The sequence below is a fragment of the Pleurodeles waltl genome, chromosome 2_1 (genome assembly GCF_031143425.1).
Source record: "Pleurodeles waltl isolate 20211129_DDA chromosome 2_1, aPleWal1.hap1.20221129, whole genome shotgun sequence".
Lineage (NCBI taxonomy): Eukaryota > Metazoa > Chordata > Amphibia > Caudata > Salamandridae > Pleurodeles > Pleurodeles waltl.
Window position 1 is genome coordinate 422,787,868 of NC_090438.1, and position 72,089 is coordinate 422,859,956.

The window sequence follows — 72,089 nt, forward strand, 5'->3', positions numbered from 1 at the left end:
TTGGCTCAATGGGAGATCACAGTACATAAAATTCACAATGATATACAACAGTAATTTATTTGGACTTTCCACTCAAAATAGAGGACATTAAAGACATACATGACTTTGTACAGGAAACCTAGTGAATGCAACACACTTCTCAGACATAGCAGGCACCATCCAAGGAATCTTTGTGATAATCTACCACATGGGCAGTGCTTCAGACTCTGCAGGAATTGCACATGCAGGACAGATATCTTTAAAGAAAGAAAGAAAGTGACATGCTAATCAGCAGATTGAGAGAGAGAGAGAGAGTACTCTTAGGGCCTATTACACTGAGCAAGGAAGAGGGCACACACTTTTGGAGGTAAAGGAAAAGACAGACAGCTGAGAACATATTGGTCTGTGTTACCACTTTTTGTACTAGGAGCCAGTAGATCACTAAAGTGGTTAACAAATATTGGGGGTTGGTGGCAGATGAAGTGGGCTCATCAGAGAACCATCTCTTTGCATTTAAGAGAGGAAGGAATGTTAAGAGCTAATTGGTTAGTTCTCTCTTGAAGATCCCACCCTGTCCCCCAGAAACTAGTCAGCCAGCACATGGGTAAATTGTAGGCTATTCAGATGGGACCTCTAAAGGGCTCTCTGGGTGCATGTATTAATGTATCCATCATTGGCATCAGTGAGTGTTTATTAATACAAGATATTTGATACCAAACATCCCTATTTTCCGTGAAGCCATCATCTAGTGGGGGGACTTGTATTGACCAGTGTCCAGCACATGTACTTAAAATGGCTTCCATGTTCTCCTCTCACTAGGTCTTAGAATCAACAAAGACATAGCAGAGGCATATATGCTCGTGGAGATATGTCCTCACATGTAATATAATGCACCCTGCCTTAGGACTGTAAGGCCTGCTGTAGGGGTGGCTTACATATATTGCATACAGTGTTAGTGGACATGCAACATAGGCTATGTGCTATGTTGTGTTTTCACTTTTAGCTGCACCAATACATACAGTCTGTAATAACAGTCTGCATGTGCTAGGTGAGGGGTTCCTGAGGATGGCACAATACATGCTGCAGCCCTTAGGGTTCCTCTTTGGTATCCATGCCCTAGGTAAAAGGGGTATCATTTACTAGGAGCTTACAGGGGTGCCAAAGATGTTGCCAACTGGGGAACACATTGCAATTTTAGGGCAAGATCTGGCACTGGGGACTTGGACAACAAGAATCCAGTGCACATGCATCAATTACCAGGCAAAAGGTGGGAGGGGGCGTCAAAAACAGGCAGTGAGTTAATTAAACCAAAAAGGAGGTTCTTGGCCATAGCTTTTCTGATGGAAGCATGATGCCTAATCTTGCAAAAGTATAAGCTTTGATAAATACAGAACCCCCACAAGATGTTTTGATGGTACAACCTTTTGTTGGAACAGCCAGCTACTGTTCACAATACATAAAGGACTTTGCCACTGTTAGTGCTCCACTACAGGAGCTAACCAAAAAATGCTTCAGTTAAGTGCTCACCTGAATATGAAAAGAGTTTCAAGAGAATCAAACATGCCATAGAAAATGGCATACTTTAATCCAAAGCTCCATACCAAGATTGTAGTTGATGCTAGCTCCTTTTGGCTAGATGCTCTACTTACACAGCATAGTGGATGCCCAAATAAAAGATGACGTATTGCGGCCTTTGCTAGTAGAAGTTTATCTTAAACGGAAGGTGTTTAATCGCTGCCTGAAAAGGAAAGTTTGTCTGCGTTATGGGCTTGTGAACATTTCCATTTATTCCTTTATGGAAAGCCTTTTCCGCTGGTGACGGATCAAAAAGTCTTGCTGATCATGTTTGACAATCCAAAAGCCAAGATGCCTTCACAAATTGAATGATGGGGACTACGACTTCAAGAGTACAATTATACAACTGTCCATTGACCAAGAAAGAATCTAAATCCTGCTGACTACTTCTTAAGAGTGCCCATTCAAGGTCATGGCTCTCCCTCCAAAAAGGCTGAGGGCTTCATCAATTTCATTATCAAGACAAGTACATCAGCTGCTGTATGGGTAGTCCAGATTGTCATTGCTAAGAGTTACAATAGTGATCTTCTTAAGTTAAAAGACCTAATTATATATCAGTCATGGAATAAACTCATTCAACCTCTCATTAAAAATGGTGACTATCAAAATGTACAAGAAGGTCAAAGATAACTTGTCCATATCTCAGAAAGGAGTTGTGAGGATTGAGGATCCTGATTCCAGAGAGTCTATGACAAAATCATAGAAGTGGCCCATAAAGGACACCGTGGTATTCTTGGTGAGCGTTTTATGAGTACTCTATAGAAAGCAGTGCAGCACGCAACTCTTGAGAAGCTCAGTCTAATAACAGGGGTGAACTCTACTTTACAAGTTTATCAGTCAACACCCTACTCAACTACAGGTTAAAGCCCTGAGACTTTGATGTTCGGGCGAGCAATACAACTGAGATACCCCAATGGACCACAAAAGAAATAGTGATGAAAAACAAATTCATACAAGGGGCTTGGTTCAAAAAGAGACAACGAAAGTGTAGGCAGAGAAGAGGTGACATGTGAAAGACCTTTCATTCATTAAGGGAGATTTGGTGATCACTCAACTGCTAAGAAAAAGAAAATCTGATGTTCCTTACAATGGTGAACCTTTTCCAGTAGAGTCTTCCAAAGGATGCATGGTGACTGCCCAACAACCTGGGAAATCCTTTACCAGAGACTCTTTTCACTTTCATCAGTCTTCAACTTGAGATGGTGAAAGAAAGACTGACTGAGAACTCAGTGACTGTTGTTGATTCCTCACCATCCTTGGCAATTTCTGACATTGAAGACAACAATTTATAGCTTCCAGTCTCCAGATCAAGTTGACAGATCAAAGCGCCAAGAAGTTTAAGTGAAGAGATATAGCTGTACATGTTTCCGTATAGGTAGATATTTGTGTCTGTCTAATGATTTTTGAAAAAATTGCAAGTTTTAATTTAAACAGAGGGGAAGATGTTGTGTCTTGCAGGATTTAACATGGAATCACAAGGACTCCGTATCTTAGTGTGATGTAATCGTTAGAAGAGAATGTATGAGCACTTGCTGTAGAATGTTGGAGTTCACAGGTACACTCAGAGAAATAAAGACCTGTGATTTGCAGCTCCGTGTGTGGCCTAGACATTCAGCAGGTACCGGGCTGGTGAAGACTTTAAACTGTGCTGTGTCAAACTGAACTCCTCCTTGACTCGTGAGAAACCTGAGACAATGTTTGGCTCCAAAAACTGGAGGGGCAAGATCAACCTGCCAAGCCGATCTGACAAAGATGTGTTGTTGGCCTGGAAATTCAAGTTTCACCTATGCTGATCTTTTCTGCAGCAGCAAGCCAAATTTAGAGAGACCTTGTGAGAAGGTATCTGGCCTCATGGTGTCCTCTTGAGCTTCATTCTGGAGGATTGTCCCACTGGATTAATCAAAGTTCCAATAAAATGTCTAAGCACAAATGTAAAAATGTTCACAGGAGAAGGTGCCAAAAGTATCAGGCCGGTGAGGGGCCTTCCTTTGGAGCAAAGTTAAAATTTCTCCCACTAGCAGCTTTCCAGGCAAAAGTCAATGGCTTCACCAGGTCCTTGTCTGAGTTATCCATCCTTGTGGATCGTTTTTTAGTCAGAGCCTGCTTGATGCCTTACATCAAAGCTTTTGGATTTCCACGTCAGTGACCACATCCAAATGTAAACATTAGACTAGGCCAAGCCTGGTTTCTATAGCTGATCCACATTCCATCACACCTGCATTTTTTAGACCCTCCACCAATATTTTATGCATTTATTTTACAGCATTTACATAGCCTGGATGAGATATACAGAGTATGTTACAAAAGAACAGTTTCAGTTATAAGCACTTTAGTTTCATTATTTTATATTTTGCTGAGGTCAAATGTCACTTTGCATATCTTACACAATGGAGAACCAGTTACTATAAGGTAATCTGTGTAAAGATTATGAGGTCCAAAGGGAGGAGTTCAGATGAAGTCTGTCTTCTGCTTGGTGCAGTGCCACAATTAGACCTTTTGTTATTGGTGATAGGTGATCTAATAGTGTTGCTACCCTCATATCCGCAATTCCTGGTTTGTACTTTTTTATAGAATCTGGTGGTATACAGTTCCTACTAAAATATAAGGACTGTGTATTAAATGACAGAACGTCAGAATGTGGGAGCTGTGTCTGTCTACACCATGAGAAGTTGCTGGGTCAATTCCTGGCTAGCTCACTGTGCCTCACCCAAACCTCTTACCTTACCGGATTAGAAGATGCTTACTGCAACCTGAACATGACACTCTGGTCCCCAAGGGAATCATGGAGCTTACCCTTACATTGTCTTACTCATACAGGCCCAGGCGTTGCACAAGAGATACAAGGATAATATATTTATTGAAACAATCATAGTCTTGCATAGAAAGAATGAGCTGTGGTAATTAGGCAGATGAAATAAAGCAATGTTATCAGCATTACAAACATGGTGAAGAGAATGAACAAACCAGCCATTACAAATGAACACTATACTGAGAGCATAGTAAGTGTCCTTCTGCCTTCGCACGATCAAAGAGGTTTATTTTAGCCCCCATCCCTGGAGAACTGAATCAGAAATCAAACTGTAATGTTGATGCAATCCTCTCGGCAAATTTAGAGATCAGTGCCAGCAGAGCTGCCTGTCAAACACTGCATTTGTCCCAAGATTGCTGCCCCTCTGAGACCGTGCCCAGTGCATTGTTTATATATTCAAAGCCACAAAGTTTTAGAGACACATCTTTGATGCAATTATGTGCCTATATGGTAGAAGCAGTCTCCTAATGGGCAACATAAGCACTAGGATACCTTATACTGTGTTCCCAGCCTTGAAGAGAATGTACAGATTATGGCCCTCATTATGACCCTGACAGTCGGTGGTAAGATGGTGGAAAGTACTGCCAACAGGCTGGCGGTACTTTCCACCATATTTTGACTTTGATGGTAACAGCCCCTGAGCTGGAAATTTCAATATCCAGCCCGGCGGCCGCCACTGTACCGCCTGCAGGATAATGACCCCGCATACAAACATGGTTTCCGTGGCTTCATTACTGCCACGAAAACCATGGTAGTAGGCACTATCAGTGACAGGGAATCCCTTCCCTGTCACTGATAGAGGTCTTCCCTACCCCAACCCCCCTCCAGATATCCCCCAAATCACCCTTTCCTCTCCAACCCACCCTACATTCATGTCCCCTTCACACACACACACACATACACACACCCATTCCTATATGCATCCACACATGCATACATCCATTCACACACACATTCGCACAGACTTTCATACATACACGCATTCACAGTACACAACATACATCCACTCACAACTCCATACATGCACACACATTCATCACTAAACAAACACCCACATACACACAAGCACAAACATTCACCCCCCTTACACACACACACACAACAACTCTCACCCCCCTCCCCTGTCGGAGCACCCTCTTACCTGTGTTCAGGGGGGTCCCCTGACAGGAGACGGGATGGGGCGCTGCTGCCAGCAGCAGCGTCCGCCAGCAGAACACCGCCAGGCCGTCTTATGGGTCATAATAATATGACTGACGGCAGTCTACTGGCGTGGCGCTGCTGGTGGCAGCAGCGTCACTTTACCGCCATCTGCCAGCATGGCCACAGCCAGATTTCCAACATTCTTCTGGTGGAAATCCGGCTGTAGGCATAATACGGCGGACGGCTGGTAGCCGCAGTGACAGTCTTTTGGCAGCAGGTGCTGCGATGGTAGGAGGTTTTTACTGCCAATATCATAATGAGGGCCATTATGTTAAAATAGCTAACTAAAACAGCCAACTCGTAGAATATATTCCTAGAATAATAGTGTGCAAGCCTTAGTATGTAAAGTGTCACAACTAAAGGCAGAGTGAGTTAAAACATGTGAAGTGTAAAATATAAAAAAGAGCTAAAGTGGAAAAATCAACATGGGCCCAAGAGGGTCTCACTACAGTTGTAGTTATTAGAAAGCAATTTATTTGCTGTAATGTGCTTTCTACTGATAATACACCTGAATATTACAGTATGCATATTTTACTTTTTTCCAACTAGCCTCCATTTTTTGTGCTAAGATTGCACTGCCTGGTTTAGGTCAGATTAGTGGTCTAGTATTTGCTCAAATCCCTTTTCCTAACTGTTAGACCAGATATCCTTAGCATGGTTTCCCTTAACGTTTTGCCTTCAGACCTGTTTTGCTGACCTAATTTGCACTGGCTTTAGGACTCTGGGCACTTTACCACTGTTAATCAAGTCTAAAGTGCATGTGGTCTCTACTTAAAACATGGTAACATTTGTTTACCCACAATTGTCATGTATAATGTATTTATAAGTCTCTAGTAAGGTGTACTATCTGGGCCCAGGGCCTGTAAACTAAATGCTACTGTTTGGCCTGCAGCCCTGATTGTTCCACCCTCTCACTCACCACAGTAGCCCTTCTAAGATGAGTGAGGCCTGCTGTTATAAAGCTTGTGTGTACAGTTTTAAACTTCAAAGTCCACATGGCACATTAACCTTTTTGTCAGGCCCAAACCTTCCTTTTTAATACATACAAACCACCTCTAAGGTAGGCCCTAGAAAGCACCAGGGCAGGGTGCAGTGTATTTAAAAAGTAGGACATGCACTTTTACATTTACATGTTCTGGTAATGAAAAAAATTTACATTTGTTTTTCCCTACTGCAAGGCCCATCTCTACCATGGGATAACATTGGGATTATTTTTTTTACATTTTATAGGTATAATTTCCATTTAGGGCGAGATAGGACCCCTGGGTTTGGTGTCTCTGGAATCACAATTTAAAATCATAACCCATGATAAAGTCCGATGTAATTCAGAAAATGTTCCTTTTAGAAAGTTGGCATTTTCTTACTTTAACCATCTGGGGCCTTCTGCCTGTCTTTGAATACTTGTGTGGATGGGTGACAGCTGTGCTGTTGTGCATTCCCTCCAGACAGCCACACATAGGGAGCTTAGGTGTGACTGATTGGCCATCCAACCTGGGCAGAAAGATGAGCTGACACTTGCACCTGAATGTGCAGCGTCCTGAGTCCACACCAAGCCCTGTAGTGATTTTGGAGCCAGGGCAGAAAAGGCCTTGACTCTGTACTTTAAGGGACTCTCTGAAGTCTCCCAAAGTTTAAAGGCACCACTAGGTGTAAGAACTGAATCTCAGACACCACCAACTCAGTACCAATCTCGACCTGTAGATACTCTGCTAAGGACTGCTGTGCTTCTGAAAGTACTGTCACACTGCCGGACTCTGCTGGAGTGCTGCTCTGCTGACCTGCAACCCTCCAACCAAAGTGACTGCAAGGGCTTGCTTCTTGTTCTTCTGAAGTCTCAGGGACATCAAAGATTTCTTTTCATCCTGCAACAAAACTTAGACTTTGCTAGCTGCACATTTTGCCCTGCCAAGTGGTGCTAATCCAGCCATGGGCCCTTGAAAGTCCATATAAAGCGATGCAATTGCCAGAACCTGTGCATCAACAACATTGCACTGACCAGGACTGGCACATCTCTACTGATGCATATGCATCACCACTGCTGCAAAGATCAAAAACTCCACATCACTGTTTATACTGACACACAGCCATTGCTGGGAGGATCAGAAGCATTGCATTGTCCACTGTATAATGCTTCACCTCTATTCCCGATACATCTCAGAATTTGAGCAGCTTGGAGCACACACATTGCTTACATCCGTGTGATCGACGACCCTACATCGCCTCTTTTGCTCTTACCATTTTGTTCAACAGTGATGCAACTCCGAACCAAGGTACTATTTTCAGCTGGCCAAGGCAGTTTTCTGTATCTGACGCACCCTCCATCACAATCAGTCTGACTTCAGATTCGACCCAGTCTAGCGCAACCACATAACCCAGGTTAGCACATTATACTTCTAAACACTACAATTCTTTAAAAAATCATCTTGATTTCTACTTACTGGATTTTTGTTGTTTCGGTCTTCCTTCATTCATAGATTAAGCTCTATTTTTCTAACCAGGTGCGGTATCTCTGTGTGGTGTTTTTAATGCTTGAAGTGTTGCACAACTACTTTACACACTGCCTCTTAAGTTAAGCCTGCCTATCCTGTCCCTAGCTACCAGAGGACGAGCACAGGTTAAGTTATGGTGTGTATCTGATTTGCCCTGATTAGGAGTGTGGCTCCTGCTTTGACAAGATGTATACCTCTACCAAACAGCAATCCAATTTTTAACACTAATTGAAGTGTGCTAAAAGGTACAGCATGACTGGAGCGTAAACATTACCAACACAAAAACACAAATCGTTTTCTACATTACAGACCAAAAAGGACTATAAATAAACTACCATTCTACAGTCTGTTGCCACCCTGGTGGATGGAGTGGTTCATTGGCGGTTTGGCTTGAGCCAAACCGACAATGTCATAATTTGGGAAACGATACCGCCAACCTGTTGGCAGTACCTTTCCCCAAATTACTGCCATCCTCCAGGGTCGTAATGAGGGTCAAAGTCTCTTTAAGCACAAAGAACCTGGTTTGTGTGCAAAATCTCCTCAAAGAACCGCAGAGGAGATGTATGGAAACAAGAGGGTGTGTGTCGATTTCTCGGGCTGAACACAGCGATGCATCGTTTAGTTTTCATGCAGGTCATGGATCCTCTTCCGGTTGTGGGGTTTTCAGATGCCATGGGGACGATGCGTGGATTTCCTGCAGTCACAGAAGCTGCGTTGATTCGGTGGGCGTTGCGTCAAAATTTTCTTCCGCACAGCAGGCCCTGCGTTGATTCCTCTATGGGTTACGTTGTTACGGCTTGGCTTTGCGTCGATTCGGTGGGCCGTGCGCCGAATTTCCAGTCTCTACGCTGGCACTGCGTCGATCTTCTAGTTGAGAAGTCGGGCTGCGTTGTTCTGGTTCGGCGTGCAGTGGAAATTTCACTGCGGTGCAGGCTGTGCGTCGTTTCTGTCAGGATGTGCGTTGAATTTCGCTGCACCAGGAGTCCTTCTTGTGGAGATGAAGTCTTTTTGGTCCTGAGACTTCAGGGAACAGGAGGCAAGCTCTATACGATCCCTTGGAGTGTATATCTTCACCACAGCCAGAGAGCAACAAGGCAGCAGGGCAACAGCAAGGCGGCAGACCTTCACAGAAAGCAGACAGGTGAGTCCTTTGGGCAGCCAGGCAGTTCTTCTTAGCAGGATGCAGGTTCTGGTTCAAGTTTCTTCTCCAGGAAGTTTCTGAGTTGGTAGGGGCAGAGGCCCTGTTTAAATACCCAAATGTGCCTTTGAAGTGGGGGATACTTCAAAAATTGGTTTAGAAGTGCACAAGGTCCCCTTTCAGTTCAATCCTGTCTGCCAGGGTCCCAGTAGGGGGTGTGGTAGTCCTTTGTATGAGGGCAGGCTACTGACTTTTGACATGCAAGTGTCAGGCCCTCCACCCTCCCAGCCCAGGATGCCCATTCAAAATGCAGATATATGCAAGTGAGGCTGAGTATCCTGTGTTTGGGGTGTGTCTGAGTGAATGAATAATAATCTGTCAACTAAACCTTGCCAGACGTGGATTGTAAGGCACAGAAACATTTAAGTGCAGGGAAATGCTCACTTTCTAAAAGTGGCATTTCTAAAATAGTAATATTAAATCCAACTTCACCAGTCAGCAGGAATTTGTATCACCATTTTGGCACATACTAAATATGACCTTCCTTTTCCTTTCAGATAAGCAGCTACCTCTCAAACAATGTATGAGGGCAGCCCCAATGTTAGCTTATGAAGGGAGCAGGCCTCACAGCAGTGTAAAAACGAATCTAGGGGTTGTAGACTACCAGGACTTGTAAACTACACAGGTACATGTCCTGCCGTTTGCCTACAGAATACCCTGCCCTATGGGTTACCTAGGGCACACCTTAGGGGTGACATATATGTAGAAAAAGGGGAGTTTTAGGTTTGGCAAGTACTTTTAAATGCCAAGTCAAATTGGCAGTTATACTGCACACATAGGCCTTGCAATGGCAGGCCTGAGACCAGGTTAAGGGGCTACTTAAGTGGGTGGCACAATCGGTGCTGCAGGCCCACTAGTAGCATTTCATCTACAGACCCTGGGCACATACAGTGCACTCTACTAGGGACTTATAAGTAAATTAAATAGTCCAATTGGGTATGATCCAATGTTACCATGTTTAAAGGGAGAGAACATATGTACTTTAGCACTGGTTAGCAGTGGGAAAGTGTGCAGAGTCTTAAAACCAGTCAAAACAGTATTGAAAACTTAGAGGGAAGCAGGCAAAAAGTTAGGGGTGACCACCCTAAGGCTGCCAGGTCTAACACACACATATAGTGCGTTTCCCTGTACTTTTAAGGGGGGTTATCTTTAGTTGTTTAAAAGTGCATGGCTGCCCTAGGGCTTCCCAGCACCAGGTGAGATGAGATGACCATCATGACAATGACAGGAATGTTGAGGTCTACTGAGGAGAAAGCCAGGCTTTAGGCCATTTGGTAAAGTGTGGTTCCTCGTCTATCCACCTCAGCTCATGAGGCATTGAATCCCAGGGTTTGGGGGGCTAGATATGCAAATGATCTACCTCTCCACCTAGCTTTCCTAATTCTTGGAATTCACAGTAGGCGGTCATGGGCAGGTCTTAGAGATCTAGTCTGTAAAAAGTCGAGAAAAACCCTCTGATCTTGGACAGGCCCTCGGAGTTAATAGTTTTATGTGCAATACTTAGGGGGTCATTACGACCCTAGCGGAAGGCGGAGAACCGGCGGTAAGACCGCCAACAGGCTGGCGGTCTTACTGCATGGAATTATGGTCATCCGCCGGTTCTCTGTTCCGCCCGCCGGACTGGAGGCCTGGGTCTCCAGCCCGCCAGCTGTCACTATACCGCTGACGGTATTTTGACCCGGCTTACCGCCGTGGATTTCCAGTGGTTTGAACCGCCATGAAATCCATGGCGGTAAGAACTATCAGTGCCAGGGAATTTGTTCCCTGGCACTGATAGGGGTCTCCCCCACCCCTCACCCCCACCCCGACTCCCTCCCCTACCTCCCCACCATCCCTGCCACCCCCCAAAGGTGGCAGGGCCCCCCTCCCCACTCTGACCCCCAACATCACATCACCCATACCCACACGACACGCACACACGCCAACATACATGCCTACATACACACACACAGGCAGACACGCACACCCACATTCAAACATACATGCACACATCCATACAGACATACCCACAGACATACACGCACTCATTCCCATACACACAACACTCCCGCAAGCATACACACACTCACACCCCCCCTTCACATACGCACACCCCCATGCACCCACACAACACCCAACACCCCCCACCCCCTCCCCTCGCGGACGATCGACTTACCTGGTCCGGCGATCCTCCGGGAGGGGGCGGGAGCCATGGGGGCAGCTCCGCCGACACCACACCGCCAACAGAACACCGCCACGGCGAATCACAGGACGTGATTCGCTGGGCGGTGTTCTGTTGGTGTGGCGGTGGAGGTGGAGCTACCTCCACTTCCCCGCCTCCCGCCAGTATGGCTGTTGGCAGCTCTCTGTCCGAAAAAGGACAGAGAGCTGCCAATGGTCATAATAGGCCGCCACCACTGGCGGTCTTCCGCACGGCGGTCCCTCGGCGGTCTTTCAAAAAGACCGCCGAGGTCAAAATGACCCCCTTAGTGACATGAAATTGATTTGCTCCTCAATCGGCAGCCAGTGAAGCATTTTCAAAGCCTCTTTCTCAGAACCAGACCTCGGAATTTTGAGAAGAATTCTGGCTGCAGGATTTTGGATCACCTGCAGTGTTTTTGTTGCATATTTTGATTAACCCAAGTAGAAGTGAGTTTCCATAATCCAGTCGAGAAATTCCTTGGGATTGTATCACATCTCTCTTTAAATGTTACAGAATAAGATCCTAAATCTTCTGAATCGTTTTCAGTAGCTGAAAACAAGAAGCAGACAGTTTGCTTGGGCATCCATCACTAAGGCTTTGGCCAACCACATTCCCAGATTCTTTATGGGGGTTTTGAGGACAAGTGGACTCCCTATTCCGCTTGGCCTGCTAGTCACTGTCCTGAGGAATGGATTATTACCAATGATCATCAGCTCTGTCATTTAGTTTTAGGCAACAATTTGCCATCCATTTGGCTACTTTTTCTAGACAAGGCACTAATTGATAATGTTCCAAGTTCGGGTCTTTAGAAAACAATACCACTAAAGGCATGTCATCTGCATAGAGAACTCTGAACATCCCAAACTCCTGAAAAATGTCCGCTAGGGGTCGCATATAGACGTTCAATATAGTGGGGCTAAGTGATGAGCCCAGAGCACCCCGCAATTAGATGGCATAATGTCCGAAAAATAGGTACTTTCCACATTTGCATGTTTCCATTTCTTTGTTACTATCCCCGAGGTTAACAAACGATTAGTAATGATACTATAGTTTGTAGTAGTACATGCAGATGATTGGTCAAAATATACAGTGGTGCTAGGTCTAGCAGGTGAGCCAGATTTGACTTTGCCCATAAGTGCAAGAACATGCTCTCTGTTTAAAGCTGGAATATGCTTAGTTCTATGGGAATCTGTGTAGGCAGAAGATTCCCTGCAAGACATGAGGATTGGGCTAAATTGCACTGTAGTAAATCATAGATGCCTGTGACCGTTTTTCGAAAAAAGGCAACTAATTAATTATATGGTGCCAGAGTGGCACCAGGGGAGAATCACTACGGTCAATGGTCAGGAGTGATTTAGCAACCTTAAAAAAATCCTTTGGGAAAATTCAAGGCCAGATTATTATTCTCCTCAAAGTATAAGGTTTGGGCTTTTTTAATTTTGTTATGATAGTGTGGTGGCTTTATATTTTGTTTTCAGTAGTGGTCACATGATTTCCTCTATCTCCTTTCAAGTTTTTTGCAGCTTTTCCTCAGAGCGGTGTTGGATTTATGCTTTACCTTGGACATTAAGATGCATTCACCCAGGCTTTGTACTATCCAGTCTTCCCATTACTTGTAAGCTTCATCTGGATTCTCCCCTAGAATTAGTATGGTGGCATCGAGGGCCACCACCCATTTGATGGGTGGTAGTTTGGTCCATCTGAGAGTTAATCTTGGAGAGGGATTAGATATAACTCTTGTTGAGGAGTGTCTTAGCAAGAATAATACAAAACAACAGTCTGTTCATGAAAAGGCACGGGTGCATTTACTTGAATCTTTGGGTCGTTGCTAGAATTTAGGTCAAATATATGTATTTTCTCAGGTGTGAAGATCCCTAGTTTTTGGAATAATTGAACAGCCTCCAAGTCCTGCATAAATCTTGTTAACGCGTCCTTTTATGTTAATTTATTACACATTAGAACTCATTTTAGGCCAATGAATCTTTTGACCCATTTGAGAGACACCGTAGGACGAGACAACTAATCAATATGTCAATCAATATATCAATAATGTCATCAATATTTATCACAACAATACATTTCACTTTAGTCAAAGTCATTAATCAAATTGACGACGCACCCATGACCTTTCAGCCATGAATAACCACACCAGTTAATAGAATTTTATGGGTTTTATTCCCTGTTAGTTACAATCTAAGATTAAATGCGTCATATGGCAACTTTGATAAGATTTCAATAAGGCAAAAATCATAAACATTAGAATATAACACGGCGTAAACATATAGCAGAGTATTGATATCACGTCAGTTAAATAAAGCATTGTCTCAGTCATTTGTCTATTTGCGTCAATTTGATGATCACCTGTCCTAACCACTAATTAGCATTGGCATGTTGGGCTTCATGCAAAACAATTTAAAACACCAATTTGGAAAACATCTAGCTATGGTCTCTGTCAAAAGCAAGCAGTTGGTACCTAGAAAGGAAAAGCAAACAGACAAATTACAAATTGCATTGTCATAATTACCCTCCAAACATTAGGTCAGCGCACAGGTTCAGTCTTCGTCTTCAGGACATCAGTCAAAACGCCATCAGTCAGGATTTAACTAAAGGGCATAGGGGCATTTCCCTTGTAAGGAGGAAAAGTGTAAAATGGGCAGTCTATGGGTGAGGATGGTTTTAATAAGTCTCAAAGTCACCAAACAGAGTGACAGAGTTTCTGGATAAAATCAATATAATTCCCTACCTCATTCCAATGACCCTTCTGTGACATGGGTTTTTATCCCTTTTTCGTAGTACATTCCCCCAAAATTCTATTGGACATTAACTATACCCCCACTTTCTTTAACCTATCAAATTTAGCATTTGTAATCCCAAATGTCACCCCACATTAATTCACGGGTCTTTGATTGGTCTTCATAATTGACGTCTTCAGAGGTGGCACATCCGGTGTTACTTCATTCTTTGGTACGTCTTTTGGGTCAGCAGATTCATTTTCCATCGGTCTAAGTGACCTTGTACGTTTCATTAATCTACATTTGTTTCAATTCACTCATAACTTTTAAACCAAGGCACCGAATATGCGCTTGGGAATGGATTTAACATGGTTACATTCATCTTCCAAGTTGAAGAAAAAGAACATTTGCAGGGTCATGGCCCTTTGCGAGTCAGCACACTGGAAAAACAGAAAAATGCATTTAATATGAGAGCTGGGCAGCTAAAACCCGCAGCTCACGCTAACTTAAGGCCTATAAAGATTTTCAATACAGATGCAGTAATATGAATGTTAATATAAGCTTAATTGATCATAACATAAACATTTTTATTCATCATAATTAGTTTGCGTATACATTGGTGGCCATTCACCGTGGTCACAATTCAGGTGCACGTTTAAGCAAATTACTATTATTATAGTTTTCTGTGCAGCATCATCACACATTGATATAAACATTTCATTTTAATATAGGTTATGTAAGCTACGCTCTCTCAATCTTTTAGTAGATAAATTATTAATTTCATGTTGATATATATTGAGATCTCCTAAAATTGCTCAGTGACTTTTCAACTGCTAGACTGGCTAGTGCGTTTGGCAGTGCTTCAATAAATGTGGTACATGAACCTGGAGGTATGTAAATTAAAACCCTGTTAAAATTGCAGGAGGGAGATAACATCATGGCAGAGTGAATGTTTTCGCAGTGAGGTACTGGTGAAGGAGTGGTTACACATTTATAGTTATCTTTTAGAATAATAGCGATACTGCCACCTGTTCTGCCTGCACCGCATAGTCTGCATATGGGGTGGCGCAGAGGATAAGTCAACAAAATGACAGCGTCAGAGCAATTGTGGAGCCAGGTTTCTGCGATTAGCTGAACACCTGGCTGCCCATCCTCTAACATCAGTCTGATCTCAGTTTTGTGGTCAGGTAAAGATCTACTGTTTATTAGGCCCATCTTCCAACTTTCCATATCCATATTCCATATTCCCACTAACTTAGTGGGAGCCTTCTAGTAGTTACATGTGGGACAGAACTTTTTGCAATAATCTTGGTTAAAGGTGGAGCAGCACTGTGGCCTAGATGAAGGCCTAGATGACACTAAGAGGCCCATTGTGTATCTTAACATGTGGAGTGAAATTTGGGCAGGGTACCTGGTCCTGTTCAGACACAAATTGGTTTGCCTTTGGAGCACCTTCGCCCCAGCCACCATTTTAAACAGTGCTTGGCTAAACACTACAGTGACAACCTTTGAGTTACTATGGTTAGTGGGGCAAACAAGAGGTTCTCTATGGTTCTCAACCTCCTCCCTAGTCACATTGTGATCCCTCCTATAATATTTGAAATCCCTGACACTAGTTGTAGCACAAAAAATAAAATAATTTTAAAAGAAATTTCAAAACGCTAAGCACTGTTTTAAAATCTGGGCATACAATAGTAGCAAAAAGATCCTGAGCAGTGCAGCGCTCTGAGATCCCCTTGCAGGTGTGTGCATTGAATGACTCCATCCGCTTGCATGGGGATATCTGTGAGGTCCATGGGACCACCATTTTCCTCTTCCAGAGGGCTGACATCAGGGGTCGCACTGACAGTGCTCCTCCTAACAGCTTCTTCCCCTCTGGGCCCACATCTAAAATATGGCATGGGTGCAGAGGAAAAGGGATTCCCCCCATGTAAATGAGGTAACACCCTCTGATGATAGCGCTGGTGGTATATGTGCACCAGCGCTATTGGTATTACAGAAGGGGCAGCACATGCATCTGTAGTCCCTTCTGTAATATCGAAGTGCCCCCGAAGGACGCAAAGTGGGCACACATGCCTTTCCACCCCTGGGGCACTTCTGTAATACAGCACCAGGTGTCTTAATGAGTCCAGGTTGAGGATGGGTGTTTATTTTGGACTATGGAGTTCAGACTAAAGGTGGTAGTTTCCTCACACTGGCTGACAGTGGGCCATAAATGTTTTTAAAATGCATATTCCCCCAATACATGGCCTCTCTGCAAAGCACACAGAGCAATGTTTACATGTGCGAGATGTTACTGTGATTCTATGTGAAAGTGTGTGGAGAGGGTACAAAGTGTTGAAGTACTGACAGGGTGAAAATAAAACAAAGTACAGTGCATGCAAGTTTGTGTGTGCCATGTGTTGGCAAGGATGATGATGTGAAGGAAAATCAGAAAAGTATGTGCAAAAGGAGAGGGTGGAAGGAGGGGACTGAATAGGAAAGAGATGAGATGTGGGATATGGATATAGAGGATCTTAGAAAGGTTTTTCAGTTAAAAAGGACAAACTTGTTTAAGAGGCTGCAGAGGGAAATGGTTTGAAGGGGTCATTGAGAAGAACGAAAACACTCTACCCCATCCATAAAACTTAATAATGCTTTGTTTACAGTCTCCTATTTTAAGAATTGAATTTTCAATTCTAATTTTTCACAACAAAATCGTTATTGTTACTTGTTTATCAAATAGTGATAACAAATAAAACCAATAGGTCTGGTTTGTTTTCAGTACATGGCTGTTATTGTCAGAGATAAACAAACACAAATGATGGGCGGAATGCAGAACCTCCGTGACTCTGTTCCAGTCCAGGGAGGACCTGGCTTGGCAGTTCGGGCTGGACCATTCCCATAGGGAACAGGATCAAGACTGATTTGCATATGGCAGGGACTAAACTGGGATGGCGTTGTGAGCAAAATAATTGATGGATTAAACCGAGATCTGTGACTGGGGGTGAATGTTTGATTGGTTCCGCATTCCATCCATCATTTGAGTTTGTGTGTTATTGTGAGAGAGGCACAGAGAAGCACCAAAGTACTGGACATGTGGCAAACTATCGGAAGCATAGGTTTTGAGTTTACATGTTTAAGCCACACACTTAATTGAAAAGGCCACATTTTTGGAAATGATTCCAAGTCACGCTTCTTTGAATATACCCCTTTTAGAGAACCCCCCCACCTTCCTCAGAAATTCTTTATTTTTCTGAGCAGCAGCATAGTTTAAAAAATACAATAATTACCACCCCCTAAAACCACACTTAATTCTCTATGGAATAGCACCATTAACACAAAGCATCTTATCCAATCTACTAGCTCATGCTCCAGCATTTAAACTCTGCCCTCATCCAAAGGAAACAAGCAAAGTGAATATCAGCTTCTTTCCTTTCATGATAAAATGACCAGACTGCTCACTGCAAGTAACTGTTCATACCACAAATTCTAAAACAGTCTATCCAGAATCTGAAACTTTGACAAATACTCTAATTAGGCCTTCTCTAAACCCACTACAAAACAACAAACCCGCACACTGCTAAGAGATAAAAACAATCTGAATCTGCTATAATTTCACCACAAATGAAACACATTGAAACATTTTCCTCATGAACTTTTACTTTTGCAACATTCCAGTTGCCTAACCCTAATGTGGACACATACTGTATACACGCTATCACATCATAAATAACTCCAAGTAAAATTTAATAAAAATCTACCGTTGATTAGAAGTAGAATCCTGCTTTACGGTGCTTTCTTAAATTTTAATATATAGTTTTTAGAGTCTAGCGCAAAGGGCTGTGTCCCTGGTGTAATTTCTTGTGGACTTTTAACCATGCCCATTTCAAGCCCATCAGTTTGGTTGGTTGCTTTGTCAGCTTGCCTTTTAAAATTAGCTTGAATTCATTAGGGAAAGACATGCATTTGTTATGCATTTTCCGGTGTTTAGCCCGCCTCGAGCACACCGGCCAACTACTGAAAACATACGAGGCTCCATGTTTTTCGTATGGTTTCTGCACATTTTTTTCTCTTTATTTCGTAGGCAGTATGATCCCACTGGGCAGTAGTACAACGCTTTGCATGACATCGATGCTATTAAATTGAAATTTGCACTTTTGCGGGTCACATGGATAGTTGCACTTTTGCTGATACGTTTCGCTGAGAGCGAACTTCTGTTTCCTTTTGTGTGTTTTCTTTGCACTCATGGCAGACAAGGGATCCCTTATGTGAAACTGTTTTACTTTTCAGTTTATGTGGCAAGAAAAGTCCAGTTAGGAGCGTACAAAGCTAATAGCTTTAACTCGAGTAAACGCGAGATCCACTTAATTGCAAATGCTTATTTATATTGAAACGTGATGGAGAGTTGCTATTAAAATGTCTATTATTTTTTATTTTATTCTGAAGTGGTGTCAGGAAAACTCAAATTCAAAAGAAAAACGTCATGTAAAGGTTAAACCTTCAAAATTCTTTAGCAAAAAGATGAAAAGAGCACGCTAATAACAGGACTTTGTAGGACTTTATTTTGGAGCTACTCTGAAACGACTTCACTATTTTTTGTTTCAACTAAGACAAAAAGTCTTAAAATTAAAGCTAAAATGAGAAGACTGGGGGTAACGGCTGCATTAATCTGCGCTTCTGCAAGGTGCCTTATGTTCCCTAGAACGTTCTCATGCTCTAGCACTCAACCTCCTGTCTGACATTAGCACCACTGACTGCACTGGTGACAGTTGTTTTGAAGAGGAGAAGCCAGAGGCAGCCAGTGACTTTTACATCTACAGCTAACTACTATTTCTGTTACCTGCTTGCCTCGACTCATGCAAGCCACTTTGCAAATCAACCTCGGGCAACTCAGGAGAAATAAGAAATGTGCTCCTCTGAGAATCCCCGCCAGTTCAGCTACTGCCACCTCGAGTTTAGCACTTAGATGAGCATACTCTTTTACAAGGCTAGCCATTTGCTCAACGCCTGAGGGCAGCTTCACTTCAGACTTCGATACAGAAAATGAACACTGTCTATTGCGCATAAAAATGCCGTACAAGGGCTTGTGACAGGAAGCGAGCTTTAAATAAGACAAGCTTTCCCCTTCATACAACAGAAACTTTTATTTAGATGCGCCTGTGTCACTTTAGTAAAGAAACAAAAAATATAAAGGACTATGAAGAGAGCTTATCTTTGTATATTTTAAAAATACACACAAACTTCACAGTACAAACAACTTTTTTTTCAGGTAATCTGTTCAGCACTTCTGTATTAGATGTTAAGCATGTTTGATGTTTATATTTAAAATATTACTCACGGTTTTCAATGTTAATAGTATTGCACCATAGAAATTAAGGAGTAACTTGATCTGCTCTTCCATACAAAGTTTGATATTACACACGAATTCACACAACATGCACATACAGCCTCACTAGAATTCCTTAGAAATGCATTTTAGTTGTATGTTCATAACGGCCTTCAAAGGCTTTATAAACAAAATTTGAAGAGCACCCTTTATGGCAATAAAGCCGCATGCTGAAACTGGGGGCGTATAGGGGTGAGAATGCATCTGGTACATTTTCTAGTTTATCTACTTCTGACAGACCTTTTTAGGCGTTCTGAGGGGAGGGAAATGGAGAATAAAATCAACACTTTCAAATCAATTAACAGTGCAACCCATTTGGTCGCACATTAAATCTCAAAGAGGGAAATTCAAGTTCAAAGATTTATAAAAATTCAAGGCCAGTCTTCTATAAATGAGTCTCAGAAACATGCTATAGAAGTATAAAATCACCAAAAGTGAAGGAAGGTGGTGAATCAAATTAAATCATTAAAGCATAAGGCACACAAGTATCTCTGTTGTAGCAAAACACAAGATGATGAATACGGTTTGATTCAAAATTGCAACCCTCCTGTGTTATCATTTGAAAGCTAATCAAATCTAATTATCCTAACTAAGCTATGGGGATACTTAAGAAGTTCTCCAGCAATGCAAGAAATTGGTAATAGTAAAAAAGTGCCAGCATAACAGAAACCTCAGTAGAATTTTTGCAAGAGATGTGCGTAGCAAGAAAGCACTCGGTCAAATCAGGAAAAGTGAGATCTTTATCTCTCTTAGGCTTTGAGAATCTATATCACCATCAGTTTTTCACCCTCTATGTGCAGTTTGAAATTTGCATCTCCCTTTAGACTTTCATCTCACAAACCAAACATCAGGATGACCTTGGATATTTCCTAGGTCCAGAGGCACATGAGAGTTCTGTTCTTCGTCCTTCCATTAGTGCTCTTCCTCCCTGCCAACATATCCTCCCATACCTTCTTTATCTCAAATACACAACATGCCTTTCATTAACTGTAGAGTTGTGCAGATGCACCTTCAAATAAAGAAAACCACAACAAGAGCAAATCTCCATGTTGAAGGTTAAGGATAGAAAACACTTCAGGTCTTCACTTAAGTCAACTTAAGAAACAGTTCAATGCACATTCGAAACAAAAGGTATACATGCATTTTTCCTCATGAATATAATAAATGGTGAATACCTGATTATTCAACTTTTAACTAATAGAGTAATACAAACCATTGAAAGGAAATGCATATATGTACTAAATCTCAGTATATTATCAAAACTTGCATACACAATTTCTATGTCTCTACTTGTCAGTGCACCTTGATTAATACGATTCTAATGCATCACTTAAAATCAATGGAGTAAAGCACATGTTATTGTTTACATTTTATGTCGCTCCTGGAGTGCATAATGGCACAGACAAAGTTAAGCGAACCATTAATGTTCTTGGGGAGTCACAGTAGGTTTATCATTCAGGAGAACTATGGTGTCCTCTAGACAGCTAAAAAAGAACCCATGTAGTCATTTTCATGCTCGTTTTGCTTATGTTTCCTGACTTGTGTGCGCTCTCCACTAGATTTGCTTTGCCATTAAAAAGTAGTTCATTAAAATCAACACATAAATCACAAAGGATTGTAAAAAAACACTTATCTAGGCATTCAAGTACACTCTTTTGGTCATATTTTACTTATAATTGTTGCTGTAATCCCAAGTGCATACACATTGTCAAAATCAGTAAAGATTTGTTGGAAAATTGATTATTATTTGGGGTGGGTAATTGCCCTCCTCAAGGAATTATCACAAGTCCTGTCAAAGTGAACTCTCAAAGTCACTAAATTAACCAGAGCTCAATCTCCTGGTAGCTATGGCATAAGGCAGGCTTACATAGGGTAATGTGTAAGGTATCAGTGCTGTACTAAAATAGAAATAAAGTTAAAAAAAAACTAAACATTACAAATTTGCAAACAGGATTAGAATACAATTCAATTGTAAAACAGGACACCAAAACAACAATAATATAATGGAAGGACAGGACATATCAATTATTAAAACTTTACATGAAAATATTGCCAAAAAGTGGAAAGCTCCAATGGTATTCCGTAATCATGATAGGCCAGGACCTAGCCACAATTTGAGGCCAGCAGCAATGGAGCCTGGGTTAGAATACAACCAGGTTTGGCCCAGTTGGTGTTTTTCCTTGGCACTTTCTCTCTTTTCTGGAAGTCAAAATCCCTTAGCAAGGCAAGGCAGAAGGCTCTATTCGAGGTTGTCTTCATGAAGTCGGATAGGAATGAATGAAATACTGCTGTGCCATTGACTGTGGTGGTAAAAACTCTGAGTAGGATACATTTCTTCCCTGTGGAAGTCCTTTTGTCGCTCCGATACATTTCATGCCTTCACTCAGTCAAGATTTTACCTTCATGTTTAGTCTACTTTTTTGATGCTTGGAAACCTTCAGTAGGGCATGGCTGTGCAGCATCTGTTAGGGTTTCACAAGGTTGGATACTTTCTTTCCAAGGGCCCATTGAATTAGATTTGCCACTGCACAGAAGCCCTGAGTGGGTGAAACCAGAATTCTTAGCCTAGTAAGGTTGTGCTTTGGTTAGATAAGCTTGGGTGGTTTGTCCTGGCCCTATGGAGGTCTAGAAGTGCAAACATTTTCTAACACTTAGGTTTTCAGGGGTGGTAGGAAAAGTCTAGGGCTCTCAGGAGCAGTATTTGGAGGTCATGACCTACCCCAGCAGAGGCCACCAGCAGAGTCAGAGCCAGGTCCACTTGGCACTGTTCAACTGCGACCTTAAGGAAAAAAATGCATCTTGCAACCACACAGGAGGTCAGCCAACTGACCTTTAGAGTCCACTTCTTTGTGCTGGGTGCAAGAGGGAACAGTTCTAGGTTGCAAACAACAGATACCTGTTTAACCACAGGTTCAGATAGTGTTCTCAAGAGTGTGCCTTGGAGTGCCACATTTATGCTTGATAGTAGAGAGTAGTTGGGGGTGACTCCTCGCTGACTCCTGATCCCTCTCTAACCAATGGGAGAAAAGTTCTAAAATGTAGTCCCAGCCAAATATGCAGCAGTTCTTGTTTCCGGTACTGCAACAAATTCCACAGTGCCAGTGTGAGCACAGAAAAGTAGTACTAATAATTATATAGCATTTGCTTTGATCATATAAGATGTATTAACCTGAAACCATGCATTTATGCTTTGAAAATAATGTACTAATGCTGAATTAAGCAGACTGTCTCATTAATGATGAATTAAATGGACAAAATAGAATGAGCATTTCTTGTTTTCTGCTGGGCCTCAAGCAGATGAGGTTACAGTGGGAAGTTGCTTATGTAATAAATGTACCCACAAAAGAAACATTTAGATGTTCTCACATCCATTGTATAACAAACTTCTTTTGTTGAAGTCACAAGTTTGTTCAGTGCATGTATTAATGAAATGTATGAGTTTATTATGTCAGTTCAAATTCTGAACTAATGCTCTGATAGTTTAGAGATTTTATAGTCCAAATTCTAAACCAATCCCCTTAGCCTGCTCTGTCCTGACGCTGACACTGCTGTCCCCATGATGAAGCTGTAGCCTCATTGCTGACATTCCTTGGGGACTGGTAACTATGTTTAATCTGTGCATTGATATTTGTCTTTTGTTTTTCAGGTACCAACTGCTACTGTCCTAATACTGATTATTGTTTTAATAGTACCATAGTTAGATGTTTTTCAAATTAGTGTTACTAAACCTTTTGCATGAAGCCCAACATGCTAATGCTAGTCTGAGATCAGTGAAGTGTTTCTTTATGTCAATAAACTGATGTTGATTTGCTTGCTGAACAAATGTATTATATGTCTCTTCCTCAAATATTGCTGCTGTTGCCTTGTTCAAGTTAAGATACTTTAGGCGATATTGAGAGCCTATGACGTTTCTTTATCTTTATCATTTGATGTTGAGATTATATTTTGTGACCTTCACGTTGTTACCTTTTAACTAATACCCTTGGTATGGTTATTCATGGCCAAATTGGTCATGGTGCACTCTTTACTTACTATTGTTGAGTTCTTTATTATTGATGTGCATCACAACACCTTACAATATTAATTTAAACGAGTCAAAAGGTTTATCGACCTTAAGCAAGACTGAATGCTTACTATTTTTACACAAAATAGATATGCCAAGGCCTCACTAACAGTTTTGGTAGAAGAGTTTGATGGTTAGGTCTCTTTAAATTATTATAGGTCTTTTGGGTTGAGATTTATTGATTTTAATTTGATGCAGAATATGGAGAAGATGTGTCCCTAAATGCCCAAGGTGACTTTCCCTGGTCCTTGGAGCTTGCCTTTGTTGGTAAGGAGAGTTCTCAGCTTTCTGTTGTTGGGTTGAATGAAGTAAATTATGCGCTTGCACAGCTTAGGTAATCGCAGGTGAATTGAGTTGTTTGCGAGGATTTAGGGAGTTGGCGTACTCCAAAATTATGCTGTAGCATGGGTTCGCATACTCTAAAGTGTGAGACTAGGGAAGTCAGCAAACTTCACATTTATGTGGCAATTGGTGCTCTAAAATTGTCCATGTGGTTGTTGGTATACAGGCCTTGTAGGTAGGTCTATGACTCCAAAGTGTATTAAAAGTGTATAGAGACACTTATTTTTTGTTGTAATTTGTTTGTTTACTAGGTCAATCAGCCGTGGTTGGCAAATCAAGTTTGTGAGTTGAGTCGAATGTAAGATCTTTTCAAATGAGATTTGGTGAGTCCTATGTGCACCAGGACAGACCCACTGATCAGTTGAGAGTAACATTTGTGGGTCGAATTTTGCTTGCAAATCTGGGGAACTGAGAAAGAAAGAGTAGCAGGTAGAGCAAAAGCTGTCAGTAAAAATCCGTAAAAGTTCCTGACGCGACTGTGGTTTCCCTAACTGTAGAAAACAGAATGTTTTTGGGGGGGGTTTGTTGAAGTGCTCACAATCATTTTGCATTAGTTTTCAGTTTTTATGAGTTTGGAAGGACAAGCCACAAGACTTTGTCAGCCGCTGTGTGTAAGTGTGATGTCATTTTTGTGGCGCGCTGGGATACGTTGGTTAGTGAGAAGGGTTGTGCATGGATTGATGGACAACTGTGAAGCGCAATTGGTTTAGAAGACTGACGAAGAGGATTGTGGGATTAAAAGTAACTTACTGATTATTGATAATTGAAATAAAATTGTGAAAATCAAGGTTTTCAAAGCTTTAAAAAGTGCTTTTAGGGGAGATGAATATATTCCAGCTAGAGTAGGAGAAATTTGTCCACCAAAAGATACTCGGGTATATATTGTAATTGAAGACAAAGGTACCAGAGCATGCCTTCGGTTAAAACATTGGTTCAAAATCACAATAAAAGAAGGGAGCTTAGCGTTTCCTGAAAATGGAACATTTAATTACAGGGTTTTAGAGAATTTGAGACAAGTAATGTATAGTTTAAGACCTCCACAAGACCAGCTCAGTTCGAAGTATTAGTGATCTGGGAGTTAGTGGCAAGACAACAGCAAATGTTGAAGTTTGAGAGAAAAATGAGAAAAGCAGAAAAGACACTAGCGGGTGCTAGGTGGGACAATGACCAAAGACAGTGGAGATTAGTTACCTTAGTTCTGAAATTTCAGAAGCCAGGAAAGAAACCTTCTAAGAAATCGAAAGGGATTTCCTCTTCAGACGAAGAGCAGAAATCAAAAGAGGCTAAGAAGTCTCTAATTGCTGATGAGGAATTGGACGATGATGAATTTTATTTTACAGTTGTTGAGAAATCGTCCGCCACCATATGTGGCACAAGAGGGTCCAAGTAATAGTGTGAACCCCATTGCACTGACACCAGTTGAGATGCAACAGAGTCCAGTACTGTGTAACCCTAACATAACTGAGATCTCGGTACAGGCTAATCCTAATGTGGGCCAGACCTCATTACAGACTATTTCAATAACGCAAGTACCAATGCAATCTGTTGACTGATTCTGTACAGCTGACACAGTGTTCAGAGGATTTACCCAGAAGTGCCTATTGTAGAAGCAACAGACAATCTTAAAGTGCTGACAGGACAGGTTTAACAGAAACCAATGTTGGTTCAGACAGCACCAACTCCGTTACTAATGCCTCAAATGCAGCCACAAGTATTGATGAATGAGAATAAGGGGGTAGTGCAGTCTCAAATCGCAACTGCCAGACCAAATCCAGATGCTGTATCTGTACCTGTTACTGGTCCAATCATACCATTGTATGCACAGGGAAATGATGGCACAGATGGTCAGGGAAACATGAGCCAGAATCGAGTGGGAGGAGGACTTAATGATAGCAGCAGAATAGTCTGCCCTACTCAGATTTGTGTGGAACAGGGTCATTAATAGACCTGAGTCCTATTAGAGCTCCCCTGAACATTGAAACAGCCCAACTTCAGAATTTAACTGTATAACAGTTGCCTGGTTTCAGCCTTATAAGATTTCATTACAGGGTTTGACAGCAAAGCAATTAACCGAGTGGTTAGAAAAGCTGAATTCCTCACAATTCCTCACAAGATGTACCTAATGGAGGGAATTACATCAATGTACTAGGCATTCATTGGAAGCGAGTGAACTTGTTGCGGGAACCATGAGTGTAAATAGGTGAGTGTCCTATACTGAAGGAGAGTTGTGATACCTATGTCCGAGAATCACTAAAGAGGCACATGATGTACTCAAGATGTTAGCAGAAAAAGCAGATGAACATGGAATAGATCTTTCAAAGATGAAACACTTAAAAACTTAAAAAGAAGTTACAGGTTAGATTTTGGGGCAAAAGAATTCAAACACATGAGACCTACAGGGATAAAAACACACCTTAGAGGGTTACTTCAGAGCATCCAGTTATGGAGATCATTAGACAAATGGGAAGGCAGATGGGTGAAGAAAAGAGCCAAACTGAAAAAGGACTGTATACTTCTCCTGCAGAAGTACAACAGAAGAAGGAGGAAGTAAAGGTCTTACCAATGAGTGAGATTCCAGGAGGGAATTGTGTACATGTCCCTTGGGACAGAAGTGATATTTTGTCATTTACAACTGATTACCCTAGGTTGAGGGAGAAGCCAGTAGAATGGTATCAGCAAATAGATAGATTTGTGAAACTTGCACAATACAACCAGGGAGGGTGGTGGTGGTTTCAAGGTTTTGGCTGCGACTAAATCTCTGCTCCAGGAGAGGTGCAGGGGCATGAAGTTTTGCAATTTAGCCGACAGTGACCTAAATCAGGATTGGCTGTTGATTACGGGACTCCTGGGGGTAGGGAGGGAAAGGGAAAGGAAGGAGAAGTCATGTGGACAAAAAAAGGGGGACTAGGGAGGGCACAGATGTAGATAGTATACAAGAGGGGACAACTTGAGTTTTAGCTGTTAGGTTGCAGGGAGCAACATGGCAAGTGTGGACGATCTCATGGGGGCATGTCATTGCTCACTCTGTGGGACGTCCATGAGTTGGATAGCCCATTGAGGGGGGATGGGGAGTCTACAGAAGGCATGGGTTTCCTCATAGCTGAACGCCTCTTCTGTGGCTGTGCTCCACTTGTGAAATGCCCCCTGCCATGACTCTGCTGGTAGCAGAGTCAGGGAGTGCCAGTGTAGTGTGTGGCTGCACTTAGAAACAAGGAGCGCTAGGACTGCAAAGCGGGTGTGCACTTTGTGTCTCTTCCTGTACCGGAAGATGCCTAAGGCACATACTTCCCATGTTCACAGGTCTGTAAGCTCTGTAGCATCTTGTAAAGTGTTATATATAGAGTGCCAAAATCCTTGCAATGCCATACATACCCAGAGGATGTGATTACATTTTTAATTGGGGGTATGGAGAGTGGACAGGCACCGTGTGCTTTAGGATAATAGTGGTTCAGCAGTGCAGGGTTGAAAGTGGGAATTCTTAGAGACCTGCTGAGTTTGCAATAGCGCTTATTGCCACTCCTTATCATATAGGGCCCTCCCAAAGTCCTCTTCCCACTTGTTTTTAAATATAATGAGGGGGACATCCAAGAGGTCACGGATGGCCTTATAAAGCCAGGTGATAAGGTAACAGCCTGCACCCATCATGAAGACGGTTTGTAGAATTGTGTGGGTAGCCACTTCAGAATACGGAATGCCCCATGAAGTGTGTCAAGTATTGCAGGGTTGCCTTATGTAACCATAATTGGTAGTTAGCTGTCATAGGAGAGTAGCTGACCTTCAGAATAAATATTGCCAATTATGTGCAGGGAACCTGATGTTCATGCTGTCATGTCTGCTGATGTAAAGAAACCTAGAAAACTGGCGATGCCTGCTAGGGGAAGGTTAGGTGCGTATGATGGTTTGCTATGAAATAGACAATGTATTGGAAGCATACATGCACATGTTGCTGTCACTTGTAGCGATCACTTTTAGCCACCAACGGACATGGGGCAGTAGCCTTGGGAGAAGGTGACGGAGTGTCGCTGTTAGCAGAATTCCCTGGGTCTTACTGGTCTCTCCCATGTATTGGCCCACATTCCAGCATGCAAGCCACTACAGCTGCGCAGCTGGAAAATATGCTTAACAGTGGGGGGCTAAGTTCACCATAGCCACTGGTAAATGTAATTTCCTGAGTGCCACACAGTGACGTTTGGACCCCCATATTAGAGTACATAGGATGGAATCCATGAAGAATAAGAACGAGGGATGAAGAGGATTAGCGAAATAATAAATTGTTTTGTGTAAAATTATATTTTGATAGAGCTACATTGCCAATTGGGGTGAAAGGAAGGAATTGCCAGAAGGTGATTCATGATCAGATTCCTGTCCGGGGTTTACAGAAGTTCCCCTCATTCAGGTGTAAAGGAGCATGATACATTCGGACACCCAGGGAGTAAATTGCCTCTTGGCACCAATAAAGCTGTGTTTCACCAAGGTAGATGGTACATGATGGCTGATTAGAGCAGAGTGGATAGTTTGCTGACTTGGACCAGTTTACCCTCTCCCCAGATGCATCAGTAAAACTGGATAGGGTTTCATATAGCAGAGTAAGAGCTGTTGTTATGTCAAAAAGGTATAAAAGCAGGTCAACAGAGATAGTGTGCATGCAACCTTTCAAAGATATGCCACATGCGTGACCCTTCCTTCAGAGTCGTATGGCCAACTGCTCCATTGCCAGGGCAAAGATCGGAGTGGGCTTCCTTCTTGTGTGACTCAACCTACTGGAAATGGATCTGAAATAAGCAAGCCCAGCCAGATTCGGGATGCTGAGTTCCGAAAGAACATTCAGGTGTCTGTGAGTAGGTGTTTTCCAGCACCCATGTGTGTGAGCACTAGGAAGAGAGAATTCCAAGAGACAGTGCCAAACTTCTTCTCTAGGTCTCATATGAGGCAAGCAGCGTTCAGGAAGAGGTTCAGGACTTGATTTTGAATATGTAAGAGGTGCCAAATGTTCGAGGAGGTGTTGCAGTCTGGAACAAACTTGTTCTGGGCTGCTTGAATAAATGGTGGAACCACTAGAGAGTATTCGCTAGACAGGATCTTGCCCAAGATGTTATAATCAGCACCTCAAATGCAAATTTGAGGTGTCCAGTGTGCTGATAGAAATTCAAGCAATGTTTTTGTAGTCGAGTATGCAGCTCTGTAGGGCCTTGTATGCATGGGTCAGGACTCAGGAGCTGGAACTGAAATTTTTTACTGAGAAAGGAGGTGATGTGTGCTTGTCTAAAGAGATCCAGGATGCATCAGGGTGCAGTATTCTGTATGGTCTGTAGATATCAGAGGTGATCTGCGATCCCTTCGTAGAGAGCATTGCTGTAGTCCAGTCAGCTGGAGATGAGGGCCTGGGTGTTGGTGTATCTGGAGCTTTGGGATAGCCATTTGAATATCTTACAAAGCATGCAGAGGATGAAGAAGAAGGGGGAGCAGACAGAGTTCACCAGAGTCAACTTACTATATTCTCTGAGTAGATGTAATTCTGAAATACTTTTTTATCCTTTAGTTGCACAAAAATGCAACTTGCAAAAGTAAATTCCACATGCTGAGTCCATTCATTCAAAATCTTTATTCAGCACAATCTCAACCAATCTGAACCATAAAGGAACAGTTTAAAATTAAAATACCACTGATAAATAATAGTTTAAAAAGACAAAGAAGCAACCATTGAGTAGTAGGAAGAAGCTCAGTTAAAATACACTAACCACAAATAGCCGCCAAACAGTCTTCCATGTAGAAATACCTACACAACACAGAGAAAAACAGCTTTAAAATGACAGTGAATATACACATCTCAGCTAAAAACATAATCTGCAAAAATTCATCCAAACAAGCAACCCCATAATAAAAAATAAGCTTTACACAACCATGGTATAGTCTAAGATCAGCTCCTCCAAAGCACACAAATACTGTGGAGCAGTTTGTAATGCTTGATGCTGTTTTCAACAAAAAACGCTTTCCAGAACAATGTCCTAAGATCAACAAAAATGAAAGAAAGATATAAGGAGCTGACTGCTCTGTTCTGAAATGCCATCACATGGGCACAGTACCAGATGTCTGAACCATTTGTTCATAATGTGGAAGGCAACAAGATGATGTAAAATGCTCAACTGCAGCATTGTAAGAAAAAAGTGATGTTGAGTGTTGGTCACCAAGGAAATATGCAGTTGGAAACCCTGGAGGAAGGTGTTCGATGAATAGGAAACAATTGTCCATTTCTTGGCTGTAGCAAACGCCATCTTCTCCATCCTAGCATGAAGGAGGCCTTAACCACACTTGTGTGTAAAGCAGGGATTTGCTAGTGGCTAAGAGCATAGGGGTGTGAAACACTGATGTGGAAACGTCATTAATGTAAGAAAGCCACACAACGTTAAATACATGGTCTAATACTAATCAATTCAAACCTTTTCAGCTTTGGCCCACATTGAGTGCCAAAATAAGATATGCTTGAGAGTGAGAAAGTTCTCCAGGTGGGCTAGACCCACTTCCTTGTGCACAATGTTGAAAGGAGTAGAGTCGAGAAAAGACAACAAACGTCAGAGGAAAGCATTCTCTTCTGTTTGCAGAAGGCAAAAGGAAAAATAACCCCCACATAGCCCCTCCATACATAATAGCAGAAAGAGCTCTTTCTTTATAAATGGTAGTGTTAAGTCACATAACCCGGTGCATTTTGTCCCTTGTAAATCTAAATTTTAATGCAAAAAACATGCTACAATGGTGTATATTCAATTTTCACAGATAGAGTTAGAAGTCTCAGCCAGTTTGTCTGGGGTAATGGCAATGTAAACTGTAAACACATGCAAGACTACTCATGTGAAAGGCAGATCAAGAGAGAGGGGTTGTCTACAGGTATAACACCATGGACAAAATAGTTTACAAATATTGCATATGAAAAAGGGTGTTTCCACATACTTAACTCATACAGAACTATTCATCTGGTTCTAATTAGGCATAAGGAAGTGTTGCATGTGGAATACTGGGTATCTACAATTATTGGAGACTTTCAGGAAAAAACCTGGGTCATTGGATTCTGTTATAGTCATGAAGGTACTCATTGCATAGGAACAAGTATTGGCAAAACCAAATGGTCTGCAACTGGCTAAGTGATTTTATTTTTTTATTGTTTATATTTCGAGCATAGGCCACAAACGTGTTTGAAAAAAATCCTAGGCCTAAATTTACTGGCCATGTGCTTGTAATAGAACACAGCTTCATCCTCAGAGGAGGTGCACTGAGAACATTTTAAGCCACTTTGGTGGTCATTACAACCCTGGCGGTCGGTGTTAAAGCGGCGGTAAGACCGCCAACAGGCCGGCGGAAAAAAAATGGAATCACAACATGTGAACACTCCAACCGCCATAGCGGTACAAACAAACAGCATGGCGGTCACCGTCAACAGACAGGCGGAGGACAATGTACCGCCCCCAGTATCTCAACCTACCAATCCGCCACCTTTTCCGAGGTGGATTTACTGCGAACAAAAACACGGCGGAAACAGGACTTCAAGGGAAAACGCTCCCCTCTACACACCCCACGAGGAATCCGGATGCCATAGAACCCGAGCTCCAGATCCTGCCAGCCCTCATCTTCTTGCTCCTCTACCAGGAGCACGAACGCCGGCGGCGAAGACCACGGTGAGTACTGCACATACGACACAGGGGAGGGGGGAGGGAAAAAACAGGGACACACACACGCATCACCCCCACCCCCACCCTCACCCACTACAACACACACACTAATACAGCATGATACATTACAGTTACACCCCCCAAACCCACCGGAAGAATGCAAAGACAAAAGGAAATGAGTGTAACCATTGTAATATATTAAAATCCAGTACGCAAAAATATATATACACTATAAACAAATATATATACCAAGAATAGTAGTCCAGGTAGTGCTCCATTTAAGTCCGTGGAACACTGTTCCCACACGGCATGGGCGAGGCCCACACTCAATCCCCGAACATGACGGAGAGAACACTGCAGGGTCATCAGATAGCAATAAAACAGACACCTCAGGGTGAAGGGAAAGGGGGAATGCCCACTGTTCAATCCTGGGGAGTGCAAAGCCACAGTCTCTCAAGTCTCTACAGTGGGTGGGTTGCCCACTGTTCCATCCTGGGGAGTGCAAAGCCACAGTCTCTCAAGCCTCTACAGTGGGTGGGTTGCCCACAGTTCCATCCTGGGGAGTGCAAAGCCACAGTCTCTGAAACCTCTACAGTGGTTGGGTTGCCCACTGTTCCATCCTGGGGAGTGCAAAGCCACAGTCTCTCAAGTCTCTACAGTGGGTGGTTTGCCCACTGTTCAATCCTGGGGAGTGCAAAGCCGCAGTCTCTCAAGTCTCTACAGTGGGTGGGTTGCCCACTGTTCCATCCTGGGGAGTGCAAAGCCACAGTCTCTCAAGTGGATAACAGTCTCCACTGGTTCTGGAGGGGGCCTTGTGCCCAGAGTGCTTCATCCTGCCAAGGACTGAGGTAGTGGATGCTTTACTCCACTGGTTCTGGAGGGGGCCCTGTGCCCAGAGTGCTTCATCCTGCCAAGGACTGAGGTAGTGGATGCCTTACTCCACTGGTTCTGGAGGGGGCCTTGTGCCCAGAGTGCTTAATCCTGTCAAGGACTCAGGTAGTGGATGTGAATCTCCACTGGTTCTGGAGGGGGCCTTGTGCCCAGACTGCTTCATCCTGCCAAGGACTGAGGTAGTGAATGTGAATCTCCACCGGTTCTGGAGGGGGCCTTGTGCCCAGAGTGCTTCATCCTGCTCGTGACGGACTCAGTATTGTCAGTGCCCTTGGCGCTCATGGGCCAGTGGTGCTTGTTGCAGTGGTGTCCTTGGCAGCGGTGCTTGTGGCGGCAGTGTCCAGTTCAGCGGTGCTTGTGGCGGCGGTGTCCTTGGCAGCGGTGCTTGTGGCAGCAGTGTCCTGTTCAGCAGTGCTTGTGGTGGCGGGGTCCTTGGCAGTGACTCAGCTGCTGGCGGTCCTGTCTGGCCCAGCGGGGCTGGTGCTGGGGTCCTTTATGGCCCAGCGGGGCTGGTGCTGGTGGTCCCTCATGGCCCAGCGGGGCTGGCGGTCCTTTATGGCCCAGCAGGGCTGGTGCTGGCAGTCCTTTATGGCCCAGCAGGACTGGTGCTGGCGGTCCTGTCCTGGGCAGCTGGGCTGGTGGTGGCCTCCTGGGCAGCAGGGCTGGTGCCTGCGGTCCTGTCCTGGGCACCTGGTCTGGTGCTGGCGGTCCTGTCCTGGTCAGCTGGGCTGGTGCTGGCCTCCTGGGCAGCAGGGCTGGTGCTGGGGGTCCTGTCCTGGGCAGCTGGGCTGGTGCTGGTGGTCCTGTCCTAGGCAGCTGGGCTGGTGCTGGCGGTCCTGTCCTGGGCAGCTGGGCTGGTGCTGGCGGTGGCCTCCTGGTCAGCTGGGCTGGTGCTGGCGGTGGCCTTCTGGGCAGCGGGGATGATGGCAGTTGCCTCCTGGGCAGCGGGGATGATGGCGGTCTTCTCCACCATACTGCTCTTCCCAGACTTGCTGAGTTTCTTGTGCCCCTTCCCCACCTTGGAAGGTGTCGCAGCTGACTCCACACTCCCACCTGTACCCTTGGGAGCAGCTTTGGTGGCTGGAGTCTTCCCTCTCTCCTGCTGGGCACTGGCTAACTTTTGATGCTTGACAGGTGAGGGACTGTCCGTGCTGTGGCTCCGTGCCACACTGGCTGCCCTGCTGCCCGGTGCACTCCAGATTCCGGTGTCTATAGGCACCACTGGTCCTGGAGATGTTGTGGCTGAGGTGCTAGGTTGGGACCTGGAGAGTAGGGCCCTAGGAGACTGACGGGGTGGGGGAGGTGAGGGAAAGAGGTCAAAGGTTGACAGGAAACATTTTCTTGGGAACAATGGGACGGGCAGCTGGAGGGGGTTTGGGAGTGGAGGAAGAGGTTGTGGTTGTAGGAGGTTTTTGTTTGGTGACTTTGGGTGAAGGTGCATGCGCTGTAGGCTGTCGTGAGGTGGATGGCTGTTGGGTGGGTGTGTGGCTGCGTTTCTGTATCTTGGAAGGTGGCGTCACAGACACACTGGGAGAGGACACAGGGGACGTGTGAATGCTAGTTGAGTGCATGCATTACCGCTACCGCTGACGGACACGACAGACACAGAAGCCCCCTGCACTACGCCGCGCACTTGGGGTCCACCAATCAATCCCTGGGACATGGCCTACAAGGCTATGGCCGACATCTGCACACATGGATGTCACAGGAGCCTGACTAGGTGTACTTGGCACTGTGCACAGGTGGTGTGGGGTGCCTCAGGGTCTGCCAGAACAAGGGGACCTAACTAGCACACTCGCCCTGGCCTAGGGAAACCCACAGCCCACCTCCCCCACCCAGACACCTCCACTGCGTGCAAAATCAGCAGAATGAGAGTGTACTCACCCCCTTGTGGCTGATGTGATGCCCTCAACCACCCATCCAACTCCGGGTACGCCACCGCCAGGATCCTGAACATCAGGGGGGTTATGGTGCGACGGGCACCCCTTCCATGTTGGGAAGCTGGGCCTCCGCCGTCTTCTTGCTCCAGCGGCGAATGTCCTCCCATCTCCTATGGTAGTGGGTGCTCCATCTGTGGTAGACCCCCAGGGTGCGGACGTCTTTGGCGATGGCACGCCAAATATCCTTCTTCTGGTGGGCGCTGACCGACATGAATTGTACAGGGGAACAAGAAAAGTTATTACAAACTGCACCTTCATTGGCCCACATCCCTACCCTTGCCATGTGGCACATGCACTCACCGTCGTTTCATCCACGCCTCAATCTCCCCCCCCATCTTTCATCCAACCCACTCCACACAGGCATAGCCCATACAGCATGCTCCCAGTGTACTTCCCTGTTTGTCTGGAGGACCGTAGAGTAGCGTGTACTGGGGGAGGACCACATCCACAAGTTTCTCCAACTTTCTCCAACTACTCCTGAAGGCAGGGGCCCTTTCCCCAGATGCACGAGCCATTATCTCTTCCAGACCGAGGTCACAGCAGCACTTGCAGTGTAGGTCCTCTCCTGTCCAAGATCAGGTATCGAGTGATTGAACAGATAGAAAATGGCGGTCACGTCCACAGCGGTGCGTACTGTCACTGCCGGCGTACATCGTCATTGGCTCCTGGGACCAATAGGGTCAATGTTAACCAATGCAGAATTGCGCCGCGGTCTTCGACGACGATGTACAACGCCAGCGCAGTTACCTCACATCCCATTGCCCCACTTTACAGGTCAGGCAGCTGCGATTTCAGGGGCCCACATTTTTAACTGCGTCACACATACCTAGGCCTTTGCCTTAACACTCATACAGGCTAAATTTCGGATTATGATTCGTGTTCTGTGTAAGCTGTGGGTACGTACTTCTGAGTTTGTTGACTCTGTGCTCGCTGTTGTCCTTCATAGGCACCGTCCGCTGGGACATGTGAGGAGATGGCGGCATCCTCCGGTGTACAGACCACTGGTGGACCTGTCGACAATGGAGGAAAGACATGTGATCATCACCTACAGACTTGATCGTGCCACAATCCTGGAACTGTGTGCCCAGCTCGAGCCAGACCTGATGTCAGCTATCCGCCATCCCACAGGAATCCCCCCTCTAGTGCAGGTGCTGTCAGTACTCCATTTCCTTGCAAGTGGGTCATTTCAAACAACATAGCATCAGGGATGTCCCAGCCTATGTTTTCCAACGTGTTGTCCAGAGTGTTATCTGCCCTGATGAAACACATGTGGAGATACATCGTTTTCCCTCAGGTGGAGGTTTTGCCTACAGTGAAAGGTTACTTCTATGCCCTAGGACATATCCCCAACATCATAGGTGCCATTGATGGGACACATGTGGCTTTTGTACCCCCTGCAGGAGTGAACAGGTGTGTACAGAAACCGGAAGAGTTATCATTCCATGAATGTGCAGATGGTGTGTTTGGCAGACCAGTACATCTCCCATGTGAATGCCAAATTCCCTGGCTAAGTGCATGACGCTTACATCCTGCGGAATAGCAGCATCCCTTATGTGATGGGTCAAATCCAGAGGCACCGTGTGTGGCTATTAGGTGAGCACCTGGAAGCAAGTCAGTGGGAATGGTTGTCTGGGTCTGGGGATATCCCTACAGGTTAGTGTGTGTCTAACAGTTGCCCTCGACATTTGCAGGTGACTCTGGTTACCCCAACCTGTCATGGCTGCTGACCCCAGTGAGGAATCCCAGGACAAGGGCAGAGGAACGCTACAATGAGGCCCATGGGCGGACTCAGAGGATTATAGAGCGGACCTTCGGCCTCCTGAAGGCGAGGTTCAGGTGCCTCCATATGACAGGTGGATCCCTATTCTACTCACCAAAGAAGATGTGCCAGATCATCGTGGCCTGCTGTATGCGTCACAACTTAGCTTTGCAACGACAGGTGCCTTATCAGCAGGAGGATGATCCAGATGGCGGTGTTGTGGCAGCTGAGGAGCCTGTGGACAGTGAAGACGAGTAAGCAGAAGAAGAGGACAGAGACAACAGGAACTAGGTTATCCTGCAATAATTCCAGTGAGACACAGGTAATAATACAAACCTTCCTACTACATGTACTTTAACACTACTACCTCTCTACTGTCTGTCGTTTTCACCCAGTGTATGGTCACTGAGTTGTCACTTTCCCTTACGATTTTACAGATGTGGGTCCCACTGTGTGACATCTGCTTTGTTTCCTCATGGACTAGAGCTGTGTGACATACGTATGTTGACATTACAATTGAGAGAGCATTTTGTCACTGTAATTGCTAATATACTATTTCTAAATCACAGACAGACTCCAGATTGTTTTGTGCTTTAAGGGTGTTTATTTCAGTGCTCAATATTGGAGGGTGTTGTAAAATGGTAAGGGGTGATGGTGGAGGAATGTCCATGGCAGAGTCCAGTCTATTAGTCTCACAGATGCATTGCACAAATGGGCATAGGAAGTGGAGCTGGGGCAGTTTGAGGATGGACAGGGTGAGAAGGTGGGACAGAAGGATAACATTCAGGGTGGTCTCATTTCTTGGAGGGGGTCTTTGCATCGTTCTCTGTCTATGTCCTGGATCTCAGGGACCGTTTGCGGGGTGGTTCTCCCTCTGCAGGGGGTGGGGTGCTGGTGTGGTGGTCCTCTGGCGGTGCCTCCTGTCCACTAGCACTGGTGGAGGTGGTGGGCAGTTCATCGTCCAGGTTAGTGTCAGGGGCCCCTTGTTGTGCCACAGTGTCCCTCCTGGTGTTGAGGACTTCCTTCAGCACCCCTACGATGGTGCCCAGGGTGGAATTGATGGATCTGAGTTCCTCCCTGAAGCCCAAATACTGTTCCTCCTGCACGCGCTGGGTCTCCTGAAACTTGGCCACTACCGTTGCCATCGTCTCCTGCGAATGGTGGTATGCTCCCATGATGTTGGAGAGGGCCTCGTGGAGAGTGGGTTTCCTTGGCCTCTCCTCCCCCTGTCGCACAGCAGCCCTCCCAGGTCCTGTGCCCACTGCCACTGCCCCCAGGTCCCTGGTGTTGTTGGGGCGGTGGGTTAGCCTGGGTTCCCTGTAGTGGTGGACACACTGCTGCTTGACGTGTCCTGGGGACAGGGGTATGGGCCCGCTGGGTGGGTGCTGTTCTGGTTTTTGCAGAGGGGGCAAGCTCTGTGGTGGGCTGTGACTGTGTAAGGGGAACCGACTGTCCAGAGGTCCCAGATGGGCCGGGCTGGTCATCTAGATCCAGTTGGACAGAGCTGCTGTCATCACTGTGGGCCTCTTCTGTTGGTGGTGTGGATATGTGTGGACCCTCCTGTCCAGTGACGTAGGGTAGGGGTCCTGCAGGGGTATAAAAGAATGTTTATTACATCTGTGTGTATGCAATGGGTGGGTGACCGTGTACCGCAGTGCTTGCATTCCTGTGTGGGTCCTTGTGTGATGGTGGTTTAGGGGGGTGTATGGGTATGTGCAGTGACCATGCTTTGGTGATGGGTGTCCATGCTTTGTTGTTGCATGCAGGGCTTGGTGTTAGGATGTGTGGTTTGTGATGCTGGGATATTTGGGAGGAGTTGGAGTGATAGGGGTGACGGTGAGGGTGGGGGTATGTGGAGAGATTCAACAAGACCTTGAAAGGCATGATCACAGGGCTCCCTGAGGCCTTGAGGCGTAAGTGGGACATCCTCTTACCATGCCTTCTCTTTGCTTACAAAGAGGTACCCCAGAAGGGGGTAGGGTTCAGTCCCTTTGAGCTCCTCTATGGGTACCCTGTCAGGGGACGCTTAAGCATTGTCAAGGAGGGATTGGAGAAAGCTCCAAAGGCACCCCCTGAGGATGTGGTCAGCTACATGCTGGCCCTCCGCAACCAGATGCACCGTTTCTGGAAAGAGGACCAAAGTAACCTTCAGGCCAGTCAAGAGGTAATGAAATGCTGGTATGACCAGAAGGCCACCCTGGTAGAGTTTCAACCTGGAGACAAAGTGTGGGTAATGGAGCCAGTAGAGCTCTCCAGGACCATTGATCTGGCCCATTTGAAGTGAAGGAGCGGAAAGGGGAGGCCACTTATCTAGTGGACCTCCAATCCCCTAGGAACCCCCTTAGGGTGCTCCATGTCTACCGACTGAAGCCTCATTTTGAGAGGTCTGAAGTCAACATGCTTCTGGTGACAGATGAGGGGGCAGAGGAGGAGAGTGAATCTCTCTCTGACCTCCTCGTGGCCAAGGAAGGTGATGGGTCAGTGGAGGGTGTCATTCTCTCTGACTCCCTGACCCTAGACCAGAGAGGGGGCAGCTACCAGTTACTGGAACAGTACTCCTCCCTGTTTTCTCTCACCCCTGGACGCACACACTTGTGTGTCCATGATATTGACACAGGAGACAGTCCCCCTGTAAAGAACACAATTTACAGGTTGTCAGACAAGATGAAGGCCAGCATCAAAGAGGAAGTCTCCAAGATGTTTGCTCTAGGGGTTATTGAGAAGTCTAGCAATCCCTGGGTCAGCCCTGTGGTGGTGGTACCCAAGGCTGCTGCCCCCGGTGCCAAGCCAGAAGTTAGGTTCTGCGTGGACTACCGGGGTCTCAATTCAGTCACACGGACTGACGCTCACCCCATCCCCCGAGCTGATGAGCTCGTAGACAGGCTAGGCACGGCCAAATTCCTCAATACTTTTGATCTCACATCAGGGTACTGGCAGATCGCCTTGACTGAGGGGGCTAAAGAGAGATCAGCATTTTCCACACCTGAGGGCCATTACCAACTCCGGGTGATGCCCTTTGGGTTGAAAAATGCCCCACTACCTTCCAACGGTTGGTGAACGGGATCCTAGCTGGCAAGGATGCCTTCTGCGCAGCCTACCTGGACAACATTGCCGTCTACAGTGACAGCTGGGAGGAACACCTGCTCCACCTCAAGGAGGTGCTTCAGGCCCTGCAACAGGCAGGCCTGACCATCAAGGCCAGTAAGTGCCAGATTGGGCAGGGTTCCGTGGTGTACTTGGGACACCTAGTAGGTGGTGGCAAGGTGCAGCCACTCCAGGCCAAGATTGAAACTATCAAGGCATGGCAACCACCTAGAACCCAAACAGAGGTGAGAGCCTTCTTAGGCCTCACCGGGTATTACCGCAGATTTGTCAAGGGCTATGGAACCATGGTGACACCCTTGACAGAACTCACATCCAAAAAGCAACCTAGGTTGGTGACTTGGACGGAGGCTTGTCAGGAAGCTTTTGAGTCCCTGAAGGAAGCCATGTGCACGGCCCCCGTGCTCAAGGCCCCTGACTACTCCAAGGAATTTATTGTGCAGACAAACGCTTCAGAGCATGGCATTGGGGTGGTCCTAGCACCGCTAAACGAGGGGGGCCTAGACCAACCAGTAGTCTTTATTAGCAGAAGACTATTACCACGGGAACAGAGGTGGAGTGCTATTGAAAGAGATGCCTTTGCTTTGGTCTGGGCACTGAAGAAGCTGAGACCATACCTGTTTGGGACTCACTTCCGGGTTCATGCAGATGAGGGGTGAAAATCCAAATCTCTTGAGGTGGTCCATTTCCCTACAGGGTATGGACTTTACGGTGGAGCATCGTCCGGGGGTTTACCACACCAATGCTGATGGTCTCTCCAGATACTTCCGCCTTAGCGATGAGAGCTCCCAGGAGGTTGGGTAGCTCTCTCCACTTTCAGCTGGGGGGGACACATGTTAGACCTGACAGCCTTAGGGTGGTCACCCCTAACTTTTTCCCTGGCTCCCTCCAATTTTTGGTCACTGTTTTTGCAGGTTTTTAGACTCTGCGCACTTTACCACTGCTAACCACTGCAAAATTGCATATGCTCTCTCCCTTTAAACATGGTAACCTTGGATCACACTAAATTGGACTATTTAATTTACTTATAAGTCCTTAGTAGAGTGCACTATATGTGCCCAGGGCCTGTAGATTAAATGCTACTAGTGGGCCTGCAGCACTGGTTGTGCCACCCACTTAAGTAACCCCTCAACCTTGTCACAGGCCTGCCATTGCAAGGCCTGTGTGTGCAGTTTCACTGTCACTTCGACCTGGCATTTAAAAGTACTTGCCAAGCCTAAAACTACTCTTTTTCTATATATAAGTCACCCCTAAGGTGTGCCCTAGGTAACCCCTAGAGCAGGGTGCTGTGTGGGTAAAAGGCCAGACATGTACCTGTGTAGTTTACATGTCCTGGTAGTGTAAAACTCCTAAATTCGTTTTTACATACTGTGAGGCCTGCTCCCTTCATAGGCTAGCATTGGGGCTGCCTCATACATTGTTGAAGTGGTAGCTACTGATCTGAAAGGAGTAGGAAGGTCATATTTAGTATGGCCAGAATGGTAATACAAAATCCTGCTGACTGGTGAAGTTGGATTGAATATTACTGTTTTAGAAATACCACTTTTAGAAAGTGAGCATTTATCTGCACTTAAATCTTTCTGTGCCTTTCAATCCACGTCTGGCTGGGTTTAGTTGACAGCTCCTTGTGCATTCACTCAGACACACCTCAAACACAGGGTACTCAGCCTCACTTGCATTCATCTGCATTTTGAATGGGTCTTCCTGGGCTGGGAGGGTGGAGGGCCTGCTCTCACACAAAGGACTGCCACTCTCCCTACTGGGACCCTGGCAGACAGGATTGAACGGAGAGGGGATCTGGTGCACTTCTAAGCCACACTTTGAAGTCTCCCCCACTTCAAAGGCACATTTGGGTATAAAACAGGGCCTCTGCCCTACCACCTCAGACACTTGCTGGAGAAGAAACCTGAACTAGAACCTGCACCCTGACAAGAAGAACTGCGTGGCTGCCTAAAGGACTCACATTATTGCTTTCTACAGAGGGCTGCTGCCTTGCTGTTGCCGTGCTGTCTTGCTGCTCTCTTGCTTTGCTGCAGAAGTGCTCTCCAAGGGCTTGGATAGAGCTTGTCTCCTGTTCCGTGAAGTCTCAGGACCAAAAAGACTTCTCTCTTGCAACTGGACTCCTTGTGTGGCGAAAAATTCGATGCACAGCTTGTTCCACGGTGAAAAATTCACTGCACGCCGAACCGGGATGACGCTGCTTGACTTTGCAAGGAAACGATCGACACGGCACCTGCGGTGCGACCGGAACTTCGGCGCACAGGCCACCTGGGACAACGCCGCCCGACTACCAGAGGGGAAATCGACGCAGCACCTGCCGTGAGGGAGAAATTTCCCTGCATCGCCCACCGGAACGACGCAGAGCTGATCAGCCCAGGATTCCACGCACAGACCCCAGGGCCTCTGAAAACCCCGCAACCCGAACAGGAGATCCGTCCGTGCGCCGGAAATCAACGCAACGTCTTCCTCATGTGGAAAATAATGACGCAAGTCCGTGTGTGAAGAGGCGAAACAGATGCACCCACCATTTTCCACGCATCTCCTCCTCTGCGGACCTTTGCGGAGATTTTTCACTCAAACCAGGTACTTTGGGCTTGAAAGAGACTTTGTTTGCTTTTTAAAGACTTAAGACACTTTATATCACTTTTTAGTGATATCTTTACATTTTCTTATTGTATCTTTTATCGTTTTGACCTGCAAATATCCATATAAATATTATATATTTTTCTAAACACTGTGTGGTGTATTTTTGTGGTGCTATATGGTGTTATTGTATGATTTAATGCACAAATACTTTACAGATTGCCTTCTAAGTTAAGTGTGACTGCTCAGTGCCAAGCTACCAGAGGGTGGGCACAGGATAATTCGGATTGTGTGTGACTTACCCTGACTAGAGTGAGGGTCCTTGCTTGGACAGGGGTAACCTGACTGCCAACCAAATACACTATTTCTAAAACTAATCCACATTTTTGACACTTTTCAATGTTCTTCCCTTAAGAATGCAGATTCTGTGGGAGTAGACCATGATAGTAGTCTGTCTATTCAAATAAATATGACCTCCATTATTTATCCACCAATGGAAGAAAAACCCAACAATTCAAATTTGTAGCAAACTGTATGAGCCTGAGAAACATACTGGTGACTTTGATATGTTAAAGCGAACTACTTAAATAGTTTTAAAACACCTCTTTTGCATTCAGACATGCCCGCAGCTTTTATAAATTATCCTTGTGTCAGATCAGACTCGAATGCATGAAAACCCTATTTACTTTTATGATAGAAATGTTTAAATTATTGCCCCATTTATTGTGAACTGTGGTATTCACTGTGACGTTACTGAGATCACGTTATTCCAAACATTATAGAGACCATGGTCTATGTACAGAAGTAGTCAGTGCGATGCACATAGGTGGACCTCCATAACGTGAACCTAGCTACAAGCAAAACAGCACAGAACAGATTATTGGATAACAAGGAAGAGAGGTGGCAGACTATTACATGAGGATAGGTTGCATCAGGGGTGGTGATTAGCGATCAAGTGCAGGCCTATATGTGAGTTAGGTCTGAGAGGGTGTCTGTCCTGTAGCCAGGAAGTAATGTGATAAGGGGTTTTTAAGCATGATGTGGTATCATGATTATGTGTTTTGTGAGGACCAATACATATATTACGGTCCAAATGTATAAACTTTAAAGGTAAGCAGAAATGTTCAAGTGATGCAAAGTATTTACTGGAGAAGAGCCATCCGATTATCTAAAGCAGGGGATAAACTGAGTTTGATAGTTCTGCTCCATACTTTTCCCTTGTATTTCAGAAATATGAATATTCAAAATGGAACTTTTTGAGTGACGACCTGCCTCAGTCAAAAATGTTCTAATTTGTTGACCTCCGAAAGCAAATGAAAATGATAGTATTTCAACATAATCGCGAAGTAAAAAAACACTTCAGTTCAAAATTACCCATTTAAGGATACGAGAAATATTAGATTTTACTCAACATGCTCTCAGCCACTTAAATCATATTATCTCCTATCATAGATAAAATGAGACACAATGAAATCAAATATTCTGGAAATAATAGTACAAAACCAGTAATAGGTGTTTGTCATCTTTCCAGGTTACAGTCAAATGAGAATAGTTAATTGGAGAAGCATTTTGAATACACTTGACGATGAAAAGCCTAACGTTTGGAAATCTGAGCCACAGTGTATAAAACGCAAGGCCCTCATCTGAAGAATATTTCTCGAGAAGTACAGACTGTTCCTCGTGGGAAACCAGACTCCAGTCCATAGTCTGCCCTTTAATGGAAACACAGGACACCTCCTCTCAAGAGGGATGCAGATATCTGTTAAATGGAAAATGAAATACACTTAAATCTACGAGACCCGGTGCATATGAAGGGTATCTCATGCATGCCACATAAATAAAATATAAATCATGAGATAATGGAACTCTGTTATGCAGTCATAAACCTAGTGTTCCTGAGACGTTGTAGGGAATGCTTTTAAAGGTTTTCGACTTTGTCAGTGCTCTCCTCCAGTGAGGTTGAACTGTAGACAATGGAAACGGATTTGTGATGACGGAGTTTCACGGTTTTATGTAGCTTTAAGTAGCCCCTAAAAGGTGCAGTTTCAGTTTGGATAGTATACAAATATTTTCAACTCTGGTACTAGTATTTTTTATAGGCACTGAAAATCAAACACTTAATCAGTATGCAATTGAACACCAATTTACTTTACAATCAGTCACTGTCTTGAAAACCAGGCTCTTGGCTAATTAAACCCAGGTGATTGCCTTTGAATTATGCTCACTAATTAAAGAGATATATATATATATATATATATATATATATATATATATATATATATATATATATATTTATATATATATATCTCAATATATCAGAAGACCAGCATACACAAATGTATTCAAAGATTGGGAATAACACCCCAAAAACTGTATGACGTGTTGGGAGTCAACGATTAGAAATTCCACGCATTGAAGTCATGCCTTACTTTTTGTGAAAACATTCATAGCTACATAGATTTCTATCACTTAGTAGTGTAAAAAAAATACTACTTTTATGCAATCTTGTTTATTACGATAGTCAGCGTTTGACTTGTTTATGCCATGCTTTTCAATTGGCGTCTTCTGCAACTCATCAGATATCTGCATCCAGCAGTGCATGAAACAATTGAAACTGTACATTTTTAGTTAAAGTAATACTAAAACACATTCCGTGGGGAGTTGTAATCTACCAGAGCAAAGCTGACAGAGTACAATAGTTTATTAGAAAATACCGTGGTGTTCACTGATAGCAGCATCAATTTGACAATTACATACAAATATACTATTTGGCATACTGCATCCTACAAGCTGCAGTATGCCTCTTCATGGGCCAGAAGAAATGTGCCCATAAATCCTCCTCCTGATGGCGCTCCATAGGCTCTCTTTGCCAGACAGTCCATCTTCAAAAAGAGGTGCGTCATTTGCTAAGGCATCATGACCCTCACCCTGTACATCTTCTGGGCATGCTCACCATCTCTGGTGGCTGTTGGGACACCCACAGCGAGGCCACCTTTGGAATGGAAATTAGGAAACGTTAAAAATATATATATTTTTTTAAAAAGCCAACCTTTTACATCTAACCATCCTGGGTCTAGAGCAACATCCTAATATGCACCAGGACCGCCCCCAAAACTGCTCCAATTGAGGAGAGTTGAAGGCTCACCACTTTAAAGTATACTACATTCGGGTTCATTAACTGTACATAACTCAACTGCCTCTACTATCACTTATTGAGTTTAAGCTGCTCTTTGACACTATACAGTGCTCCACTGCCTTTTGGCTAGGTTTGTGCTATGGAAATTCCCTATGCATATATAGATTACAGAAAACAGGGTATCAGGAATCTGCCCAGCACTAATTCCCAGGAAACTGGTGCTGAGCCAGTGCAAGTGAAAACAATATATAAACGAAATAGGTCTAAGAATTCATTTTATCACTAATGCTTGTTCCAAATTATTCTTTTATTCTTCAATAGTTGGCATCACAGCAAAAAAGCCTGAACAGCCCACACGTGTTTCGAGACACAGTCTTCTTTAGGGCTGTTTAACAAAAAAAAATAAAAAATAACGTATACTCCTTGAGGCACAAATATATTAAAAATACAGTATTTAACCTTTAATATTTCCTAGCCGGTATATATATTATATACAAACATAAGAAGTAGTATTCTTTACCAAATGCAAGCAATATCATTTTATAAGTCACTTTGATGTTACTTAAATGACAAAGCAACTGTTGTGTATTGACAACGAATTTTCTGCCTAGATATCAGAGAAAACAAAATATGTACATGTTCTTTACATTGCCTATCATTTGAGAATATACAGAGAAAAGTAGTCATTAGTGCTTTTGTAGGGGAAATAGGTGACCAAATAGAGGTCACATCTCAGGCATCACACTCACAAAACGGACAGACACTTTTCCATGGATAAGTTCAAAAGCTATTTTGTACAGCTCTACGAAACAAAGGGTAAAAAGACTACTTCTTCAGAATGCCTAGAATAAACAATCTATATAAACATTATGACCAAAGAAAATGCGATTTTAAAGAATTTCAACCTCTACTTATTCACAGTTTGTCCTCTGCCAGAATCGAGCCCCTTGCGGATCGATCCTGAACTTAGCCACAAAGGCATGACACCATCCAAGAATCGCTTCTAAATAAACCAAGGAAAGTAATGTGCTATAATTATCTCCTACCTGTGCTTCTAGGAAAAACTTTCCCAGAATGAATGATACAATATATTCAGTTTGCTAATCCATTCTGTACTGCACTTAGGTCTAGTGTGATGGTAGGCTGTAACCATCAAACAGAAAGAGCTATTGGCATCATCTAATGGAGAAAATAAAAAAAACTTAAGAAACTAAGAAAACACACACAAGAGGAATTTTCTCCTTCTTGCTGGCAAAAAGCTGTATTCAAAATGGATGTTAAGCTGGGTTGACAGCTATTTCAATCAAGTGGATTTCAATAAAGTTATAGGTGTCCTTATATTGGAACTGAAACAATAAACAAAGCTCAAAGAACACATGGGGACACAAAAGGATCAGTGAAACCGCACAATCTCCACAGCATCCCTAGCTATCTAGCACACTAGTGCGTGAAGACATTCAAAACCACTTTTGAAAGTTGATGACGTGCTACTGTTCAAAAATTGAGGTCTCACCTGAAATTGAAATTACCTCCGAAGAAATATAAAAGAAATCCAACTTGGCATATTCCTGAAATAAGTCACATTTGCATTGGATGCAATTCAAATACCAGCAGTGCACCACAATATTAAAAAGTCTAATTCTTTAGTGTAGTTTCATTCCAATATTCTCATTGTTCATTTTTCATAAAACAGCACACATTCACAGCATAGACAACCAACACGTTTCGTCCTTAGCAAAGGACTTCTTCAAGGTGCACTGTAATAGATATGGCTCCCTTTAAGTGTGCACCTTCACATATATATCAACAAACTTAACATCAAAGCACTTTCAAGAAAGCAAAAACATACATGTAACAAATACACATATTTTGGAACAAAGAAAGACATTTTCTTGAAAGAGCCACAAGGTCTGCCCAGTAATCTGTTGAGAAAAGAACCTGACAAGGGAATACTTCAGCTATGAAGAGCAGAAAGAGCATATACAAAAAGTTGCAAAAACGTTAATTACTTATTATTCATGGAAATAAGAAAAAGAAAGAAGAAGCAACAAACTACATACCACCAACAACCTATATTTAAAAAACATGCCCAGGATATCCCGTTCTTTAAAAACATTATTTCAAACTAAATTATTTATACATTTTTAATTATACAGATATCAAATTCTAAGTACTTTCTAACCGATATCCCAACATTGAGAAATCTATAATAATTATACAATAAAACATATTTAAAACTCTAATTATAGAAACCTATCACCTACCCAGTGCACAATTTGCATAGCAATATTATAAGCCATATTTATTCGCCTAATCATCATAAACCTTGCATATATCAAATAGCTTGATTCCACTTGGATCCACCATGTTCGAAAGGTCATTCAAAATGTGATAAAAATATTGCACATATCCAATATCAGTTCCTAATAGAAAATGAAAAACAGCATGACTTCACTAAAAGAAAATTCCTAATCATAGCTGCCATGAGTTACAAACTATGTTTCTTAAACTAATGTTCTAACATGTCAACACTAAATTATTTTTGCAATGAGACCATCCAACAATCTTATTCAACAGGCAAACATGATTCACTATCAATAGTAACAAAGAATTAAACCGTCAGTAGTTCCTTTGCTAACTTACCAACACGGTCCATCAAGAACAAGTGAGCCATTCATTTGAATCCGTAAGCTACTAGTTGCCTGTCGATCACAGTCCACAGAGATCAATACCATCATTCTAAATAGGGAGCATGTTCGCTGCTCATTACACATGTAACGAACATCTTAAAGTTAATTATAGCAGTTGCGTGTTACTATGTTGCCCCCAGATAGGAAACAAAGTACTCATCAAGTTGCAAAAACAATATATAAATAGAGAGCATGTCCGCTGCCCATTACACACGTAACAAACACCTTAAAGTTAGTTGTAGCAGTTTTGTGTTATTAAGGTGCTCCAGGACAGGAAACAAAGTACTCATAAAGTTGCATTAGCAATAAAATGTTTAAAAGACTTGTAACGCACACCTAACAACAATGTTGCTCAGGAGCAGAAAAAGTGTCCTCGCTTAGCGAGTTATATATATTTTGTAACAGTCGTCAATAAACTTGGAACAACCACTAAATCCATACATTTCCCTTATCGCATGTTGGTTTAAGCTAATAGTATTAGGCATTTTCCTCAAATATCAAAAGTTGATTTATAGTTAAACGATCAAAAATAAGAGTACTAATGATGTAGCGATTCACTGAACCCTTTATAAATTGTTAATACTTCCATGCCTGCCAAGAGAAATGAATACCGGTTCTCACTGTGTCCATACGCAAGACATATAACAAACCGAGTATTTCGAAAAGCCCAGTTTTAATCCCCTGCTTCTCCATTTCCCACAATTCATCATCCTAAATGTTCCGCCAATCAACGCAAAGCATCCAGTCACATATAAAGAGGAGCACCACTCCCTGAATTCATCATAGCCATGGCCGCCATCTTTGAATAGGTACCTTCATTTTTGTCCGAGCATAATGCAATTATCTACCAGTAAAGATAAAAATATATTAAAAAGTCCAGAACAAAAATAATACCAATATATACCATCTCTATAGCACAAACAAGTAGTATTCATTAACAAAGGATGTCATCAATTGGTAAAACCAACATCTCATCAGAGTTTAAACAATCACCCAAAGCAGCCATTCACATGTACCAAAGGGCACTATTCACTGAAATTCATCATGGCCCTAAAACTGTCACTTCCTATTATGACTGCACCATCATGTAACTTAAGCATATCGTCCATACTAGGATAGAAGGTGATACTGGCGTAAAATATCACTACAACATACATAGGAGGTGTTTAATGACCAACAATAGTGATCATGACCAATTAATTGATGCCAACATCTAATTAATTATGCAATTTAAAGGGACCAGAATATTACGTTTATGAATAAATATAACAGTAAATCAACATATAGTATATTCGCATTACAGTTACGACATGAATATCATACAACCTAAGCTTGTTGTCCATGTTGTGACAACATAATCACTCAATGCTTCAATCACTCATATTTACAGTGTGTGTTGGTATCACCACACTTGGGTCAATGGTACCAATCCTGATCCCTAAGAAAAAGATGTTATAAAATATAATGAAATTCATCATCAGTATTGTGGCCCATTTCCACAGAGCATAAGCGACAGATCAATGCAGCCTCTTTACAATATAAGGTTAATTCTCTACTCCCTCCCCTCTGATCAGATGGTATGTCATCCACTCCATGGAACCATATCTCTCTGATATCAGGGTGATGCTGCATCATACGAAGTGTTAAGGGATATTTAGTGTCTTTGCTCCTTATCGTGCGAACATGCTCCTGCATCCGAAAATTCAAAGACCTTATTGTACTACCAAAATAGATCTTATTGCATGTACAGCCTATAATGTACACAACAAATGTGGTCTTACAAGTTATAAAATATCTAATTTCGTACCTCCTCGTAGTGTTGTAACAAAAACTTTTGATCTTTTCCAGTCCTAAGCTGCACACATTACATTCGTGACAAGCAAAGAATCCCTTTACTGCTGTGGATAACCACGTCTGTCTCTTAGTCATGGTGAAATAGCTAGGACATAAGTGGTCGCTCAGGGTCCTGCCGGTTTGATAATTAACTCTAGGCAAATTGGACAAAAGGTCCTTAATCCTGCGTACTTCCGTGAGTAAATGCCAATGTCATTTATGAACCTTATAGATATCATCACTTCACACTGAATACTGGGTAACAAAAACCAATTGGACAGGCTTCTTTCTATCAATCTTAGGTTTCAGTCGGAGTGTTTCATCTCTTGTCATCCGCTCAATACACTTCTCTGCTTTTGCTAAAACATTTTCATCATATCCCCGATTTCTAAACTCTGTTTGGCACTATTGATATGGCCAGCAAAAGTGTCCTTAGTGCTACAATTCCACCTTCTGCATACCATTTTGCCAAAAGGGATATTATGAATGACTGTTTTCGAATGAGCGCTGGTTGCATGCTGTGGCTTTTCTAAACATTGTACTTTGTATCCTGTTGTTTTCAACATAAAACTAAATATCCCAAAACTCTATTCTTTCCTTGCTATGTTATATACTTAATTTGACATTATAAGGATTGTCACTGAGGAACGCATGGTACAAAAATAGTTGATCTAACGTCCCATTCCATAACATGATGATATTTTCTGTACACCTCTCCCATAGCACAATTGAATCCATCCAGAAGTTGGCAAATCTGCCCCAAGCATGCTCCCTCTCATACCAGCTCACAAAAAAGTAGGCATAGGATGGGGCAAACCTCGAGCCCATCGCGGTATCCTGTATCTGTTGGAACCACTGACCATCCTGCAAAAAATAATTTTTAGACAAGATGATATCAATCATTTCAATAATCATGTTGTTATGCTCAAAATGGTCTTCAATTCTAGTACATAAAAAGGATTCAATTGTTCTGATACCAAATTATTTTTGTATACAAGTATATAGGCTAGTGACATCCATAGTTCTGAACACCAAATCTTGTGACCAAGTGAAATCCTCAAATTTGTTGAGTATGTCTTTATTATATTGTATGAAGGCCGGTAAATTACATACAAACGTCTGTAAAAATGTGTCCACATATTCGGACAATCTCTCCATAGGGGAGGAAATACCAGAAATGATTGGCCTTCCAGGAGGAAAATCACCTCCCTTGTGTGTTTTCTGTAGGATATAAATACATGGATATTGAGGGTCCAATACCTGAAAGGTAACTACATTCCTCATCAGTTATAAGGCAACTTTCATGCCAATTAGCAAGTGACATATTGATGTATTCACTTAATGGCTTCATAGGATTATCAGGAATATGTCCATACATGGGATCTGAAGGTTGTATATTAATCTCCCTGAAGTAATCCCTCTTATTCATTATGACCACGTTCCCCCCTTTATTTGCTTCCTTGATCACTTTTGTTTGATCAGATTTTAAAGATTGTAAAGCTTTTCTCTCTGTCGTAGTAAGATTTCTACCTTTGTGTGCTAGGTTAGTAGGTTTTTCCAAACATTTGTACAAATCCTTAGTGACATTAGTGCAAAAAAGATCAATTTTTTGATGTGTTCTAGCTGGCATGAATTTGGAATGGTACTTTAATCCGCTATTCACATAAAAATTCTCTTCAATCCCTAGATCAGTTCTCAACTCATTAATGTTCACCAGTTCATCACTAGGCAATGACATCACCAAAATTGCAAATTGTATAGGTCAGACACAGAATGCATTGGTACCACGTCCTCTTCAATCAGTGGAACAGGTGGTACATGAAAGGAATTGAAATAATCTTTTAATTTAAGTAAACGTGTAAATTTAAACAAATCAACAAATGCATCCACCATTGCTCATTGTGTGGGACAGAAACTCAGACCTTTTCTCCATACATCACATTCTTCTTTCTCAAGATGATGATCAGACAAGTTTACAATAACCAATTTGTTCTCATACATTGTGTGATCTTGATGTTCATGTGCTCCAAACTTTGTTATGCTCACAGGTCACTGTCCATCTAGTTCTTCTTGGAGAGTTTGTACCCCTTGTCCCTCAGATGTTTTGTTTTTGTTTCCTTCGCTTTCCAGCCCTTCTGATCTTTGTTCCTTTTGAATTAGCTTGGATCCCAGACGTAGTCTTTCCATTTCTACTAAAAAACTAGATGAACCTTGTAATGTAGAAATTGATGGAATCCCTTCATTGGATGTTGCACTTTCTAGTGATGTCATGGAACTGCCACTAGTTGAATAAAGACCTGTTGTTTCCTCTCGTGTTCTTTTACCTCCACCTCGGATAATCACCTTTTCATATTTGCACACAAAGGTGTAAGTTCTGCCTTCCTTATAATCCATGGCATCCTGTTTAATTTTTTGCAAATTTTTATCACGTAAATACAACTGATGCTCCTCCATTATTTTATCCAAAACCTCATAGTTCTTTTTAATTACATCTTTTAGGGTCACAGTCTCAATATCCTTTTCCATCCTCTCTATCTCAGCTTGTAATTTGCTGACTTTTTTGTCTGCATGTTTGATCAATATACGCATCATTGTGTAAGATGCATTTTGTAAGTTTTCCTCCCACTCCTTCAGAGATTCCTCATCCAAGTCCTCAAAAGTTGGGAAGATGAGGTTTCTCAATCCTCTAGGTATCTTTCCCTTGTCTAAATACTTATCTAAAGTTATACCATCCCACCATCTAGCCATCTCCTTTTTATTAATCGCACCAATTTTTGAACTTTTACTATCAAGCCATCCTGACCTTGTCCTCTCGGGCAGATTAAGTTATGTGTTTCTTGGCTCAAAAATAAATCCCTTGCCAACTCTTCCCATTTGTCTTTGAAGCATGATATATTCTTAAATATAAGGAAAAAGAATAACTGGATTTGGACAGTGCGAAAAAGCCCTAATAAATCAAACCCCGTGGCTATAACTCAACACACATGACCCATAAGTTACCTAAATCTAAATGTAATTCAGATGGAAGAAAAATCTTTCTTATGTGTGCACTAGCACCAACACCTGCTGCCAAGGTGCACTCTTTAAACAAGGAACTAAATGCAATTGAAATACTGGCAGTGCATCGCAGTCAACAATATCAAAAAGTCCAATTCTTTAGTGTGGTTTCATTCCAAAACTTCTCTTTATTCATTTTTCCTAAAACAGCACACATTCACAGCATAGACAGCCAACGTGTTTCGTCCTTCACAAAGAAAAATACAAATAACAAATAAACATATTTTGAAAAAAAGAAAGGCATCTTTTTTAAAGAGCCACAAGGTTTGCTCAGGGAACACTTGAGCTATGAAGAGGAGAAAGTGCATACATGAAAAGCAAAAAGAGGCAAAAACGTTAACTACATTTTATTCATAGAAACAAGACAAAGACATTACAACTACAAAAAAACTGAAAAGTGCACATATATAAAAGAAAGAAGAAGCAACAAACTACATACCACTTACAACCTATATTTAAAAAACATGGTTGGGATATCCCATTCTTTAAAAACATTATTTCCAACTAAATTATTAATACATTTTCAATTATACAGATATCAAATTCTATGTACTTTCTAATCAATATCCCAATATTGAGAAATCTATAATAATTATGCAAAAAAAATATTCAAAACCCTAATTATAGAACTCTATCACCTACCCAGTGCACAATTCTTATAACAATATTATAAGCCATAATTATTTGCCTAATTATCATGAACCTTGCACATACCAAATAATTTGATTATACTTGAATCCACCATGTTCGAAAGGTCATTCCCAGGTGTGTTAAGTTATAGCCCACTGCCACGGGGTTTGAGTGTACAGTTGCATTGGATGCCTGCTCACCGCATAGTATGTTACACCCAAAGACCAATTAAAGCCGCTCAAAAAGGTAGATACCCAACATAAGCACAACGTGGTGTTCCTGCTGGTAGTAACTCATCTTCGAGGCAAATTAAAAGTGAACCTGACATTATTTGATCCCAAGGGTTGGTAGGAGCTTGCGCAAAAAAGCTGGCAAATTAGAAATTGACTATCAAGATACCTAAGATACCATACATTTGCATGAAATATAGATGTGCAAGATAATCTTAATAGTCCATAAAGAACTTTACATTTCTCATGATAGGGAAATCTGTGATGGAAAAAGAACAGAAACATATGTAGAAGCTAGTGCAGATTACAGTATGAAAAGTTGTGCGTACACAAGCTTGTACTACATTCTAAGTAATTACATCAGAAAAAACGTGATAAAAGCAAACCTTCACTGCAGAAATTAACAAAAGCCACATGCCCATTTGCACCTGATATATTTATACTCATGTTGATCACCCTCAGCTGCTATCTTAAATATAGAATCATATTAAAGTGTATTGCTAGCTCTCTGTCAATGCTCAAACAAACTTGAACAGTTTTAAATTTGTTGACAAAAAACGATTCGCTGGCCCTTATTTTCTTCTTTAAATCTCTGCCTCGTCTGTCTTTTTTTATTTCCTCCATGCTGATGAATTTTATATCCTCTAGTTGTGCAAGTGAGTCTGATGACCTGAAATACACCACCATCAGGTTCTTGTTATCCAGATTCCGAATGGCCCTAAGATGCTCTTTCCGACGAGTTTTTAACTTGTGCATAGTGAGTCCAATATATTGTTTATCACAGACACATACCATCATATAAATACTGTTGGAGATGTTACAGTTGATGAGTGAAGTAATATAATATTGATACTGTCCAGTTAAATTAACAATAGTCTCAACAGCAGGCACGTTTGCAGTATAAATAATCATCAGTGGGGTGTGAAGTGGCATGCATTAAGTATAGCCTGGGGTGGGCGCAGCTTCTGTTGGCGGGAAGAACTTTGAGTGGGAATGTTCAGGGTGGGAAAACCCGGCCTGCGGTGATATCATTGGATCAGGTTGGTACAAGTAGGAAATGGAGGCTACAGGCAAGTAGTAGGCTAGGTGTCCAGGTGTGTTGCACCTGGCCCTTTTTGAAGGGTTAACCCCATACCTTCGGCCTTCTACCTCCTATCTTTTCTGTCTGAACTCTGTTTGTTGGCTCTACGGTGCTGGGCACTTTATACACTGCTAACCAGTGCTAAATTGCATATGCTCTCGGTCTAAAATGTATTGGTGATTGATTTAAAAATACATCTTTTAGTGAAGTTGGTTTTTGAAATATAGGTTTGAAAATGCTACTTTTAGAAAGTGGTCATTTTCTTGCTTAACCATTCTGTGCCTCTGACTGTTTGTTGACTACATGTCTGAGTCAGGAGGACAGTTGGGCTGCTTGTGCATTCACTCCAGTCAGTCACACAAAGGGAGCTTCTGTGTGTCCTGCATAACCTGATGGCCCATCACCAGGCTGATTGGTCATCCTGAGCTAGAGTGGTGGGAGGAGCTGACACTTGCACCTGTATCGGGCTGTGCCTGTCCTTAAACAAAGCAGTCCCCAAGCCCTTGGATTGTGTCTGGGGCCAGGGCAGGGAAAGAGAGTGTCTTATGCATGCAAAGTTTTCTCTTTGACATTTGCCTACTTCTAATACATAAATGGGTATAAAAACACTGGACCTCTGACACCACAAAGTTAGGACACTTCTGGACTGAGGACATTCTGCCAAGAAGAAGAGCTGGATGCAGTAGAAGGGACTGCCACTCTGCCTGTTGCTTTGTTGTGGTGGCCTGCTGCTTGCTGTGTCTGTCCTGTGAGTGAAAGGACTAGACTTTGATTTCTACATCATGCTTTCCAAGGTTCTCCAAGGGCTTGAACTGAGCTTGCCTCCTGTTAAGATGTCTCTGGGCCATCAAAGACTTCACATACCAGTACCTGGTCTCTCTTGATGAGAGTCCTGACATGCCAAGTAGTGCCAAATCCAGTTCCTGGGCCCTTGGAAGGGAGCTCTAGTGCAGCCAAGAGAAAACTAAGCACATCTACTCCAGAGCAACTTTAGAACCAGTGCCACTTTCCAACTCCATGCGCCGCCAGCACCGGAGCTTTGGTCCTACTCAGTGCAATGACTGCGACCTTCAATGCAAGCTTGATGCCGCCGCAGCACCTCAGAAGTCCTGCCAAAGCATGAGTCATGAGTGCTGTGTCACCAATGTCTATGACACCTGACTCCGCCTCAGCCCTCTGAAATGATCTCTTTTGCAGCCAAGAAGAAACTATGCATATTGACTCCAGAGTGACTTCAGAACTGCGCCCCTCTCAGACTCCATGCTGCCGCCTACACTGGAGTCGTGGTCCCTGTTGAGTGCAACAACCGCGACCTGCAACACAGGCCTGAGTGGAATGCAGCACCTCCAAAGTCCCACCACAGTGCGAGTCCCAAGTGCTGTGTCACTGATGTCTGTGACACCTGATTCCGTTGCAGCACCCGTGGCAGTGTGGTGTGCCTCTTGACCTTTTTGATTCATCAACAACTCCTTGTAGTAAGGAACGGATGCCTTGCCACTGACAGCACATCAGCTCCCCTGCACCCATAAGGAACTGATGTCCCAACTCCCCTGCCTAGCAGTAAGCAACTAAAGACTCCCCTCCCCAGTAGCAGAAAGGAACCACTGCCACACCAGCTCTTGCAATGGCTCACCTTCCCGACTCTATGCGACGTCCTTGTTTCCTCATCATCTTCTAATGTACTGTATCCGGGTATGTGTGACTCCATGACCGGCACACACTCTCTCGCGAGTGGCGACTGTTGAAAGCAACTCCGTCAAGAGGCTGTGATTGACCAAGTTGGAACTATTGTGTTTCTAAGTGCTATACCAAGATGTAATCTTTGAAAATGTGTATCTTTACTTGTGTATGTTGGATTTTTGTCATTTGGTCTTGTTTAACTAAATAGAAGATATTTTTCTAAACTGGTGTGGAATACGTTTGTGGTGTTTTCACCATGTTACAGTGAATGTGTACAAATACTTTACACATTGCTTCTGAGATAAGCCTGACTGCTTGAGCCAAGTTACCAAGGGGAGTGAGCAGGGGTTATCATAGGTGTGTGACTCCCTTACCTTGACTAGAGTGAGGATCCCTACTTGGACAGGGTGCAAACCACTGCCAACTAAAGACCCCATTTCTAACAACGTGCCTACTACTAGATGCTGCAAACAGAAAGCTCGGGGTAGCAACTATATTAAAGTAGGCATCTTAATATAGATACTCTAAGGACCGCACTTCTCTGAACCCTTACAGTCCGAAGGATATACCTGGAACCACCTGTTTCTTACAGACCTATGTTATACCTGTTTTCAAAAGACAATTGTCTGTGTAACTTAATATAGATCACTTTAGCTCATGTAGAAATTATACATAGGGTGTGGTCTTTAAATCACCTGCTTTCAGACTCTTCCTGTGGATACTAAGAAATTGTTTTTCCTTGTAAGCTCTTCTGACATATACAGAATCTATTGAACAGATGTTGAGATTCTTCACATTTAGTGCTGCATCAGCTTTCAGACACACTTCAGAATCTTAATCTTAAGACTTATACATGTGAGATTCAATGTTTTGAATACACTCAACAAAAATGATGACAATATGGCATGTACAATTACTATTTTGGTCCCCCAATGACTATATAATGAAAGCATGTATTCATTTGTTAGCGTCCTTTATGTAGTTTGATATGCGCCTGATGCTCTTCACGAACCAACTTACCAATGCATTTCAGAGTACAGGAATTAGTTAAACAGGAGTCTTTTTTTTACATGTTTTGACACGCCCTTTTGAGTTGGTCCCTGTAGCAAAAGGGCTTTGCCCATTTAGTCACCAGGGTTTTGGAAACTGACTGCTAGCTTATTACTATGAGTAAGTCTCACTACCTGAACTTCACTCATGGTAAATTTATGGTAATTGAACTGAGCATGTTCACTGCCAGTGATCGACTTTTAAGATAAGGTTTCTGCTGCACAACCAATGAAAGGAGCACTGGGCTGATTACACATGAATAAGTGTGCACAAGAGTGTATGGGTTGACCATCTGAGACTACCAGTGTATGTAGCTTGTTTTATGCACAAACTTAAGCTGTTGCAGAAGGGAATCTTCAAGGAGTGTTGTTGACCTCGGGTAGGCCTCATCATATGAGTGTGTATTCATAATGTATGTCTGTAGGTCTTAATGGAAGGTCTAAGATGCTTTCACTGAATTATAACTTTAAGTGCAGTCTGCCCTAAAGTACAATTTTGCTCCACTTAGGACTACAGGGTCAAGCAAGGTATCATATGGGGTAAAACATGCACATCAAGTTTGAATTTGCAGTCCCAACACACCACATATATATCTCTTGGGGCTTCAGTTTTTGTTGCATTTATCTGTCTCAGTTCATAATCAGATTCAAGAGCTTTTTTCCCCCTTGTGAGGCCAAGGCACTTACTCTGCTCCCAGCAGAGGGGACAAAGGCCTTACCACACAAAAGAAGCAATTATCAGTAATTAACTCTTCCTCGTAAAGGAAGGAGGGTGAGGGAAATATGCATCTGATTATAAGCTTGTCACACTCTATCTGGACTGGGACTGCACAGTCTCACTAGATGAAAGGGAGAGGACTAGACTTCTGAAGTAAATACAGTAGGGTCTCGCCTTTGAATCCATTCATGGATCAGACAGTGATGTCAGCTAGGGTAGGAGCTGAGGCTCTCGAATAAGCACCTTTCCAGAGGAATTTCAGAGTTGCTAGGTTGGACTGTCCCAGCATGCTGTATATAAAGGTGGGAACAGGGGTGAAGGGATAATGAGGCATACTAGGATTTGCAAAGGAGTGATAAGCATCTAGAATTCTCCACTCCCCCTTAAAATCACTTGCAGGGACAGTTGAAAAGACCCTGAACCTGGGAGGTGACAATAGCGGAAGGGGTGCCCATCTAGAAGGAGGAGCCACCCATTGCCCTTCAGGGATAGACTATGGACTTTTACTCTGACTGGCCCTCAGACTAAGACACATCTCACTAGGGCCACTGACACAGGCACCCGTAAGACCCTTAAGGGTCTGTTAGGGGAAAAGACCTAGAAAACAATGCCTTCACACGTGCTCTGCTAGACAGCTTGTATGCTCTGGGAACTGGGAAATGCAGACAGGAGGGCCTTTACCTAGATGGTATCAGAGGGGATGTGCAAGAGGCCTACACCAGCTGGAGCGAAGCACAAGGAACCATGCAAAGGAGAAGGCTAGTGCAGGGAGCCAGCAGATCCAGATTCCTGCAGGATACATCATTTTGGAGTCTAGAAGGCCAGTCAAAAATGTTTCTTTTAGCTGGACCTGGCCACAAAACACAAAAAGAAAAACAAGTGATGTGCTGCTTTGAAGATCTGCTGTTGTAAAACAAAGAAACACAAAAAGAAACTTGTAGCACTCTGCCATATTTCTCTAAAATACCACTGGTGTGGGTCTTGGCCCAGAGCTCAGTACATAAATAGTTAATTACTCTGCCAGGAAGTGAGCTTGTTTGAGTTCCCCACCCCAAGTCCATATTGACCCCAGATTGGGCTCCAATCTTCCTGGCGGAATTACCGTTGGGCCCTAGAACTTCATCCACGGAACCCATGTAAAGACATTTGGCCAACTGGAGCACTGTTACACTCTTTATTTCACTCCTGATAAGCCCCAGAACTGTGAAGAATGTAGGGCACATCCTCCACCTCTGTACCTGTGTGTGGGGGAGGGTGGTGGATGGCAGAGGTAGAAGACCCTATGTGTGCTCCATGTGGGTGTGGGATGAGAGGGAACAGCGCTCCCCCATTGAAGGGAACAGGACCATGGGAATATGGGAACCCAGAGAGGCAGGTAGGGAGTGCAGGACTGAGCTGCTGTGCTGCCTCCAGCAGAGAATGAAGGATGTAGGTGACCAGGGTGGGACCAAGGAACACAGTAAATAATGAGGCTAAGAAAGAAACATACTAGGCAAGACCCAAGAACAGAGCAGACAATCTGATTATTTAATGTGCATTTCTCTGGCAGAGCATGTCCTATTATGCCCCCTGTGGGGACTGAAAGTAGAACATTGGCATATGTGGTGCCTCTAGGAGAGGGAAGGGCATCACCACCATTTAGCCAATGCATTGTGGTGGGATGCTCAAGGTGCAGAAGTCCACCAAGAATGCTTTTAAAAACAAGCATTTGCAATGCAATAGGTCTCGCATATTTGTGAAAGTTAGAGCCATTGGGGTTGGAAATTATAATGTCTTTTACCTATGTGTTTTCATTTGGAGTGTAGTTGATGTATGCCAGGTGCCATAGCATCCCTCCTAGGACTGTCACTTCCAGAGAGAGGACACTACAAGGCCACCATCTTAGGAGTGTTGTTGCCTCATTCCTCCAGACTCGCAGTGATATCCTAGAGATGCAAACCTTTCTAATGCGCTTACCTAAACATTTGTAGCACCAAACAAGCCACACAGAGGCAGCTTTATGGCATTTAACCCGTAGAATGAGAGGGTCAAAAAAGTAAAGGGGGCAGCCATATATTTCTGTGTGTTAAACTTTTAAAGGAATTATTCCTCTACATTGGCAATACCATCCTAACTTTTAAAAATATTGACCGTATACAAAGAGAGTAACTGAAGGGGCAGCTTAACTGCATATGAATTATTGTGCTTTTGTTAAGAATGGCATCTTCCTTGCAGCTCTATGAAATAGTAGAAGCTGAATTACCAAATGCTATTTAAAAAACAGAGTCTTCCCAGACTGCCCCAACAAGCACCAGACAAAGAATCCAAGGGGATGTGGCCTAAGGGTCAGAGCTGCCAACCTTGGAGCTGGGTAACACGGTTCGAGTTTTGGCACCTGCTCAATATCCTGTGATTCTGGGCAAATCACATAATCTCCCCTTGCTACCAAAAATGAATGTGTTCTTGTTTAACACGACCAGTGCCTATGTAAAGCGCTTTAATACATTTGTATTGATTTCTACACTAACGGAACTCTGTTTGAAGATGCCCAATTTACATCCACAGGCTATATGTTTTTTGCTATCTAGCATTAGGCCTTGAAGTGCTTGGGTCCGGAGTTATGACTCCTTTTCCACCATTTTGGTGACAACACCTTTCACCATCTTCTTTCCTAGAATTAACCTATGTGCTTGGTTGGTGACCATCCAGTGGTTTTCAAAAACACGTGCTATTGCCTAGTGTTAAGCTCTACTCGTCAGTCAGTTAATGCACCCATTGCATAGGTCTTCACAGAAAGAGAATGTCACAGATTACAATCCTGACATAGCTTTTTCAACTCTCCATCACTGCAAGGCTGATGCAAATGAATTATTGTGATTTTGTTAAGAATACCAACTGCGTTGCAATCCTATGAAATAGTAGAACCTGATTTACTAAGCGCTATATAAAAAATAAAGCGAGTTATTCCCAGACTTCCTCAACACACACCAGACAAAGAGAGGATGTGGAGTAAGGGCCATAGCTGTCAACTTTGGAGCTGGGAAACATGGTTTGAGTCTCAGCACCAGCTCAACATCCTGTGATTCTGGGAAGATTACTTTGGGGGTCATTATGACTTCCGTGGACGGAAAAGCCCATCTGCCAAAGACCCGACCAGCAGATTGCCGCAAATGCGCCCCATTAAGTATTTCCTGCTGGGTCAGCGGGCGGAAACTGCGTTTTCACCCACTGTTCCAGTGGGAAATGGCCTACAGCATTGTTTCTGGTTCATAATAGAGCCCGCTGCAATGCTGTAGTGCGTAGGGTGCACCAGCACCTATTGCGATGTTCACAGTCTGCAAAGCAGAGAGTGAACTTCAAGACGGGGCTGACTAGGGGCCCCTGCACCTTATCTTCACCAGCATTCACATGGTGGTGCTACCACCATGTAATCACTGGCAGAGAACTGACTCACAATCCACAGGGCAGTGTCGCTTGTAGCACTTCCCTGGCAGATTAGGACCGCCAGCACAGCCAGATCGGCGAAAACTTGTTACCTTGCGGTGCTGGTGATCCGACCGTGGCATTACCGCCACAGTCATTATGTGGTGGTCGGACCGCCACATTGGCAGCGGTCAAACTGCCACTGCAGCCATGGTGCTCTTAAGACCGCCAGGGTCATAATGACCCCCTTAATCTCCCATTGCCACCAAAAATTATTGTGTTATTGTGTAGTGTAAATGGTGCTCATGTAAAGCACTGTGATAGCTTTGTATCGAGTTTGCACTACATAAAACTGCAAAATAAATAAAGCTCTCCAATACCTTCATGTCAAGTTTGAGCTACATAAAACTGCAAAAAACAAAATAAAGCGCTCTAATACCTTTATGTTGAGTTTGCGCTAAATAAAACTGCAACAACAAAAAAATCCCTATGAGGGTGTGACTGATAAACATTGCAATGTTTCATATTTATGATTATTTTTTTCATATGAATGGTGTTTCCATTAATTCTAATGGCATATATTGCCAAAATATAACATTTGGTTATTTTTATTAATGTGGTGACACCCCACCAAAGCCATTAAGCTCCTTAATATTGTGATGAAGCAGACCTATAGGCATGAAATGTGATTTGGGGGTGTCAAAGTAATTTCCATCTACCTGATGTATATATTTCTAATTTAATGCACATAATTTAGTAGTGTTTGTAGTATGAGTAGTTTTCCTTTTTGAAAGATAAAGCAATGATTCAACAATATTTGTAGAGTAGTGTTGTGTGCAGATGAATTGGGATTGCTAGACCACCCCACCTTCCTTATGTAGGCCTTGGTCTCATTCTGTTTCGCTACACAGAGAGTCAAGTGCTACAACAGAGTACATGGTTCCCAGTAAAAAAACAATTGCTGAATTATTACATGTGTGCAACTCACCTCATTCACAACTAATACCCAATTTCAGTTAGCACCGAAATGTCTAACAGTCTATCAGTAAAAGTGAAAAGAGGACAAAGGGTCTCATTACGACCCAGGCAGCACCGCCCTGGAGATTACAACCCCCCTCTCTGCCAGCTTTTACCTAGTGTTAGCACCCCCAAGTAAAGGCTGGCAGAAACAGGGTGCAGGGGGCACCAGGAGATCCCTGCACAGCCCATGAACTTGACAGACTGGTGCCCCATGACCAGCCCCGTCATGCAATTCACTGTCTGCATTGCAGACAATGAACTGCACTACAGGTGCTAGCGCAATTATGAGCCAGCGTCAATGTTCTAGGCTGTTCCCCACTGGACCACCAGAGAGAAACATAATTTCTGCCCGCTGACCCAGTGGGGAACTCTGAATGGGGCCTGCAGGAAGGCAGCCGCATTGGCGGCAACCTGATTGCAGGAGTTTGGCGGACAGCCTTTCCCGTCTGCCAAACTCAAAATGACCCCCATGGTCTTTTGTGTTTATACCAAAAGTATATGCATATGAACTGAATATTCAATTTTTCATCCATCTTGGCAAATTCACAAGGGTATATAAAACTATGTAAAAGAGTACTACATTGGTTCGGTTAGTCTTATTACTTGCCTTTGGGAATTAGCCCCATATTCTACTGAAACCAGTTAACATTTTTAGCTGACACTGAAATCTGTGAGAATGAAGATAAATTTAGACACACATCCAAATAACATGCTCCAATAATTAGGTCAGTTTAATCAGGATGGTCAATTTTAAAACGCTTCCTACTGCACTCCCAAACAAACGAGATTGTACAATACCTTACACAACGCATGTCCCACTTTTGCTTTTATTGTGAAGAGTCACAACTAGGTTTATTCCTGTTAAGGGTAGTTTTGCCAAATAACTATATGAAACTGGGGCAATTTTATCTTCCATGTGGTAATTTTATTTGAAAAATTATATTTTTCTTCAGTGTTAGTGCACTTTTCTCAGTTTCACGGAACAGAGACTCCAGCTCCCAGTAATCTGTTAAATTGTTTGTGTGATTTTATCTAACATTTAAAGCTGCGCCTGTCGGTATTAGAGCTCTTTACACTTTCATAACCGCACAGAGGACATACTCTTAACCTGTAATAATTGCAGAATTGAGTTTGATGAAAGGTTAAAATAAAGTATGTTGCTGGAAAGAAGGTGTCCTACTAACTTACATATGAGTGGCCTTTGCAAAACAGTTCTAGTGCCTCCCCTAGTGTGTTGCAGATGTCTATCCTCTAAAACGTGCACATATAGTTTTTTACCAGACTTAACAGCTGTTAGAAATGGGTTTTTGGTTGGCAGTCAGGTTGCCCTCTGTCCAAGCAAGAACCCTCACTCTAGTCAGGGTAAGTCACACACAATCCAAAATCAGCCTGTGCTCACCCTCCGGTAGCTTGGCACGAGCAGTCAGGCTTAACTTAGAAGGCAATGTGTAAAGCATTTGTGCAATAAATCATACAACACCATAGCATAACACCACAAAAATACACCACACAGTGTTTAGAAAAATATATAATATTTATCTGGGTATCTTCAGGTCAAAACGATCAAAGTTGCAATATGAATTTGTAAAGATATCACTGAAAAGTCTTTAGAAAGTAAACAGAGTCTCTTTCAAACACAAAGTACCTGGTTTCTGGTGGAAAATCTCCTCAGAGGGCCACAAAGGAAGAGGTGCGTGGAAAAAGGGTGTGTGCGTCGATTTCTCCCCAGCACACACGGACTTGCGTCGTTATTTTCCACGCGGGGAAGTCGGCGTCGTTTTCCGGCGCGCGGACAGTCTCTTTCTGTGGATCGCGGGGATTACCAGATGTCCCGGGTCTGTGCGTGGATTTTCCTGCTTGTTCTCTGGCTGCGCGTCGGTCTGCGGGGCTGTGCGTCGAAATTACGATCTCACGGCAGGCGTCGCATTGATTTCTCCTCTAGACTTCGATCTGCGGGGCTGCGCGTTGAAATTACGATCTCACGGCAGGCGTCGCGTCAATTTCTCCTCTAGAGGTCGGGCGGCGTTGTCCTTGCGAGGCCGTGCGTCGGATCTTCGATCGTCCCAAGAGCGTCGCGTCGATCAGCGTCGGAGTGCGGCGTTTTTCTCGCCGCGAAACAAGCTGTGCGTCAAAATTTTCGGCGCACGGATCGTCCAAGTAAAAGAGAGAAGTCTTTTTGGTCCTGAGACTTCAAGGAACAGGAGGCAAGCTCTATCCAAGCCCTTGGAGAGCACTTTCACAGCCAGACAAGAGTTCAGCAAGGCAGCAGGGCAACAGCAAGGCAGCAGTCCTTTGTAGAAAGCAGACAGGTGAGTCCTTTGAGCAGCCAGGCAGTTCTTCTTGGCAGGATGTAGTTTCTGGTTCAGGTTTCTTCTCCAGCAAGTGTCTGATGAGGTAGGGCAGAGGCCCTGTTTTATAGTAAGTTGTGCCTTTGAAGTGGGGGTGACTTCAAAGAGTCTCTAAGAAATGCACCAAGCCCCCTTTCAGTTCAATCCTGTCTGCCAGAGTCCCAGTAGGGGGTGTGGCAGTCCTTTGTGTGAGGGCAGGCCCTCCACCCTCCCAGCCCAGGAAGACCCATTCAAAATACAGAGGTATGCAAGTGAGGCTGAGTACCCTGTGTTTGGGGTGTGTCTGAGTGAATGCACAAGGAGCTGTCAAATAAACCTAGCCAGACGTGGATTGAAGGGCACAACAAGATTTTAGTGCAAAGAAATGCTCACTTACTAAAAGTGGCATTTCTAGAATAGTAATATTAAATCCGACTTCACCAGTCAGCAGGATTTTGTATTACCATTCTGGCCATACTAAATATGACCTTCCTGCTCCTTTCAGATCAGCAGCTGCCACTTCAACAGTGTATGAGGGCAGCCCCAATGTTAGCCTATGAAAGGAGCAGGCCTCACAGTAGTGTAAAAACGAATTTAGGAGTTTTACACTACCAGGACATATAACTACACAGGTACATGTCCTGCCTTTTACCTACACAGCACCCTGCTCTAGGGGTTACCTAGGGCACACATTAGGGGTGACTTATGTATAGAAAAAGGGGAGTTCTAGGCTTGGCAAGTACTTTTAAATGCCAAGTCGAAGTGGCAGTGAAACAGCACACACAGGCCTTGCAATGGCAGGCCTGAGACAGGGTTAAGGGGCTACTGAAGTGGGTGGCACAACCAGTGCTGCAGGCCCACTAGTAGCATTTAATCTACCTGCCCTAGGCACATGTAGTGCACTCTACCAGGGACTTACAAGTAAATTAAATAGTCAATCACGGATAAACCAATCAGTAGTACAATTTACACAGAGAGCATATGCACTTTAGCTCTGGTTAGCAGTGGTAAAGTGCCCAGAGGTCAAAAGCCAACAACAACAGGTCAGAAAAAATAGGAGGAAGGAGGCAAAAAGTTTGGGGATGTCCCTGTCAAAAAGCCAGGTCCAACAACAGCCTATTCACAAAAATGCATACAGAATACATTTTGAATTTCTGGTGTTTATAGAACATATAATTTGTCTCCTTGCAGACTTCCTCTCTAGTCGGTTCAGCTCTCAAGACATCATATCCCAGGCAATGGAGCACAACATGTTATTTGCTTAGGGAGGGCACATACAAAAATCACCTTTTTTCCATACTATTTCATCGAAAGTTTGCCTATAGGTTCACTCATGGAATAATTCATACTAGTATAGGTGTTCCAACTGCTTAGCTTCGAAATTGTGGTGGTGAAGCTACCATAGATATTCAAAGTCAATGTTGTTCTTGAAGGAGGTACAGTAATTAATATGAACCAACATAAAGCACATTATTTTCCACATTTTGACATTCCATTAACCCATCTGTAAAACTATCTTCGGGTATCTGGTACATGGAAATGGGTCCCGGGATCTTGTTGTAAATAAACTCCATTCATAAGGCTTCAACTGCATATTCCATATTTCACTGCACTAAAATGTATTGATATTTTTCTCATTGGCACATCCATGCTATTAGATCAAGGTGGTTCAACCTTTTAACATCCAGCTATATGAAACATAATATTTCTCAGTGATTATTTGCAAATGATATTCCTCAAGAAGTCAACCCACCTCCAAGGAGAAGATCCACCTCCACGAGCTCTTGTGTTCTAAAATTGTTGTTCTGTGACTGAATAATGCACATATTGAACAGTACTTGTGGGTGTCAGACGCAGGGAAAGAGGGTCCTGTGCTGCTGCACATTTACAGTATGAATGGCTTTGCACAATAAGTGTCTTGACTTGAATCTTATGTACACATCCTGTACGTGTGCAATTCACTTCTGAAAACCTCTCACACTTAGAGAGAGTGACTGTCCCATGCACTGTGTGCCTCAGGATAGTTCTGTGAGGATTTATCATCTAAAAGTCACCATTATAGTGACTGCATGGCTTTGTAGCATGCAATTCCATCTATAAGCTGAAAGAAAATCAGAGCTCATGTATGATGGGAAATTATCATCTGTAAGATACTTGTCACATCTTAAAATAAACTTCCCATATGGTGGTATAAACTGTACATTACCCAAATGGTAATGAACTTTCTACATGTCCCTTTGGATAATGTTTGACCTAATACATGTTCTCTAAGGGGAAGACACACTGGGCAAATATGGGTGCTGGCATATAGGATGCCCCCAAAGGAATTTTCATGTAGTTGATCTACTAAGTCTGATAATTTTAAGTCAGGCAGTTGTGCATTACCAAAAATGTTGCATTTATTTTGGCTCCTAGTGAGTCGATATCTACCCAGCAAACTCTTATTATTATCTGAGAGGAGCCATGTTACATTTTTATCCAACACAACATCATGCTATGTTGGCCTTATAGCTTCCTGTGAACATCACATGGTTCTAATCAAGAACTAGTGTTTTTACTTAGCTCCCAGAATGCACTTATATTAGGAGATATGCTGCTGGATTACACAGCTTTAGAATAGTTCATTTTCCTGTGGAGATGGTTGAATACATACCTGGTAATTTGTCTCATCTCTGTTACTACAATTTCCTGGACTGAGTCAATTCCTGAAATCATTGTTTTCCATTTGTTTATATTACATATTTAAGTGTATAAATATTGTACTCCATGACATTTTTTAAAAAAACAAGCCTAGTAAGAAGCTTGTTACTGGTTGAGGGAAGCTCAACCACAATCCTTGTTAGCATGAAGCACAAGCAAACCTAAATTAACCTCTGCTCAACCCTCTGGTTACTTGGCACAGAGCAATCAGACTTAACTTGGAGGAAATGTGTAAAGTATTTATGCTGCACTTCAAACAGTAATAAAGTGAAAACACAACACAAGAAAAATACCACACCAATTTAGAAGGATAGAACAAAATTAAATAAGTAAACCAATATAAAAATGAAAATAATCCAATCAGTAGAATCAGATAAATGGAATTTTAATGATGGAAGTGAAAATACCACAAAAAAAACCAAATCACCAAATGTGGCTATCGTCTTGTGTGAGACCGGGAGAAAGTCACAAACTCAGGTTGACTGCAATGGAGCACTGGTCTGATACAGGGACCAGGTTAGTTACCTTCTAAGTCCAGCACAAAGAGTGCCTTTCCGGGTAGAGGGGGCGGCAAGAAGCAGAGAAACATCACAAACTGGCATCAATGTAGTGGCAAGAGCAGAGCAGGCCTTGCATTGCCCCTGTAGCATGAACATCCTGTTGTTGCTCTTTGGGACAAACTTTGCAGTGGCACTCCCTGCGAGCTGTTGATGCTGTACTGCATAGAGCTGGGTTAACAGAACTTTATGTTGGTGGGCAGTGCGAGCGATAAGGTTTTGACACCAATGGGCCTGTTCGCAATTGTGAAAAGCCCAAAAACTTGAATGCAGCTACAATGAGGCCACACTAATGGTCCAGGACCTTAGGGACACCACTTAGGGGTCATTACCAGGCTTCAGCTGAATCTGAGTGCTGGTTCATGAGGTTGGGAGCCTGTTATATCCCTTTGGCTCTGAACAGAAGGACAGCAGATTGGCCTGTGGGGTCACTCTAGGAGCTATTGGTTTGTGTGCAGGCCCAAATCCCTTTGACCCAGGCAGGAGGGCAGGAAGGCACCAGGGCAGCAAGACAGTAGTCTAGCAGGGCAGCAGTCCAGCAGAGTGGCAGTTGTGCTTCAAATAGAACCTCTGAGCTTGATGAAATATTTGTTCTACTGCAATTAGTTCGTATTGTAGTTCTGTGATATGTATGTGCTATTTGTATAGGGTCAAAGGCAAGCACACTGTCCAGGGATAGGACAGATAAGGATCAAGTCATTGAGCAAGTTTTATACTATTTCTCATTGTTTTTGACATTTAACATGAATTCTGTCTTGGTTGGGTTGAAATTCAGGTAGGCTCTGGATGCCCATGTTTGAGATAGGTGCAGGTAGCGCTTGAGGCTTTTGATATCTGGAGCAAAGGAGACTTTCAGGGAGAGTTGTGTAATGTCAGCATATTGGTGAATATTAATGTGGATATTTACTACGTGACTCCTAAGAGTAGGAATTTGAAAATAACAGGAGATAGCATGGATCCCTAGGAAACTAGATAGGTGAAGGAGCTCTTCTGGGAGCAGGCGGTGTCCATGAATGGTGATAGTGAAAATAAAGGAGCTACATCAGGTGTCTTGACAGCATTTTATTATAATTATAATACGATAAACAACAGGCAATCAGCAACCACATTGGAGTAGGGTTTCTGAACGCATTGAGTAACATACTTGGATAAACATGTGAGAGCAGACAGCCCTTGGCACAAGGGGCTTGCTTTTGTCTGCTAAAATGTCCAGAAAAACAAATTATAAAAATTAAAAATGAGTAGGACAGTGAGCGAGATTACTTACTTTCAAATTTGACCTATGTCAGGAACACATTTTTCTACAGGCTAAACTACTATTATGTTTAGCCATCATTATTAATTCTTGCTATACATAACATCATTGTTGTTATTATAAATACCTGCTTTTGGAGGAGCATCGCATGACGAAGAAGCATTCAAATGTACAATAGTAGCACTTATTGCTTCAGGGACTACAGACTATTCAGGCCGTAGTCCGCAAAAATGGGTGTTATTACTATACAACTCAAAGCTAGTCTTCTATCAATGTCGGGAGCAGGAACAGTTGCGACTCATACGTTTCTGAGTAAGCACTCAGCTCACAGATCAATATTTGGGCACCAAAGGCAAACATGTAAACAAATACATTGCCTATTTTATTTCTACCTTTCACTTATTGGAATATTTGGATGAAGGCATTGATTCTGAGTTGGTTTGTGTTTGCACAGGAGTGTGAGTTTCAACTTGGGTGGAATTTACAGCACCCTGGATTTACTGGGAGCGGTAAATACCTCACCCGTCATTACATTTCAGAATGTCAAACCAGCCAGAATTTAGCATGTGAACACTACAGTGTTTATCCTAACAATCGGATTTTGGTGCGCAAGCGCCAAAATCTGCATGCCATTCTCTAACAACTTGAAATAGGTGCTATTTATGGCAGTTGATAGATTACAAACCCTACAATATCAGATTTTATCAGGTGTGAAATCTGAAAAAACAGAAATCAGGACCCAAAACGTTAGTCCAACCTGGTAACTTACAACTTTGAAGAAACAGTACGTATTTAACTAAATGCAGAGATTTAGATCTATTTTTACTCACTTTTTAATAAAATATTCATATAGATATCCGATCTACCAGTTGCCAATGAATGTGATAAATACATTAATATCGAAATAAATATCGTGCACATTCCATCTTTGATCCTATTGCGTCATAGTGTCACCTGCACTCTCACACCCCCCCACCTAGAGCGGTGAGACTAGTTCAAAAAGTAAAAGTCAAGCACTTAAGTCTTCCAACCTTCATACATTTTTAAATGTTACTAACTGGGAGCATAATCGCCCTGTGAGAATGGATTGTTGTGTTTTTTTTTTAAAGTTTACTTGTAGTTTTTCAATACATAAATGTAAAGCTGTGGTTACTGCATACCGTCTGAATACATTAAAAGAGAAACAAGTACAATATAATCAAATGTTCAAACAATTACAATGTCTTTTGTGATTCGTTGTCATTAATGACAGAAACATACATCAGTAAACGCTCCTGCAACCGGTATTGCTTATCTCTGTGTCCCGCTGATGCAAAGCAAATTTGCTTTTCTTTTGGCCTGTGTGCTGTGAAACAGATGGCGTATTAGGTAGGAACGAAGAAATGACACTCAACAATGCCAGCTGCCAAGAATCACAATTGCTGGCCTTCTACATCAAACACCCACAAGTCCAAATCTATTATTCATTATGAAAATAAAACAGTTGACCCGCAAGTATACCGTATGCAGGTTTGTTTTAAACTTCTGTGATAAATACAACAATCGTTCATTAGGCAAGATACATTTCACACACGTTTTCTTTTATATTGAAATATTAAATTTTACAATGTAGGTGAAACACTGCATATTAAAATGGCTGCCAATCGTTAAGAGTCAAAGAAACCTCATCTCCTACAGTGTTGAGATATGTTTAACGATTTGCTCGATTTATATGCTTGAAAAACTCCTCATCTGCAACAGGTCCAAATTGCACTTCCAAGCGAAAGAAAACGGACCAACAACATTTCTAACTTAACACTTGGAGTGCTGCCCTTAAATAATCACCAGTTTTATTGGGAATTGTAAAAGTACGAACTAAACTAAAGAGGCAACTAAACTAAAGCTATGAGCAACTTTTTAGGTCTGATATTAGCCAAGACCTTTTGATTTTGTTCAAACTGTATGGATAATAAATGTACTTAAAGGAGCTTTGAGTCAGCTCTTTTCATCCATTGGCCTGTTGAGTCACACGTCCATTACTTACCAATAATGGCATTACTCCCAGTCCTACACCCTTGCCTTCCTTCTTAACTAATGAGGTTCCCTTGCCTCCAATAGACCCTGCCCTGCTCTAAATAAAAATGCCCTGCCCTCTCATCATCCTGTTCATAAATAAGCAGACCCAGACTGGGAAGGAGGGATGGACCTTGAAGGAAGGCGAGGGAATAGGACTAGGAGTAATGCCATTATCGGTAAGTAATAGATACATTACCTCCCATCCCTCCCTCGCCTTCCTTCTTAACCAATGAGTCATAGCAAGTACAACACAACTGGACAAATAAGTTCGAAACACCCAACTGAAAGAGTGCCTAAAACATACACAGAAATACCCCTATACTTCCATAGATGACAAAACTCTGTGACCCAGCACTTAATCCAAAAGATCCCACTCAGTAATCCAAAAAGGGATTAATATAAATGGAAGGGGTAGCCTAAGTCACAGCCCAAGAAAGCCCTTCCACAAGGACCCCTGCAAGTCAGCCACCATCACGGCCACCATAAAACAAGGCTTAAAAACAAAGAATATCCAATAAACCTTAAAGGGGCTCAAATGAAGGACCAGGCAAGGCCACCAACAGCATATTGCAACCAGAGAAAGAATGCACGGTGCCAGGAAACAAAGGCAACAACCCTGGGAAAAACCTAGGCAGCAGCCCAACCATGTCATCCAGAATACACCAAGAGCCACAAAATGCAGAATCGCCGCCCAGTAAACCCTCAAAGTAGCAACGGACAGACCCATGTGAGACACATCCTACTGAAAAGGCAGAAAAAGAATAGCCAAAGTGAGAACCACTGGTCATCCCAAACA